This window comes from Pongo pygmaeus, chromosome 19 (genome assembly GCF_028885625.2).
Source record: "Pongo pygmaeus isolate AG05252 chromosome 19, NHGRI_mPonPyg2-v2.0_pri, whole genome shotgun sequence".
Lineage (NCBI taxonomy): Eukaryota > Metazoa > Chordata > Mammalia > Primates > Hominidae > Pongo > Pongo pygmaeus.
Window position 1 is genome coordinate 69025540 of NC_072392.2, and position 67800 is coordinate 69093339.

At 44.0% G+C, this 67800-nt stretch overlaps 3 protein-coding genes across 8 annotated transcripts in view; 1 reads left to right on the top strand and 2 right to left on the bottom strand.

Annotated features, from left to right (window-relative positions):
• TAC4 (tachykinin precursor 4) overlaps positions 1 to 7380 on the top strand; it is a 9752-nt gene extending 2372 nt beyond the window's left edge. Inside the window, exons 2-5 of one of the 5 annotated variants that reach the window (XM_054457971.1) lie at positions 1536 to 1629; positions 4097 to 4129; positions 5763 to 5822; positions 7012 to 7380. In XM_054457971.1, the coding sequence (XP_054313946.1) occupies positions 1536 to 1629; positions 4097 to 4129; positions 5763 to 5822; positions 7012 to 7043 (219 nt within the window). In that variant the 3' untranslated portion in view covers positions 7044 to 7380. The remainder of the gene's footprint in view (positions 1 to 1535; positions 1630 to 4096; positions 4130 to 5762; positions 5823 to 7011) is intronic. The other 4 variants (XM_054457972.1, XM_054457974.1, XM_054457973.1 and 1 more) reach the window with 4 other exon arrangements.
• Positions 7381 to 16642: 9262 nt separating this feature from the next.
• Positions 16643 to 59417, bottom strand: KAT7 (lysine acetyltransferase 7). Of its 2 annotated transcripts, XM_054456536.2 has the most exons (15): positions 56885 to 59417; positions 53674 to 53821; positions 48803 to 48979; positions 47158 to 47397; positions 40271 to 40353; positions 36528 to 36617; positions 34141 to 34239; positions 29832 to 29942; positions 27737 to 27928; positions 24304 to 24393; positions 23943 to 24083; positions 22427 to 22520; positions 19590 to 19736; positions 18937 to 19043; positions 16643 to 18335 (listed from the first exon to the last, which is right to left on the bottom strand). In XM_054456536.2, the coding sequence occupies exons 1-15, from the start codon at positions 56897 to 56899 to the stop codon at positions 18234 to 18236; spliced, it is 1836 nt and encodes a 611-aa protein (XP_054312511.1). In that variant the 5' UTR covers positions 56900 to 59417; the 3' UTR covers positions 16643 to 18233. The 2 variants fall into 2 exon arrangements, with proteins under 2 accessions (XP_054312511.1, XP_054312512.1); XM_054456537.2 differs by lacking the exon at positions 36528 to 36617 and having other exon boundaries at positions 56885 to 57102.
• LOC129016836 (signal recognition particle 14 kDa protein-like) lies at positions 49044 to 53664 on the bottom strand. Its single transcript, XM_054456543.2, has one exon. The coding sequence runs from the start codon at positions 50368 to 50370 to the stop codon at positions 50038 to 50040; it is 333 nt and encodes a 110-aa protein (XP_054312518.2). The 5' UTR covers positions 50371 to 53664; the 3' UTR covers positions 49044 to 50037.
• Positions 59418 to 67800: the final 8383 nt, after the last annotated feature.

Consider the following 67800-nt stretch of genomic DNA (forward strand, 5'->3'; position numbering starts at 1 on the left):
GCCTCTGATCCAAGCCCAGCTCCCAGCCTCCTGGCAGGCGGCTCGCATTACTCTAGGGCTCTGTCTATCTTTAGCTTTCCTGGAAAAGGGGACTCCAGCCCCTTCCCTATTCCCAGACTCTCAGGGAAAGGACTCCTCATTCGGCATTCTGTGTCCCATGTGTGCTGGGCTCCTATGTGTGCAAGGCTCAGTGCCAGGAACTGGGGATACAGACATGTGAAGACAGTCTAATGAATGTCACCCACTGTCACTCTCTCAACTAGGGAGCAACTCTCCCTTTCAGCAGAACTGAGCAAGCCCCAGTTCAGAAGTTCAGGTTAAGGTCGGAGAGGGAGAAGGCTTTGGCCAAGGTCACAGAGGCTAATGAAGAATGAGAATGTCAATCCATAGTCCTTGGTTGAGGACGCCATCAGCACAAGGATTAAAATGTCTTTGCCCAGAGTAATAGCCTCCACCCCTAGACCACATGCCATTTCCTTCCGGGAGGCCCAGGCTCTAAGGCAAGGGAAATCTGGGACAATGGGGGAAGTGCCTGGGGAAGAGAGGTGAGTGGGCATTAGAGTGGGGATAGGGAGGGGAAGCAGTCCTGCCTTGCCTCCTGGGGACCCACCGTGAGTTCACTGGCTGTCCTCTCCTGTCTATGTTGGAGACACTTCCCAAGATAGAGCAGAACCAGTACTGTGAAGTCAGACTTTGAATCTTGGCTCAGCCTCTTCCTGTGTGACCTTGGACAAGTCACTTAACCTCCTTACATCTCAGTTTCTCCATCTGTAAAATGCAGGGGCCGGGGGCAATCATAGTTTCTACTAGTTATGGTGGTTGTGAAGATTAAACGAGATTATGACTGCAGTGTTTCAGACCAGCCTTTGAGCCTGAGTTCAACTTCTGGTTCCACCTCTCACTTCCCAGCTGGGTGACCTTGGACAATTCTTTCTTTTTGAAATGGAGTCTCGCTCTGTCACCTAGGCTGGAGTGCAGGGGCAGGATCTTGGCTCACTGCAGCCTCTGCCTCCCAGGTTCAAGCAATTCTCCTGCCTCAGCCTCCTGAGTAGCTGGGATTACAGGTGTCTACCACCACGCCCAGCTAATTTTTGTATTTTTATTAGAGACAGGGTTTCACCATGTTGGCCAGGCTGGTCTCGAACTCCTGACCTCAAGCGACCCACCCATCTCGGCCTCTCAGAGTGCTGTGATTACAGGTGTGAGCCACTGCGCCCAGCTGAACAATTCTTTAACCTGTGTCTCAGTGTTTTCATGTGTAAAATGACAGTAACAGTACTTAGGGTACTGTTTTCCTGGTGTTTTGGTGAGGTTTAAATTAGTTACTAAAGTGCTCAGAACATAGTAGGTGAAATGTTAGCTATTATTACGAGGATGTGCAGCACTGTGTAAAATATGCAGAAGTGCCCAGTGCCAGTGCACAGCGAGTCTCTGCTGACCACCAGCTGTCACTCCTGAGATTGCCATTGCCCAGGCTGGCCTCGCCGTCTGCTGGACAACCTCCCAACTCTAACACTAACTCTCTGCTTCTTCAGGAAGGCGCTGGCCCCAGCATTCAGCTCCAGCTGCAGGAAGTGAAGACGGGCAAGCCAAGCCAGTTCTTTGGGCTGATGGGGAAGCGAGTGGGAGGTGAGTGACAATGACAATGGAGCCCAGCAAGCAGGGGTTCTGAGTGGGTTCTGCAACATAAAGCAGAGGCCCTAAGTCAAAGCCTAGGAACTGGGGTCAGGTACTCCAGTCCAGTAGGGGTCGCTCAGATGAGGTGGCACAGACTGTCCATAGAAACTATCATCCAGGCCGGGGGGCAGTGGCTCATGTCTGTAATCCCAGCACTTTGGCAGGCCGAGGTGGGTAAATCACTTAAGGTCAGGAGTTTGAGACCAGCCTGGCCAACATGGTGAAACCCCATCTCTATTAAAAATACAAAAATTAGACAAACATGGTGGCACATGCCTGTAATCCCAGCTACTCAGGAGGCTGAGGCAGTAGAATCGCTTGAACCCGGGAGGCAGAGGTTGCAGTGAGCCAAGATCACGCCACTACACTCCAGCCTGGGCGACAAAGCGAGACCCCATCTCAAAAAAAGAAATTAGCATCCAACCAGGACACTTTGGAGAGTGTTAGTAATTACGCCAGGCAACAGGTGTAAACCAGGCTGTTCCCAACAATGGGGAGCACGGTCACCTGCAGGGTGGGGGCACAGGCTCTGCACCCTGGGTGGTGCCTTCCATGCTCTGGATGACTCTGGGGAGTGGCAGTGAAGCTAGAGACCAGTCTGGATGTGGGCAAAGCCACAAGCCAAGCTTTCTAGTCAATTTTCTTTGGCTGAAACAAAATTACTAACTTAAACCCGTGTTCCCTGAAGACACTTTCAACTCAGGAGTCCTGTCCTCGGGGGACCAGGAGAAAATACTCTGCACACAGAGCAGTTTTCTCTCATTGTCAATATTATATTTTTTAAGTGGTAATGCTCCATGTTGGCTTGGTGTGAAAAAACTGGCACTTTTACACTGTCTATTTGGAGGACACGTTGGCAATCTCCAGGCAAGTTGGAAATGTGCTTACCTTTCTGACCCAGAGTCTCGCTTCTCAGGCAGCCATGCTGTTGCTACATGAGCCCTGAGGGTGTTCTGCCAACATGCTTGTAATAGCAAGAATTCGGAAATAACATAAACACCATCAATCAGGGAATGGTCAAAATCTATTAGGCATATCCTTAACCCTTGTGGCCATTAAGAGAATGAGGCAGACCCATAGAAAGATACGGAAAGATCTCCAAGATACATGGTTAAGTGGGAAAAAGCATGTTACAGATCAATATTCACGAGGAGCCTACTTGTTTTTAAAAAACGACATACACACAGATATGCAAATGCATGGGGAAAGTTCTAGAAGGATAAATATCAAACTGTAAACAGTGGTTACTTCAAGGACAGGAAGTGGAGATGAGGGGGAGAAAGGGAAGAGAGACTTTAAATTTTACTTGTACAAACCTTTTCAAAATAGTGGATGTATTCAAGGACTGCTTTTGTAATAAAAAAAAAATACACATATAAAAATAGAGAAAACCAACCTGTGACCAAGCACTTTTGGCCTTAGTTTCCTCTTCTACAAAATGAGTTTTGAACTGAGCCATTTCAAACTTCTTTTTTTTTTTGAGAGTCTCACACTGTCACCCAGGCTGGAGTGCAATGGTGCGATCTCAGCTCACTACAACCTCCGCCTCCTGGGTTCAAGCAATTCTCCTGCCTCAGCCTCCCAAGTAGGTGAGATTACAGGCACCTGCCACCATGCCTGGCTAATTTTTTGTATTTTTAGTAGAGATGGGGTTTCACTACGTTGGCCGGGCTGGTCTCGAATTCCTGAGCTTGTGATCCGCCCACCTCGGTCTCCCAAAGTGCTGGGATTACAGGTGTGAGCCAACGTGCCTGGCCCATTTCAAACTTCTTTTCCAAATCCAACAACCCATGAAGAATGGGGGATGGGAATGTCAGAGAAAATACTTCTTGAGCACCTACTATGAGGCTGAGGCGGGAAGATCATGAGGTCAGGAGATCGAGACCATCCTGGCTAATGCGGTGAAATCCCATCTCTACTAAAAATACAAAAAAATTAGCCGGGCATGGTGGCGGGCGCCCGTAGTCCCAGCTACTCAGGAGGCTGAGGCAGGAGAATGGCGTGAACCCGGGAGGCGGAGCTTGCAGTGAGCCGAGATTGCACCACTGCACTCCAGCCTGGGCGACAGAGTGAGACTCTCAAAAAAAAAAAAAAAAAAGATTAAATTTCCACAATAATATCCCCCTTATCACAAGCGGGGAAACCAAGGCTCAGATAGGTTAAGCACTTTTCCCAAGGATGCCCACCCGGCTGGCACCAGGTGCCAGTGACCCCAAAGTCTGTGCACTTCCAGCCACTCCACACCGCCCCCAACCAGCACACTCCTACTGCCACAGAGGATAACCGGGGATGACTAGAATTCTACTGAAGACCCACCAATGCACCAACCCTCAAAGAACTGGAGCCTTTCCCACCTCACCAAGCCCCCAGGGAAGCAGTGCAGTCCGCAGTCCTCATTCCTTCTTTCTCCTTCCCCCAGGAAGACTTCTGATCCAGCCAAGGAGAAAAAAAGGTAAGTATTGCCCAAACCTGCCCTCAACATGCCCCCTGGGGAGGGTTGAGTTGTCCTCAGCACAAACAAACCAGGTGGGTGAGGGGAGATGCTCTGGCCAGGGGCAGGCCAGGCTGGTATTGCTGTGCAGAGGTGGGGCCAGTGTGGTTTGGCCATGCTAGGCTTTCTGGTTGTTTCCTTAAGAGGGGTGGTCCTAAGGAGCGGCTGCAGGGATAGGAATAGACAGTGATGGATCTAGTTCAACCAGTGTTTCAAAATTACCTTAGGTCTAAAGCCTGGAATTAGGAAAAAAAAAAAAAAGTCAACCACTAGAGATAAGAGTGCTTAAAGTTTCAAACCATGGCACCCAGATGATCTTAAAAGTGCAAATCTGGGCCAGGCAGTGGCTCATGCCTGTAATCTCAGCACTTTGGGAGGCCAAGACAGCCAGATCACTTGAGGTCAGGAGTTCGAGACCAGCCTGGCCAACATGGCAACTAAAAATACAAAATACAACTAAAAATGCAAACATTAGCCCGGTGTAGTGGCAGGTGCCTGTGGTCCCAGCTACTTCGGAAGCTGAAGCTGGAGAATCACTTGAACCCAGGAGGCGGGGGTTGCAGTGAGCCAAGTCCAGGCCGGGTGACAGAGGGAGACTCTGTCTCAAAAAAAAAAATACAAATCTAAGAAGCCACTACTCTGCTTAAATCTTTCAGCGAAAAGGGAAAAACAAAATCAAAAGAAAATAAAGCAACTGGCCGGGTGGGTGTGATGGCTCACGCCTGTAATCCCAGCATTTTGGGAAGCTGAGGCGGGTAATCACCTGAGATCAGGAGTTCGAGACCAGCCTGGCCAACGTGGTGAAACCCTTTCTCTACTAAAAATATCAAAATTAGCCCGGCATGGTGGCAGGTGCCTGTAATCCCAGCTACTTGGGAGGCTGAGGCAGGAGAATGGCTTGAACCTGGGAGGCAGAGGTTGCAGTGAGCCGAGATCACGCCACTGCATTCCAGCCTGGGCGACAAGAGCGAGACTCCATCTCAAAAAAAAAAGAAAGAAAGAAAAGAAAAGAAAAAAAAAGAAACCAACCTGTACCCTCCATTCCCTCAGTGCTCTCAGGACCAAGTCTAGTCCCGTAATGTGACTCACCGCATCCTTCAGGCCTGCCTCACTGACTTGACTCCTAGCCCCATCCTAACCAGCTCTCCTTCCCTGACTGCCTACCCTACACAGAGGTTGTCTCCGTGGCCTAGTGCGACCCTGTTCCTGGCACACTGTACCACACTGTCTTGCTGGGTCACATGGCTGGCTGGTGTCCCCAGACTGGAAGCCCCCCAACACACAGGCATCAGGTCTGCTGTCACCTCTGTATCTGTATCTCCAGTTCCCAGCAGTTTCTGCCTGTTAGAAGCACCACTAGGTGTTTGTGAAGGGAGAGCAGAGGGAGAATGGAGGAAGGGGAGAAGGGAATCAATGAATGAATCAGTGAATAAATTAATCAGTCCATGGTGTTTCCTCGCCTCTCGGGATGACAGAGAAATGATTCCATTTGCAAGGCCCCAGCCCTGGCCCTGGCCCTGCCCTTCCCTAGTTCCCAAGACAGCCTACCTCTGCTGCCTCTCTCTTCTCTACCACTTCTCTCTCCCACTGCCAGTGTATCAGCTGCAACACACGTTCCAGGGCCTCCTGGGCAAGAGAAGCCTGTCCACAGAAGGTAGGCAAGGGGTGCTGGTGGTTGCAAGGGCATCATGGGAAAATGGCCAGACATTTTGCTGCCAGTCTCCAAGGTGGGGGCTGGGCAGCTAGACAGACAGGCTCCCCACAAGCCGTCATGGGGAGGCCCCCAGGGGAGGCAGTCGAGTGCAAGGAGGTGGTCCCTTTGATGATCCAAGACTGAAATTGCTGTGGCCCAGAAGCTGCACCCTCCCCACCCATGACACACCCAGGCGCACTCTGCCCTGCCCCCACCCCTGCCCCTCAGGGCCAGCTGAAACCACAGGGACTGATGCCTAGTTTTCCAGACCTTGGAACATCCCCTACTCCCTCACTGTTTGCAAAGCTCTAATCGTTGATCATTACACTAATCATTGATCATTAGAGGGTCATGCCTTTAGTCTTCAGAGATTTTCTGCCTTCAACAACTGTAAATAAGTGCAGATCACTCTGGGAGGAATAACACCACAAGCAGTTATCAGTTCACACCTTCTAGAAGAGGCCACGCCCCCAAATGGTTCCAGGGGACCAGGCATGAAAGTAGGTAAATCAATCAGGTTGGCGAAAGGTCACAGCTCAAGTGAGCGGGCAGTGGGCGCCCCGGCAGGTCACAGACACTGAGCTCCAGTCTGCCTTCCCTAGTGCCTAACCTCCTCCACCGGAGCTGCAGACTTCTGGACCCCTCGCCTCCCTAGCACCCCTGAAAGAACACCTGCTCGACTCATTCCATTCAATAGCCATGGAAGTCACCTCAATAACGAATAGAGATGAATGTTCCTCCACGCATGGTGTGGGCAGGAGTATTAGGAGTCAGTCATCATTTTTCAGAGATGGAAAGCTACTGGCCCATAGTCACACAGTGAGCCGATAACAGAGCCAGGACTAAACTGTGTCTCCTGCTTCCTAGTCCATGTCACCTGCCATGTTCCCAGGACTCTTGGATAGCCTTCCCCACCTCTAAAGAGGGTAACTGAGGGTGGGCTCCATCCATGCTCCGGAGGCATTAGCAATTGAATAATGGAAGATATGACAGATGAGCCTATAATTCCATTGCCCTAGGTATCTCCAGACAGGAGAGAGGGGTTAGGAAGATGAAGGCCTTCAATGCAACTAGGGAAGACTTCTAAGGGTGGAGGAGCCAGAAAAGACCCCTCCCACTAACCATGGTTCATATACCAAACTCTCCCCAGGCAGAGAGGATGAGGCCCAAGGTTCAGAGTAAAAGCCCCCACCGCAGACTTCCCAGAGGACATGGTGCCAGTTCTTCCTACCTGGATGTCACAGCTGACAAGCCGGCAGGCCAACTCTCTTCTCTGTGTCTCCTGTCCTCATCGCTGGCACTTCACACAAGGCCCACACTGAACCCACTGGGCTTCTTTCTGGACTCTCGGTGTCAGGCAGCAGTCCTGCATAAATGCACAGCTTCGCCGTTGCAAGCTGCATTGACTGCCCTCCCTCACACTCAGAGCTGGCATCTCACTGCACAGCAGTGAGACTCACACACTCTGTATCCTGTGCCTAGCACACAGCAGGCGCTCAATAAATGAGTGACCAGTGAATGGCTCCTTCTCTGGTGCACAGCAGAGGGCAGGAATGGCCTGGGCTCTGTAGCCTGTTCAGTGGCCTCACTGATATGTCAACAGGCCAAGAGCCTTTTTGCAGAATCACAGAGACATACTGAACAGCCCTGGTCCTGCCCCCAGGTGGGAAAACAGGCTTGGGACACAGGTAAGGATGACAGAAACAGGAAAGAGACCACGATGGGATGGGAAGGTATTGCAGGCATTTTGGAAGGGAAGGGATTTGAAAACAAGGGGTCTTTCTTCCCTTTAGGGTCCTCTGAAGCCCCAGCCTGAAAGAAGACACCCTCTCCCTACTCACAGACATGATATCAAGAGCTCAAATCCATGTGTCTCCTGACTCGGAGAACAGGGTCCCAGCTTATTCGATTGTCTTGTATAAGGTGACCCTTCAACTAACTGCCTTGTGGTTAAGACACAGTCCCATTCTTGAGCACCTTAGAAGAGCAAAACAGCTCCCAACCTCAGGGAGCCCCAGACTGAGAAGGCAACTGTCCCTGCACTAGCAGTTTATAGGCAGGTGGGACACAGAGGACCCCTTAGAAAGCAGCATGAGCCAGCATGAAATCCTGGAGGCAAACCTAGGTCCTAAATGTGGAGGTGCTGAACCAAAGAATGCACTGGGAATTGTGTGTGGGTCCAGCAGTAAAGGAGGCTCATTAATCCACTAGGCTACAAAGCATTTAGCTTCTGTGTCCCTCTCTCCAAAATAAAGAAAACAGGTTAGGAGTTTTTCTGGGTGTTTGATTCTTTACAGGCAGGTGGGGGGGAGCTGGGAGCTGGGCTATGTTTAAAAGGAAGGGGGCCGGGCACGGTGGCTCACGCCTGTAGTCCCAGCACTCTGGGAGGCTGAGGCAGGCAGATCACGAGGTCAGGAGTTCCAGATCTGCCTGGCCAACATAGTGAAACCCCATCTCTACTAAATATATAAAAATTAGCTGGGCATGGTGGCATGCACCTGTAGTCCCAGCTACTTGGGAGGCTGAGGCAGAAGAATCGCTTGAACCTGGGAGGTGGGTGTTGTAAGCCAAGATTGCACCACTGCACTCCAGCCTGGACAACAGAGTGAGACTCTTAAAAAAAAAAAAAAAAAAAAAAAGGACGAGGAAGCAGGCGTGCTGGTACAGAGGGCAGGACCCTCCTGTGGGTGCCAGAAAAGGCTTTAGAGACAACGAAGGTGGCTGCAAGGAAGAGTCCTTGCACTTGCACTTAACCTGTAGTGAGGTAGTCTCTCTCCCAAGACTCACTATTCACTGTGAGCCCCTAACAAACCCCAGGGCCCCGTTTTCTCCATCTTCACACCTTACCATCATGTCCAGCAATGAATATGGGAGTGGGGGCCAGTGCAAGCCTCCTCCTTGGAACTCTGACACTGCTGCAGAATTTTCCAGTTAATGTACTTCCCATCTCACCCACTCCTAACCTCCTAACCCACCAGGCATCCCAGGTGCCTGCCCCACCCCACCCAGCCACCGGTGAGGTGCCAAGAGGTGGTTCACTGCAATAACCCAACTCAAAGCACCAGCAAAGAGGGCTGAAGATCTCATTCTTGTGTTTGAAGTCGGGGACATTTAGGACAAAAGTGAACTCACCAAATAGTTTCATCTATGTGCCAGCATTTCACTAGGAACTCCGATGGGACTGGGGATATGAATGAAGTGTGACATTGGAATTTGCCCTTGAAGACCTCACAGTATTATAGGAGAGCCAAGATGTACTAACGGACGCAAATTCCGCCTTCTGCTCCCCAGTCCTATCTTTCTCAAGCTCACCACGTTCACTCTTGCTTCTGGCTTCTGCACATGCCATTCTTTCCATCCTGGTGAGTGAATTCTTTGCCAAGATCCATTTCTCTGTAAAGGTTTTCCAGCCCAGGAAACACTCGTCCATTCCCTCCTTGGCATTCCCGAAATGCCTTACAAGTTCTTTCATTCAGCACTTCCTCTATGTTACAATGTTGATGTTATAATTAATGATTTACCTCCCCTGCAGAACAGGGTTTCTGAAGAACACAGACCACATCTTATTATCTTTGCGCCCTCAGCGCCAACAATAGTGCTTGGCACATGAGAGGTCCCTGGAGAGCATTGTGACGGACTCACATTTCCTGTCCTCAAGGAGTCTGTCTCTAGAGAGCCAAACTTAATACAAGTAACTGAAATAAATTGTAGCAGCTGCTATTTACTGAACACGTCCCATAGTTCTCACTCAACCTGTCCATACACTGAACTGTTGATCCACTGCCGCAAAGCTACTCACCATCTTCTGCAACTCTACAAACGGCACCTCCACGTACCCAGCTACAAACCTGGGAGTTCCCCTCAATTCCTCAAACCTAACTCATTATCCCCTAGCTGATGACCCTTCCACAATCTATCTTGAGTCCACCTACTTCTTGCCATCTTGTCACTGTTGGTAACAGCCACTCTCCTCCCTTGTCTTGGAGGGCAGTAGCCTCCTGGCAGACCTCCTTGCTTTCCACCCTCCTGCCAGCCAGCCACCCCCAGCCTTTGTCCACCGGAGAGTGACCTTTTAAAATGGGAAAAAGGATCGCGTCCATTCCTTGTCGGCCACAGTCCAACGGTGTCCTAGCATACACTTGACATTCTTGCAGAAACCTCCAGGGCCCTGTGCTCTACAGTCCCTCTCCTCTGTGTTGTCACACTCGCCACCAGGCTCTCTCAGACACACACACCAAATGCTGGCCTGCTCTGGGATCTGGACACTGCCCCAGTCCCTCTACTCCATATTGCCCCCACCCTGCTAACTCATCTTTCAGCTCTCAGGATAAAGGTCCTTTTTTAGACAGGGCTTACCACTGGTTCCCCAGACTCAACTAATTCCCACCTTAGATGGTGGGCAGAACAGAACTTGTTTACTGACTACATGAATGAATATATGGCAGGCACTGCAAGAGAATTTTCCACAATTTTATCCCCATTCTGCCAATGTGGATAAGCCACTTGCTTGAAGTTACAAAGGAAATGACAGCCAGGATTTAGGCTACGGTGGCTTGACTTCACATGCATCAACCCCCACACTTGGTCTATGCCATGATAGTTCAGACAAGTCTCAAGCAGAATTAGGGGCCTATTTGGGTGGGAAAGAAACATTTCCAAAAGCCCTACCCCAGGACACCAGTCCAAGAGGCTCCTTCCAGATCAAATCATTTTAGGAAATGTTACATCCTGTGTCTTCTTGGAAAACTCCAACACCCATTAGCCTACTGAAGGTTTTGGGAAATCTTCAAGTCAAGAAACATACTGGTATTATCTTTATTTTTTGAGACAGGGTCTTGCTCTGTCACCCAGGCTGGAGCACACTGGTGGGATCTCAGCTGACCACAGCCTTGACTTCCTGGGCTCAGGTGATCCTCCTACCTCAGCCTCCCGAGTAGCTGGCACTATGGGTGCACACCACCACGCCCAGCTAATTTTTTTGTAGAGATTGGGTCTCCCTATGTTGCCCAGGCTGGTCTCGAACTCCTGGGCTCAAGTGATCCTCCCACCATGCCTGGCCTGATACTAACTTTGGAAACACTCTGTGTTTTCCAAATTTATTTGACCACAGAACTTTTTGCCTATACTTTGACATTTAATGGAACACACTTCATGGAACGTTGAAGTGGAGGCTTTCTCAGTAAATACAAGAAAGGGAATAACAGACTAATCCTGTTGCACATTGAGGTTATGTGTAAGGGAATGATGAAAGCTATGTAGGTTGAGTCAGCTTACGGAAAGACTTGAAAGCCAGGATAAACATGAACTTAATCCATTGAGCAATGAGAAGCCACATGAATTCTGGAGCAGGCAGGTGATGAGCAGTATCTCGACAGCAGAAGGCGGCTGGGTGCAGCGGCTCATGCCTGTAATCCCAACACTTCGCGAGGCCGAGGCAGGCTGATTGCTAGGCTGATTGCTTGAGCTCCGCTTGAACCAGCCTGGGCAACACGGCGAAACCTTGTCTCTACTGAAAATACAAAAAGTTAGCTGGGCGTGGTAGTGCACGCCTGTGGTCTCAACTACTCTGAAGGTTGAGGTGGGAGGATAGCTGGAGCCTGGGAAGGTGACGCAGCAGTGAGCCGTGATCGCACCACTGCACTCCAGCCTGGGTGACAGAAGGAGACCCTGTCTCATCAATCAATCAATCAATCCATACATACATACACACATACATACACACAGAAGGATATTCTTCAGTTTTCCTGATCCACTTAAGGAGGTGGCTAAGAACTCCAAGGCCAGCCAGTTATCTCAGAAGCAATTTGACTGACAGTGAAGACACGATAAATAACCAAACGAGGTGAACTGACTGAGGCTGCCATTTACACAGAACATAAACAGTGTCCCCTGGAATTGCACAAGGTGGTAGCCTTCCTCTAGGCACATCTGGCTTCCAATCAACCTACAGGGCAAACTGAATTCCAGCCCTTTAGTTTCCGAAGTCCCCTTGTTTCACTTCTCGATTGCCATGTATCAAACCATTCCAAAACGTGTGGTTAAAACAGTATTCTCATAATTCTCTGGGTTAACAGGACTCAGCTAGATGTCTTTAGTGTCATGTGGTATCAGCAAGGGCCACTCGTGAGGGTGCATTCAGCTGGGAGTCTGGCGGGGTTGAAACCTTCAAGAGACACAAGTCTGGGCTTTTAGTGCTGTGACTACAGCACCTTGGTTCTCCTATGCATCATCTCTCACCATTCAGTAATTTAGCCCAAGCTTCTCGTTTGGAAACATGTCAGCTCATTTTCAAGAGCAAAAGTGGAAGCTGCCAAAATATCACTTCCATATCCGATTAGTCAAAACAAGTCACAAGTTCAGCCCACGCTGAGGAAAAAAATAGACCTTATTGGAAGTAGCACGTGCACAGAGGATGAGAGCAACTGTTGGTGGCCATCTTTGGAGATGATCTACCACACCTCTAAATTTGTGAGATAAGAGTGTAGGTTTCTGATAAGTTTGGAATTGAATGTATGGTAAGCTGTTTCCAGAAACAAATGCCCAGTTAAGAACAAAGACTGGTTTCTTGGAATGAACATGACTTGTCGAGGGTAAAGATGTTTATATCTCACATGGAACATTGTGAGGAGCCATGGAGCCAGAGTTGTGCAATAGTACAGGTTATTTTCTCCATTCTTGGGCACAAGTAAACAAATCCCCAAACCCCCAAATGGTAACAACATGACCTGGACTTAAAGGTATTGCACAAGAGGTTAGGGGCAAACTGATGTTTTGGCACCAGGGACATTTCTCATCGCTGGGCAATCCTTTGTTTCCTTCTTGGTTACATTCATTGGGATTTTGTTGCAGATACCACACAGGAAGAAGGCTATTAAACTGCCCCTATCAGCAGGAAACAGTCTGGAGGAGGCAGTCACACATAATTTTGTGGAAGAAAGTGCTGAGACAAAACCAGCTGAGGTCTGATTCCATGATCCCAATGAACAGCAAAGGGTGGCTTCTAGAAGTCCTAGCACACATCACATACTATCATTCAGCAAAGTAGTTTTCATATTTTATTCTCATGACATTCAACACTTTGATATGCTGTACATATGTGCACCTGTGAGACACAAGAGGTAGAGGAAACTAATGCTGAGAGCCTCAGTGAGCCAGGCCTTCTCCCTGCTGCCATTCTTTTCACTTGATGGGACTGGTTATTTGAGCTTGAGCACACTAACCTAGCTGAGGGTTGTGTGGTAAAAGGATTCCTGCTGTCTCACTGGGGCTTTTTCTCAAACCAGGGTTTCTTAACTCCATGTCCAAGAATGGACTTCAACGGCACAATTTCCTCAACTATAGACAAATGTGTGCATATTTACAAGGGTGATTTTTAAAAATCCAGTGCTTTAATTAGAGTCTCAAGGACAGAAGAAAAAAGTGGTAAAAGGATCATGGCTGAGCTGTGCTGCTTGATCCTGGTGCAGCTCGTGAGACTTTGTTTTGACCCACCCCACCTAGAACTATAGGGACAAATCAGTACAAATCAAAGTTGAGGACAAGTCAAAAGCATCACCTTGTCATTTAAAGGTTATACCACACTGTTAAAAGTTACTTGGCTGGGCGCGGTGGCTCCTGCCTATAATCCCAGCACTTTGGGAGGCTGAGGTGAGTGGATCACCTGAGGTCAGGAGTTCAAGACCAGCCTAGCCAACAGGGCAAAACCTCATCTCTACTAAAAATACAAAAATCAGCCAGGCGAGGTGGTGGGCACCTGTAATCCCAGCTACTTGGGAGGCTGAGGCAGGAGAATCGCTTGAACCCGGGAGGCAGAGGTTGCAATGAGCCGAGATCACGCCACTGCACTACAGCATAGATGACAGAGTGAGACGTCATCTTAAAAAAAAAAAAAAAAAAAAAATGGCTGGGTGCGATTGCTCATGCCTGTAATCCCAGCACTTTGGGAGGCTGAGGCGGGTGGATCACGAGGGCAGGAGATCCGAGATCATCCTGGCTAACATGGTGAAACCTCGTTCTACTAAAAATACAAAAAATTAGCCGGGCGTGGTGGTGGGCACCTGTAGCCCCAGCTACTCGGGAGACTGAGGCAGAAGAATGGCGTGAACCCAGGAGGCGGAGCTTGCAGTGAGCCAAGATCGCACCACTGCACTCCAGCCTGGGCGACAGAACGAAACTCCATCTCAAAAAAAAATATTACTTAATATGACTCACTATCCCCAGATAAGAAATGGGAAAATAGCATGGAAGCATCAGGTGACCAGACCTCATAACAATGCCAGAAGTATGGGATTTGGACTCAGGGAAGCAAGGCTCTCTCATTCTATTGCTATAACACAGCAGCAAGACCGCTATGAGCCTCAATTTTTCATCTGGAAGAAGACTATAATATCCACCTTACTGTGCTGTGGAGAGGAATGAAGAAAACCATGAAAGTAAAGGGACAGTGCTTACTAAACAGTTTATTCCTAAATCAGAAACAATGCCAGAATGAGGCACATCTTTTGCTTCCTGGTTTAGCTCTGTAGCCCCCTAAAGTTGCTGCTTCTAAAGCCAACTAACATCAATCAATTCTGTTTTTTGTTTTTGAGACAGGGTCTCACTCTGTCACCTAGGCTGCAGTGCAGTGGCATCATCTTGGCTCACTGCAACTTCTACCTCCCAGGTTCAGACGATTCTCGTGCCTCAGCCTCCCAAGTAGCTGAGACTACAGGCATGTGCCCACGTCCAATTTTTCTATTTTTTGTAGAGCTGGGGTTTCATCATGCTGCCCAGGCTAGTCTCGAATTCCTAGACTGAAGCGATCTGCCCACCTTGGCCTCCCAAAGTGCTGAAATTACAGACTATTACAGAGCTATCATGGCTGGCTTAAAAATCAGTCCTTTTTACTGTAATGAGTTAATTTGGTTAATAATTAAAAAATAATAAGAAAAAATATAAAAAGAAAATCAATCCTTTTGCCTGAAAGTTTTCACCAGTTTCATTATTATCCTTGTAATGGAAGCCATCAGAAACAAAGAAATCCAACTAGAAGGGAGAGGATGATTCATCATTAAGGAATCAAAAACAGTGGAAGCAAACAGTAGAGCGGAGGGTCGGGCTATCAATGTAGACAGACCAGAATTGAAGTTTCTGGCTTTGCTGCTCACCTCCACCTTGGATTCCAGGTCTCCTTTGGCAAACCAGTGTATGCATCTACTGTACAGGGCTAGTATGAGGGTCAAATGAGGCAGTATGAAGGTACAGTGACAACCATATGGGAAGCAACCAGCCCATGCTATGGCTCTCTTCCTCCAGAAATAGAGTAGATACTTCCATTGAGCAGGTTTCAGGAACAATTTCAGACTTTTGCTCTTCGAATAAAGGAGCTTAAGCAGCTAAGCTTCTGTTATGCAGATAAGAGGAAGTTAAAAGCTAGGTGCAGAGGCTCACGGCTGTAATCCCAGCACTTTGGGAGGATGAGGTGGGTGATCACTTGAGGTCAAGAGTTTGAGACTGGCCTGGCCAACATGGCAAAACCCTGTCTCTACTAAACATACAAGAATTAGCCAGGTGGCCTGCACCTGTAATCCCAGCTACTTGGGAGGCTGAGGCAGGAGAATCACCGGAATCCAGGATGCGGACGTTGCAGTGAGCTGAGATCATGCCACTGCATTCTGGCCTGGATGATAGAGTGAGACTCTGTCTTTAAAAAAAAAAAAAAAAAAGGGTTGGGTGCAGTGGCTCACGCCTGTAATCCCAGCACTTTGGGAGACCAAGGTGAGTGGATCACCTGAGGTCAGGAGTTCGAGATCAGCCTGGCCAACATGACGAAACCCTGTCTCTACTAAAAATACAAAAATTAGCTGGGCATGGTGACAGGCACCTGTAATCCCAGCTACTCAGAAGGCTGAGACAGAAGAACCACTTGAACCCGGGAGGCGGAGTTTGTGAGCCAAGATCACGCCACTGCACTCCAACCTGGGCGACAGAGCCAAACTCCAACTCAAAAAAAAAAAAAGAGGGAGTGAAATGGGATAGTCTCACTCAAACTTGCCAAGGGAAGTGAAACTCTGTTCCCACACCTGTGGTGGTTTAAATGAGATAATAAATCCTTTTATTTTTCAGTGAGTAAAGTGGGATGGCAAAGCGAGTGGAGACCTGGGATCAGGACTGTGCAAAAAACTTCAGCTTGTATGGGTTCTCACCACTACTGGCCACAGTGAGTGAAACCATTCCAGCACATACAATTCCCAGCCTCCTCCTTTCCACCATATGGATGTTAGTGCTCAGCCACCCTTTTCCTGTGCTGGGTATATCTTACAGGAAAATGCAGCTATTTTCAAAAAGAATCATTTCAACCTGGGAGAGAGTCAATAATTAGAGGTGACACTGCTCAATACTGGTGAACGAGCTTGGAGATGAGAAGGGATATCTGTTCCCATCTCCCACAGGCATCAACTGTACCCCCATATATCCTAATTTCTTATTGGTTCCTTTGCCCCTAAAATCAGTGGAAAATGGCACTTAGTGAAAGAATGGGTAATACTAATCATTACTACGTATACTGATTAGCTGGAACCAAATTGAGGCAGATCAAATTTGTGCCACCATCTAGAGAAGTTCAGAGTGAGCACTCCCTTGATCTTTACAGCCTGTATCACAGAGAAAACATTCCATAGCCACAAACCACATCCCTCAACAGTTTACTGCTAGGGAAAGCAAATCCCAAGTGCATTTACTATTAGTAGCAGATCGTGTGCATCATTTTCATATATAAATGAGAGCCCCCAGATGAAACAGACTTGAGCAGAGAACATGCTTTATTGAGGAGTAGATATAGAAGAGCACATTCTACCACATGTGGGGAAGGGTTTAGCTTCTGTAAAAGGCCTTTATCCCTTAAGAAAACCCCTAGTGAAGTTGCTTTTGGATAAATTTTAACAGTGACACTGAAACTGGAGGGGAGCTGCCACTGAACATGCTTAAAATTAGCTCCCCCAACCCACAGTGAATATAAGTAGTGTACAGAGATGACAAGAGAAAGGCACAAATGACCGGAGTCAGGGATTGTGGTGAGGGCTCCACATGAAGACAGCATGTTGGAGGAGACCAAGTTGGGAAGGGTGACATGTCATACATCAAAAGTTGCCCCAAGATAGCAGGTTATAATGGGCTAGAGAGAAATTAGAGGGAACATCTCTTCCTTCACTTGAACAACACCAAAAATAGAAGACCAGAGAATAGAAGGATGGTGACAAATCCCAAAAAGGAAATGGAGGAGAAGTTCGTGGAAGGGCAGAAGCACTTTAATCCTAGAGGGAGGGTGAGGCACTGTTGAAAAGAGAAGCAAACCTTGGCAGGGGTGGCCATTCTGCCTTGCTGAGTCATGGGCTGAGATACGGAAGTCACTTTCAATCATTTTCAACTTCTCCCAGGGCATTCAGACAAAATCAGTGCAAGGTATATGGAAGTACAGATGTACTGTATCAGACTAGTGGAGGTGAAAAGGTTTCTGCAGTATAATTAACCAGTTAATATGCAGCATGAAAGGGAGAAGTGGACATTACTTTTGGCACCTGCAAACGTAAAAAGTGGGAGTAAAGAGAGAAGGAAATATTTACTAGTGAGTACTTTACAGTGAGGCAAAAAGTAGTATCCGCTCCCTTTCACCAGGACACTGCCCACTGCCCACAGGTGAACTCAAATCAAACCCAGAACCACCACCCCTTCATTCTTCTCTCCATCTCATACAGATCAATTATATGTTATTACCATGACTAGTCCCTGGGAAACTCTTCAAAAGTATTTGGCTCTGGTTAGCCCAATACAGATCAAAAAAAGGTCTCTTAATCAAAATGAAGGAAAGAAATTTAAAGCAAGATGGAACCCAAAGTGAATGGAACCCCTGCCAATCCACACACACTCACAAGTGCCAACTTTTCCCTGCCCCTCCATAGAACACACATATAAGGAGTAACTGGAAAGGTCCTGGTGGTGGCAGCCATATTTGGAGGTCTGGTGACCAGGTGGCAAGCACTAGTACCACGCTTAGAAGACACAACACAACCTCATGGGGCAAGAGGACATGAGGAGAGAACCAGTGACTGGACAGGTACAGTACCATAACAGAACTCCTTGGGTCAGTGCTGAGAGACCTGCACTCAAGTCTAATACAGATCCCATCCAGGCAACCTCACTGAGGCCGAAACAACAGTTCCTCAGAACCAGCGTCTGCAGTGTACACAAAGGTCGGAGCCAGGACAGTCCTGAGGGGGATGGCCTTCCCAAAGGATACTGTACTTGCCAATCACAAGAGCAACAGAAATGACAGACAGATCCCTAGGGTACGGATTCCTACTGCTGGGGTTCGCTGGCTCGGAATGACAGGTCACTTTAAGTGCCCTTGGGAGGGGTCCATTTTAAGCAGCTGGGATCCATGGTTTTATTGGAGTTGGACCTTTTGGCCTCCTTGGCTATCCACTCATCAATCAGGTCCTGAGGGAGAACAATGGAAAAAAGGATTATATACTTTCAACTCAAGTGCCTTTACATAGATTCCAAAATAACTAACTGCCAAGAAGGAATTGCAAAGGTTTAACAACATATTAGGGTATCAAAAAAATACTATATTTTGACTTATAAACTGCTTTCCTATCTAATCCATTCTTCCTACTTTACCCTCAGTGAGAAATGAAAATCATCACTCACTGACCTTTATTGTATGTATGAAATAATTTAAAAAATTACAAGTGAGTATGAGTTGAGACAGCATTTGTGAAGATTCCTCTACAGATGGGCAATTTCCTCCCATCTAAGAAAAACATCAAATGACAGAAATGCTGTACAACATAAAGCTGCTTAACTGGAGCTGCTTAACTTGTGTCATCCAAATTTGAGACAGGAGCTTACCAAAACCTTCTGATAAGGATAAGGCAACACAGACATCACTGCCAGCTACAGAAATGAGAGCCAGCAAAAGGGGCGTGTAGCCCAACTCCTTTAAGGGAAGGTTCTCTTGAGTCTTAAGGCCCCTACTTTGCTCTGCTAAGCCTTGAAGGACATCCAGCAATGAGCAAACCCCTGATGAAAACCTTACCTGTCTCTTTAAAACTAGGTGTTTTCCCTTCCAGTACTTGAGCATCTGAAGGGCTTGCAGAGTGCTGACAATGTCCACAGGATTCACAGCTGTCTCCTGACTGATTTCTGAAAAAGAAGAGGTACTGACAACCTGGCCAAAGTGCAGGTTCCCACCCCTTTGCCCCCAACCAAGGTCTACTTTCCCTTAAAAGAAATCCAAATGGACAGAATCTTCTGTACTCAACCCAATCTGTTTAGAAGGAGTTTACAAAGTATTCATTTGACCAGTCCAAATAACTACAGAAGGATATTACAGTAAGAAGCTACTCTTGGCCCCTTAGAAATCAGGATGAAATATAGATCAAACTAAACTGTTCCACCCTTGCATGAATACACAGGGATGTCTTTCTCAGAAAGATGAACCAAAAGATCTGAAGTTTTACTTCTTGACTTTTATAAGAATTAAAGTGTTGGCAACTCTGGATTTGAGAAGCCAATTAATAACCATTCCCAGGGGCCAAATGCTTTGGACTCCTAGGCAACTTTAGTGAGGGTCTCTGCAGTGGTCCATATTCAGTGGGCCTTCCATTCTCACATTCAGGGGAAACACAATACCCAGTGAAGTTAACTTCTTGGGTAACAATCAACCATTCCAAGGAGTCAAAAACCAACCTTTGATAGAAATCTCTTTGCCTTGGAAATTATGCAGGTAGCGGAGAAGTACTTCTTTCCAATAACTGCGATAGCTTATAAGCCCCAGATCTGAGAGTGGACGTTCTGGGGAGCCAACTTTTTCTTCGACTTTGGAAAGCAAATAACCTGCCAGGGAACAAATACAGACTTTTTCTAGCAACACTCGATCTTATCCTAATAGCAAAAAACAGTGTGCCAACATGGAAGAAGGTTTAAGAAGCACAGTCCACTCCATTAGGATTTAGTCATTCAATGGAATACTGTGTGGTTAAGTATAGTGTACTGCCTTTGTATAAACAAAAGGGGAAGAATGTGTATTTGCATTTACATGACACAGGAGTCCCCTCTTATTCACAGGGAATGTGTTCCAAAACTCCCAGTGGAGGCCCAAAACTGTGGATAGTACCAAATCCTATACATACTATGTATTTTCCTATCAATACATACCTATGCTATAGTTTAACTTATAAATTAGGAACAGGAAGAGAGTAATAGTAAAACAGAACAATTATAACAATATACTGTAATAAAAGTTATGAGAAGGTTGTCTGTCTCTCAAAATATCTTATTGTACTGTACTCACCTATTTTTAGACCGCAGTTGACTACAGGTAATTGAAACTGCAGAAAGTGAAATGGCAGATAAGGAGGGCACTACTGTAATAGGCACTAAAAGAACTCTGGAAGGCTTCACTATTAATCATTTTGATAATAATGAATCTCTGTAGGTGTGTGTTGGAAACAAGGGAGACAGGAAACAAAAATGTGAAGCCACTTCCTTACCTAGTTTTTTAATATTTTTTAAATCTTTGAATGTAAGAACAGATTAGCTCAGTACCACCTATAAGATAGTGCAGGGTGTAAAAAATCCAAATGATGAAGCCTCTAGTTGTAAAGTCTAAACACCTAACATTCAATTTATACAAAATATACAAAACAACACTATGGAGATGCAATCTGCAAAGTTCATAATCTGGGGAACCCTTTTAGACAACTAACCTGCTTTCTTCAACAAAAACACAGCAAGAAAAAAAAGATGGGAGTGGAAAGTTTTAGACTAAAAGTGAATTATGAGCCATATTTCTCAATCCCACTATCAAGTTTACCTGGATCTGAGTATTAAAAAAATAAAAATAAAACAAAGAACAAAATCACACCAAGGAAATTTGAATATCACAATTTATGACATGAAGGACTTTTTTTTTTAAGGTGTAATAGACCTTATCTTTTAGAGATATCAAAATAACGGCAAGTGAAAATGTAGGTAAAACAAGATTAGCCCCCCAAAAAATGGTAATTATTGAAGCTGAGTGATGGGTATAGAAGGGTTTATTATACTTTTGTTAATGCTTAAAAATTTCTATAAAATCAAGTTTATAAGAACAGTGTTACCTATTCCAAAGATATATAGTTCCCCTCTTATGTCACTTCCCAGTTCATCTCTTCTCAGGTGACTTAAAAATGAAAGAAGGTGGCCGGGCACGGTGGCTCACGCCTGTAATTCCAGCACTCTGGGAGGCTGAGGTGGGTGGATCACCTGAGGTCGGGAGTTCGAGACCAGCCTGACCAACATGGAGAAACTCCGTCTCCACGAAAAAAATACAAAATTAGCTGGGCGTGGTGGCACATGCCTGTAATCCCAGCTACTCGGGAGGCTGAGGCAGGAGAATCGCCTGAACCCGGGCGATGGAGGTTGCAGTGAGCCAAGATCGGGCCATTGTGCTCCAAACTGGGCAACAAGAGCAAAATTCCGCCTCAAAAAAAAAAAGAAAGAAAGAAGGCTTGGAAGGCTAATTCTAGGAATTCCAATTTTGATTACAATATACCCTGTCCTATGACAGTGGACATCAAATATAGAATAACACACAGTGGAGTCTTGTTATTCACAGCAGTTATGTTTTATAAAGTCACTGAGAACCTGAATTAGTGAATATTGAACCACTACTCCTAGGGGAAATACAGGGAGGGTTAGGTTCCTGCAAGCCTCTGGTCACATATTGGTCAACCATCAATACATAACCTTATTTTATGTTTCTGTTTAAAAATGCCTTATTTAATATACACTGTTGGTATCATTAACATTGAACTCACTGCCAGCAACTCTCTAATTCACCTGAAAAAAGCTATCTAGGTGTTCCTGAGATTAGGAACACCAGACACATCAGTACTACTCATAGGGGCCATTTAAAATCAACAGAAGGCCAAAACCGTGTGGCATTCCCAGACTGAAAATGAACTTGTTTACAGTATACGAGCTGAAAACTCTGAAGTCAGCTGGGAATGTGTGCATCCATGACTCTTACTTTTTGCTGCTCTGCGCATGTTCACGAATGACCACAAAAATGTTAAGATTGATTTTGGGGTTACAAATAAAATTTAGTGAGTAAGCAAATTCACAAACACAGAATCCACAATTAATGAGGGCAGAGTATATTATGCAAAGGGTCCACTGGGTACATGGATTACCTCTAGACAAGTCCCTACAAAAGTGAAATCCCTAGCATCAAGGAACAGATTTTAAGCCTCATGCATGTAATGTGCTGTTTAAAAGTCTCAAACTGAGATAATCCTAAAGAGCTTACTTTATCATCCTCTGTACCTCCTACTCATTAAGGAGGAGTCCTGTACTCCTTCAATGTTCAATGTGTATCAGGCAGAAAGACAATGTTCACGTTTTTCCTACTTGTTCATTCATTTACTAAATATCCATGTACCTCCACTACATTCCAGGAATTGCAGAGACCACAGGACAAAAAGACAAACAATATTCACATGGTCCCTGCCTTGTGGAACTAATGACTTAGCAGTTTCACTTACTGAAATCAATAAGCATCTTGCCATAGCCCTGTCTCATGTACTGAGGCATAGTAAGGATACAGGATACGTTGTAGTTGAGGAATGAATTCTTTTCCTAAAATCAAGAGCAAACAGATGAACACGTCATGAGGATTTGAAACCAAAGGTTTCAGCACTTCCACAGATGCAAAATAAGGCTGCTTGCAAAACATCTGGCTAACCAGTCCCAAGGAGTGGCTGCCAGGCTCACAGCTGTTATAACCACACCCTTTATCATGGCCAAAGCCATTAATCATCCCAGGATTTCCCTAGCTGAGACCTCCAGTCTCATTTTAAGGGGGCTGATTCTGGGTTCCTGACAGCCACAGAGCAGGGCAAGAAGGTTAAGACTGCTGACTCAGTATATAGAAGCCCACTTTAAATGCAATTTTTGAAAAGGAGCTGCCTACTGGAAGAGAAGGGAAGGCAACAACACTGTAAGTCCCCATTCTGCAAAGGGATTTAAAAAAAAAAATCACATTGAATCAAATCAAAATGTGTGATTCCACTTGCAGGAAATGTCCAAAATAAGGAAATTTATAGAGACAGAAGGACTGAGAGGGACTGAGTAGAAATAGGAGTGATTGCTAACAATTTCTTCTCAGGATAATGCAAACTGGGTTGATTGCACAACTCTGTGAATACACTATAAACCACTAAATTGTACCCTTTCAGTGCGTGAATTTATGGTATATGAATTATATTTCAATAAAGTTGTTATACTAAAAGTCATAAACTTTTATGACTTGGGCCAAGTGCAATGGCTCACACCTGTAATCCCAGCACTTTGGGAGGCTAAGGCGAGTGGATTACTTGAGGTCAGGAGTTCGAGACCAGCCTGGCCCACATGGTAAAACACCATCTCTACTAAAATCACACAAAAAATTAGCTGGGCATGGTGGCAGGTGCCTGTTATCCCAGCTACTCAGGAGGCTGAGGCAGGAGGGTCACTTGAACCTGGGAGGCAGAGGGTGCAGTGAGTCAAGATCATACCTCTGTACTCCAGCCTGGGCAACAGAGTGAGACTCTGTCCAAAAAAAAAAAAAAAAATCTGGCCTTGGATCTTTAAAAGGCGCAGTAGTGTTATCACTGAAGGGACTGTGTGTGCTAGAAGGAGCCCAGCTAAACAATCAGGCAAAAGGAGTATATTCCTGGTTTTCAGCTAATAACATAGAGGCAGGCAAAGCCAGCAGAATTGGTTTGACTACAAGATGTGGGCTTGTGGGTTACTAGGGAGGGCTCTGGCCAGTTATTAATAGGCAGCTCCAGTTCACAATTCTAGAAATGAATGAACCAGAAGCTTTTAATAAAAACTGCATTTTCATAAACAATCTTTGATACATGGGTTTGCCTTTTTTTTTTTTTTTTTTAATTTAAGGAAGGGGTGTCATCATTGCCCAGAGTACAGCTTCTTCGTGTCAGTGATTTGAGCCCCCAATTGCGAACATGGATCACCCTGCTCTGGCCATTGGCTTCTTAATCTCCAGATCCTGCTTACCTTGGAAAAATATCCAATCAGGTGACAGCCAGTGTTGTCCGCCTCTGTCATAACATAGAACAGGAAGGGCTCCACATCATAATATAATGTCTTGTGGTCCAGAAAAAGTTTGGCCAACAGGCACAGGTTTTGGCAGTAGATCTGGAAGCAAAGAAACAGAGTTCATGTGTGGGCCACTGATTCCTAAACAGATAAAGGTCTAAAATTCACAAACATACCATAATTATTAATGAAACACATCGTGTATTTTGGCTAAAGAAGAGTTCTATGTCCTTCACAAGGTGTGATGGAGAAAAAACACATGCCTTCTGAAACCTGTGAATATACATTACAACTCCTTTCTAAAGTCACCACTTTTTACCTTGTTTTTCTTGCCATCCACTTCAAACACAGAGATTGAACCTTTGCGATATATCTCATCACCAGGTGGGTGTTTCCACACACATTTGGCCTGCAAGACAATGAAATTCACATGAGGGAACCAAAGCCTCCCAACAAGACTGCTCCTCAAAAGGGAAAAGGAATGATAGGTCAAATGTGGTTAACTGAGCTACAGGACAGTTGGACAAGCTGAGAACATACAGCAAAACAGAGATTTTTTTCCATAAAACAAAGGCTTCCAAAGTCATTTGAATATATTTATGACACTTTTATAGCAATCTGGAACAAGTATTCTGGATTACATTCTGGCACTGCTTTAGCCCAGGAGATTAAAATCACCCACTACATAAAGGCCAAATAAATAACAATACGCTTGCTTATTACCAAATGCCTCAAGCCAACAGGAAATTCTTAAGCAGCTTATTTCCAGCAGCTTAGGGTGGCTAAGTACTTTACTCTCACCTTTATCCATAACTTCTCATTACCACCTAACCATGATGGCCTTCTTTGTTCAGATGAGAAAACCCACTCACACAATGATAAAAACCATGTACCACTACCTGTCTGCCCTTCTCCCCTGCAAGTGCATTCCCTTTGTTATATAAGGAAATTAAGAGAAAGTCCTGTGGCAAAAAAGGGGGGGAAAAAAAAAAAAAAAAAAAAGGCAAGCAGTCTAGCTGAGCAGCAGGAAGCTAGGGTCACTTGGCCACAAGGGAGCACAAAGTACCCCCTTTTCCTCACCCTCAAGTGCTAATTGTTTTAATGCAGGCAGCCAGCCAGCCATCTGCTGTTAGGTGAATTCTTTAAAAGGTTTACATTTTAAAATGTTTAAGGCCTGGTGCGGTGGCTCACGCCTGTAATCCCAGCACTTTGGGAGGATGAAGTGGGTAGATCACCTGAGGTCAGGAGTTTGAGAGCAGCCTGGCCAACATGGTGAAACCCCGTCTCTACTAAAAATACAAAAATTAGCCAGGTGTGGTGGCGGGGGCCTGCAATCCCAGCTACTCTGGAGGCTGAGGCAGAAGAATCCGGGAGGTGGAGGCTGCAGTGAGCCAACATTGCACCACTGCACTCCAGCCTAAGTGAAGAGAGAAACTCTGTCTCAAAAAAAAAAAGAAAAAAAGAAAAAAGTGTTTAAAAAGTATAGACATATAATTTTTTTTTTTTTTTTTTTTTTTTTTGAGATAGGGTGTCACTCTGTCACCCAGGCTGAAATAGCACAATCATAGCTCAATGCAGCCTCGAACTCCTGGGCTCAAAAGATCCTCCCATGTAGCTAAGATTATAGGCGCATGGCGCCATGCCTGGTTAGTTAATTTTTAAAACGGTTTTTGAAGCAACAGAGTCTCACTATTTTACCCAGGCTGGTCTCAAATTCCTGGCCTCAAGCAACCCTCCCACTTCAGCCTCTCAAAGTGCTGGGATTACAGGTATGAGCCACCGCACCTGGCCCATGAAACACTTTCTATTAAGCAATTTTACTGCAACTCTTTTTGTCAACTCAAGAAGCATGTACCAATTTGTCATATGTAAATCCAAATATTTATTAACTGGAATCCATCCAAGAAAATTCCATCTATAGTTTGTTCCTATCTCTACCCCTTTACTCACGCTGGCTCTTCCCAACAATAACCAAACTCATGTAACAATTATTATTTGTTTAGAAACAGAAGCCAAGCCAAAGGAAGGCCATTTCATTTCAGTGATCACACTTGAAGCAACGGGAATAAGAACAGGCATGGAATAAAATAGGTATTTCCTGAAATCTGATTTTTATATCATGTAATATGGAAGATTTTCAAATATTCAGAATGTTTATTTGATTCTCAGATTTATTTAGGCTCTTTGTTTTCTCCTTCTATTACTATTTCTTGCCCTTTTGGCTATTTCATTGGTTAGTGTCACTCAACAACCAGAAACAAAAAGGAAAAAAGGCATAAATGGTAAGCAGTTCACATCAATAAAAATACCTGCTTTCACATAGTAAAATCATTTTACTTTATCTCCACGGACTGCCATCTGTGTCAGTGCCCCTCCTTCTGACCCCATTATTTCCTGTGCACTGATATTTCTACCAATCGCCACCAATCATCTCCCCTCCATGACTCTAGCCCCATGCAGTCAAGTGTGCCAGGGCCTGGAGAACCTGAGTCAAAGCAACAGTACTGGGCCCTGAACCTACAGACCACATGCTCCTGAACTGGGAACATAAAAAAGCAGTATCACCAACCAAACTGGGGAGAGGAGTATAATGACAGAAATCACAGGAAGCCTGGGTCATAGATGCTCAACATATGGAAATCCTGGGAAATAAAAAAGGAAGGGGAAGGAAAAACAGACACCCCAGAGGCCTTAGAGCCACAATTATATTGTGATTATGAGAACAAGGGCTGGGCACGGTGGCTCATGCCTGTAATCCCAGAACTTTGGGAAGCTGAGGTGGGTGGATCATGAGGTCAGATCAAGACCATCCTGGCCAACATGGTGAAACCCTGTCTCTACTAAAAATACAAAAATCAGCCAGGTGTGGTGGCGTGCGACTGTAGTCCCAGGTACTCAGGAGGCTGAGGCAGGAGAATCGTTTGAATCTGGGAGGCGGAGGTTGCAGTGAGCCAAGATCGCGCCACTGCACTCCAGCCTGGGCAACAGAGCAAGACTCCATCTCAAAAAAAAAACACAAGAAAAAGGCTTCTCTGGCTGAAAGGCTAATCTAACCTCTACTCCTTCCCCTGTTCCACATCCTTGCTCCATGGCAGAAATTCCCCTTAAGACAAAGCTTATTCCGTAACAGAGGGGGGAAAAATGGCTTTTTTTTTTGAAGCTGCAAAAAATCTAGTAAACCTATTTGTCAACAATAACAGATTCAACTCCTTATACCTGTTTTATTAGGAAAAAGAGGGGAAGGCACCAAAAGACACATTCTGCTACTTTCATAATCTGTCACAAGCTGATCACTCTTAAGTATTAATAAGTACCCATTCAACATATATTTCTTGGGCATCAGTTGTCCACACTAGTCGCTAGGGATATGAAGGTGAGCCATGCTGTCTCTGCTGTGCCTAATGAAGTCTGTATTTTCATCTAGTTTGGGACACACAAAACCTGTGGGCAGAGGTAATTCATATTCCAAGGAGGAAATGAAGAGGAGTAGGCAGCAAGAACAAAAGACAGGAAGATGTACATGACAGGATGTGGGTACGGGCCCTCAGCTGCTTTGGGTGGCACCCAGCACAAGCCATACCTCAGGCTCTACACCCCGCCTTAAGCTGTGGCCTGCCATTTCCTATGCCTTCATCCCACTACTGAGGACCACTGAGAAGGTGCCTGAACAGATACCATCGCTATGGCAAAATCTAGAGACCCTACAGCTTATTGCCATCATGGTCAAGGCAGAGGAACCCAAGACAACTCACCATGTGCCGGCGGAGTATCGTTTGGCTCTTCATATATTTTAAACAGAATTCACACATATAGAGACGTCCCAGCCGTGCATATTCTTCAGGATATGGAGAATGGTACCAGGTATCAAGCTCATAGCGGCCAAAAGCAATTGTTTTAATCATGTTGCTTCCCTCTGTGATTTGGCCTTGCAGCCTTAACTTCTCCTATTGCCAAGAAATCAAAAGTCAAAGGAGGATCAGAATTTATTATCTTTGCTTTCAGGCAGGGCACAGTGGCTCCTGTAATCCCAACACTTTGGGAGCCTGAGGCAGGCAGATCACTTAAGGCCAGGAGTTCGAGACCAGCCTGGCCGAAATGGCAAAACCCCATCTCTACTAAAAATACAACAATTAGCAAGGTGTGGTGGCAAACAATTGTAATCCCAGCTACTTGGGAGGCTGAGGCAGAAGAATCGCTTGAACCCAAGAGGCAGAGGCTGCGGTGAACTGAGATCGCACTACTGCACTCCAGCCTGAGAGACAGAGCAAGACTCCTTTTTTAAAAAATAAATATTATCTTTGTTTTTAAAAGCGTGTGTGCATGCCACCACACTAGGCTATGAAAAAATCAGACAGATTTGGCTTCTACCCATGAGAATTTACACTAAAGAGAGCTACATGAAAAATCACACAGGCATACAGAAAACTTTAACTACCCATACTGCCCAGAGCACAGGTCTCAAAAGAGAGGTTTCTCTGCTACCTCCCACATTCTGGGCCTCACCAGAATGAGACCTTGGAAACTTCATTTTTATCAGCCTAGACCAAACTGAATTATAAAGAAAATCATCACAGATACAAACTCCCCACCCTTATAAAGTATTCTAAAACTAAACAAAAAACTTGATTTAGAATCGCCTTACTTATCTGCAGAAGCTTTTATAAAGCTATATGAATCTCCGTGAAATACATCCACAATGGTCACTTAGAAAAAAAAGTAGGCCCTTTAAAAAATATTTTTGAAATGTGCATGATAATTCTAGAATCTAAACTCTAGAAGGCAGAAAATATTTCTGGGCTGGGTGTAGTGGCATGCCTGTAGTCCCAGCTACTCAGGAGGCTGACGTGGGAGAATCGCTTGAGCACTGAAGGTCAAGGCTGCAGTGAGCCATGATGGCACCACTGCACTCCAGTTTGGGCAACAGAGCAAAACCTGTCTCAGGAAAAAAAAAAAAATTCGGATATCCATCTCCATTCAGTGGCTCCTCAAGTATTATACTTTGTAAGCATAACCAGGTGTAAAGTTGTGAAAGGCTAGCCCACGAAATGCTCCATGCCAGAATAGGATAGAGAAAACCAGCAGCAGTAACAGCCCATCCCAGCCAAGGGTAGCCAGCAAACCCTGCCTCCGCCAAGTTTTCAACAAGTCTAGTATTTGATACAATTTTTTTTCTTAATACAAGGGGGAAGGGGGTGAAGATGAGATTTACTTTAAAACTGAGCTTCCCTGAACACATTTAATCTGTTATATCAGAGGTAAACTCAATCACCAGAATTTTCTTCAAGCAAAGTTGTTAAAAATTCTGCCTAGGACAGCAACTCAGTATAAACTAGCTCTAAATAAATATCAGAATGGAAAACCAATGTATCAAACTTGGCTGTGTCAAAGATTAATTCTAAAACATCTGACAACAGCCTTTTCCATTACTCCTCTTCACTGTTATTTTCATTCTTACTGCAGAGGAAACCTAGCAAAAGGGGAGTTCCTGTTGGGATTAAGAAAACAACAGAGATGAGTCTCTCCTAGGCTACAGGTTCTCAGAATTGCAAATTGTCCAGCTGAGACAAAGGGGCGCCTATGGTTTTATCCAGCCTCATCAGCTCTAGCCAAACTGGCACTTCCGGGAGCTGGGGTGGAAAGGAGGGAATAAAAAAAGGAAGGGAAGAGGGGTGATTCGTTTTAAATCTGAAAGGGAAGGCTAGTCTCCAAAAAGGGACAGCTGGGAGACAGGGAGATTCCAGAAGCAAGGTACATTTAATTCCCATCAAACTGATTTGCAATCATTTTTCCTGGCAATTCTAAGCACCTTTCACAAGTGGCCTTCAGTTTGGAGGTTTTAATACTCACCAAATCCTCTGAAGCCCGGGCTTGTGCTCTTCGGAAAAGATCCAAGTCATACTCGCTTGTCAGGTTTTCTAAAAGAGGTTCCCGTGTGTTCCCATAGGTCTGTCTGTGTTCCTAGGAAAATAACCAGAGCATGATACTCTGATACTCTCTGCTTCTAAGAACTTTTTAATCTATTTCATTTCAATCCATGCAAACCACACAACCATAAGCTATTTATTTAGTGCCTACATACTAGGTGCTAGGGATTGAGCACAAGACATACTACTTATCAGGTTAATGCCACAAGACTCCCACTACCCACCCCGGTGAATCTGGAGAGGAAATGCTCCCACACCTCCAGAAGGGAGCTTCATTCTTCTATCTCTGAAAAGATACACTTTGTGGATCAGAACGCTATGCCTCCATTCCTTCATGTAAAAATGTACATGACAGTACAAATAAATAAAGTACAACAAACCCAGAGACACTACAAATTCCCAGAATCCTGAGATTTGGAAGGAGCTTTGGTGGATACTCCCCGATTTAAAAACAAAACAAACAAAAACCAGATTCTCTAAGCCTTAGTGTCTAAGATTTTAGACTCAAAAGAAAATCTGCAGGAAGGGAGGGGCAGGGGCAGCTGGATGAAGCAGTCCTTTGTAACTTCTTTCACTTGAATTGCTCCAGCCACCATTACACTGTCTGCAAAAGGCGTGCTACCCTCAAACTCCAGTCCACATGCACAGAAAAATGACTTACTAAATATTAAGCAAGAATACGACAGGGAAAAGTCATAGCAAATTAAAAGCATGAAAATAATCCAGTCTTAAATAATTCCCCAATCTTACCATGGCAGTCACTGCAAGAATCCTTTCCAGGAAAGAGATTCTACAAAAGAAACTTCCCTTTTAAGCCTTTGATTTTAGCCCTTCCCACTCTGTTGTAGGCTCCACCTCCCATCCAGAGAATAGGAGATAATGGTAGTTAAGTGGAGTGGATGGCTCATCCCAGGAAAACATTATAGATTTCACACACATATTACCATATGAAGACACCATTCATCAGTATCTTTATCCCTATTAAAATTTCTTCTGGTTAATCTGATTCCATCTGCTGTGAATCTTTTTAAATTTGGACTCTATCATCTAAGATTTGGGTTCTAAGCATTAGTTATTTCTTCTATTTTGAGGAACACTGGAAAAAAAAAAAGGCTTGAAAAAAGTCCTAGCCAGCATTTTAATCAACGAGGTTGGGTCCTAATAACCTATCCCAAATTACTGAAAAGCAGAGCAGATGTTTGTTAAGGTTAAAAATTTCAAGAACTTTTACTTCAGACACTCTTTCTACCTGTATGATTTTGGGCAAGTTACCTCTCTCAGTCTTAGTTTTCCTGTATATAAAATACGGGAAATATCACCGATCATACTGGACTGTTAAAAGATCAAAGGAACATCACAACCACAGTGCCTAGCACTAATCACTCAATATACGATATCATTGTCTTATTACCCTTCTAACCAGTTTGCAGATAGAAACAGTGAACAAGACTGGGGCAAGCAAACAATCTGGAACCCTATAGCCCACTACTGAAGCCCTCACTGTACAAACCAACACAGTCTGGTGTAAAGGTCTAACTACAAATTCACCCCACAACCCATCTTACATTGGCCTATGCCCACGTATTCATAAAATTAGCATTTAAGACAGTGAAGACTGTCAAAAAAGTAAATACAGGCCAGGTGTGGTGGCTCACACCTGTAATCCTAGCACCTTGGGAGGCCGAAGTGGGCAAATCACTTGAGGTCAGGAGTTTGAGACCCGCCTGGGCAACATGATAAAACCCTGTCTCTACTAAAATTACGAATATCAGCTGGGTGTGGTGGCCCACACCTATTATTCCAGTTACTCGGGAGGCTGAGGCAAGAGAATTGCTTGAACCCAGAACCCAGGAGGCAGAGGTTGCAGTGAGCTGCGACTGCACCACTGCTGCACTCCGGCCTGGGTGACAGAGTGAGACTCTGTCTCAAAAACTCCGCCTCAAAAAAAAGAAAAGTAAATACAGTCATCTCTTGATATCCCTGGGGGACCAGTTCCAGGAACGCCCCCCCAACCTCCCTGCATACAACAAAATCCATGGATGCACAAATCTCTTATGTAAATGATATCACATTTGCATATAACCTGGGCACATCCAGCAGTATACTTTAAATCATCTCTAGATTACTTATAATGTGATGTCAATGCCATGTAAATAGCTGTTAACACTACTATCTCAGAAATAATGACAAGAAAAAGTCTGTACACGTTCAGTACAAACACACATTTTTTTCCCCGAATATTTCCAATCCGTGGTTGGTTGAATCCACAGGAACAAAATCCAAGGATACAAAGGGTCAACTATACATAGTCTGACATATTTTTGCCTTAGTGAAGCCATGCTCTGACTAAGTATTCACATGCCCTATGTTTAAGAATCTGTCCTAATGGCTGAATAAGAAAACATTCCAATTCTATGAAAAAAACTAAAATGTCAGAAAAAATCTAAAAGAGCAGCCATAAAAAAGAATGAAATCATGTCCTTTGCAGCAACATGGATGCAACCGGAGGCCATTATCTTAAGCAAATTAACACAAAAACAGAAAACCAAACACAGCATGTTCTCACATATAAGTGGGAGCTAACCAGTGGGTACAGAGGGACACAAAGAAGGGAACAATAAACACTGAGGATTCCAAGAGTGGGGAGGCGGACAAGGGTCGAAAAACTACCTATCACTATGTTCACTACTTGGGTGACAGGATAAGATCATCAGAAGCCTAAATCTTAGCATCACACAATAGATCTATGTAACAAACCTGCACATGTACACCCTTATCTAAAATTTAAAATAAATAAATATTTAAAAAAAAAAAAAAAAAAGGCCGGGTGCAGTGGCTCATGCCTATAATCCCAGCACTTCGGGAGGCCGACGCGGGTGGATCACAAGGTCAGGAGTTCAAGACCAGCCTGGCCAACATGGTGAAACCCGGTCTCTACTAAAAATACAAAAATTAGCCGGGTGTGGTGGTGGACACCTGTAATCCCAGCTACTTGGGAGGCTGAGGCAGAGAATTGCTTGAACCCAGGAGGCGGAGGTTACAGTGAGCCGAGATCGCACCACTGCACTCCAGCCTTGGTGACAGAGCAAGACTCTGTCTCAAAAAAAAAAAAAAGAAAAAAAGAAAAAGACTGTGAAAGAACACACATCAAAATGTTAAGCAGTGGTTTGTATCTTGAAAGACAATTTTTTTATTGGAATGTTTCTTTTCTATATTTTTGGTATTTTCAGTAGTAAGCATGTATTAATACATTTATAATAAAATCTTTTCCTAAAAAAAGATGTTTAAGGCCGGGCATGGTGGCTCACGCCTGTAATCCCAACACTTTGGGAGGCCGAGGTGGGCAGATTACCTGAGGTCAGGAGTTCGAGACCAGCCTGGCCAACATGGTGAAACCCCATCTCTACTAAAAATACAAAAATTAGCTGGGCGTGGTGGCACATGTCTGTAATCCTAGCTACTCGGGAGGCTGAGGCAGGAGAATTACTCGAGCCCAGGAGGCAGAGGTTGTAGTGAGCCGAGATTGTGCCACTGCACTCTAGCCTGGCCGACTGTCTCAAAAAAAAAAAAAAGATGTTTAAGTGAAAAGGCAGAATTCAAAGTGCTACATACAGTAAGAAGGTAATTATGTAAATAAGAGATTGTGAAAAAGCTAGGATATATCCAAAAACACTAACTGTGGCTATTTTTAGGTAGTAGGATTTGTTTTCTTCCATATACTTTGCTTAATCACTCTAAATTCTCTTACAAATGTACATTACTTCTAAAGTTAGAAAAAAATGTTAAAATACTACAAGAAGATCTATTATAGAATATTCACCCAATTAATACCTTTTAATCATGGAGGAAATCTATTTTTCCATTAAAATAAGCAGACTACTATTAAGCTTGAATATTTTTCTTCATACAGATGCTTCCAGTGCCATGGCATGTGTTCTAGCGGGTAAATTTAACCCTTTAAGGTGAAAGTAAAATTTATGAACAACTAGAGGATCAAATTTTTTTAAATTTAAATTCCAATTAAATTTCATTTTCCCAAGACCTCCTGTTTCCACTCTCAACAATTCAGTTTTGGGGGATGAAATAAACTCTAAGTGCCATAGAAGAGTCACTTGGTATTCACATGTAGAGAATACTAAATGGCAAATCTGAAAGGCAGAAGCTCAGAAAGCAAAAGGAATCAAATGTGATAGCAGGAGTTCATGCTCATTAAATATTTAACTTTCCCTCACCATATATTTCTCTTTCTGTTCTTTGCTCAGTCCAGAATTTCTTTTCTTCCTGAGTTCAGCCACTTTTTCCTTATATCGAAGCTGCCTCTCCGTTGGTGCCTAAAACGAAAAAGGAGAAAACTGAGAGAAAACTCCTTATAAAACTAAGCTTCAAAATGAAAGTGCCAAGGCCCGGCACGGTGGCTCACGCCTGTAATCTCAGCACTTTGGGAGGCCAAGGCAGGCAGACCACCTGAGATCAGGAGTTCAAGACCAGCCTGGACAACATGGTGAATCCTCATCTCTACTAAAAATACAAAAATTAGCCAGGCATGGTGGTGCATGCCTGTAACCCCAGCTACTCGGGAGGCTGAGCGGGAGAATCACCTGAACCTGGGAGGCAGAGGTTGCAGTGAGCCAGTCATGCCACTGCACTCCAGCCTGGGAGACAGAGTGAGAATCTGGCACAAAAACAAAAAAAGAAGAAGGTACCAAAACATTTAAAAAATTTTAAAGAGAAAACAATGCCAGAAATTTTCTAGCCACACTGCAAATCATATGGCAATTTTATTTTATTCATTTGTATTATTTTTGAGGCAGGGTCTCGCTCTGTCGCCTAGGCTGAAATGCAGCGGCATGATCATGGCTCACTGCAACCTCCACCTCCTGTGCTCAAGCCATCCTCCTGCCTCAGCCTTCCATGTAACTGGGACTACAGGTGTACACCACCAAGCCCAGCTAATTTTTTCATGAATATGGCAATTTAAAAATTCCAAATCAGGTTCTCATCGCCCCACCACGTTTACTGCCAGTTAAATATAGGTTCAGGAATACAAACTTATTTTACTATTAACACAAACTAAGGATAGACATCTCCACCAAAGCAACAAGAATAAAATTAAGATCATTGCAACTAATCATTTATAGAATGCTTACTGTTTTCCAATTAATGCTTATTGATCTGATCAACAGTGGTACAAAAATTCATTTATATGTATTAATTTAAATAGAAAAATTGAATAAGAATAAAACCCAAGGTTGGGCATGGTGGCTCATGCCTATAATCCCAGCACTTTGGGAGGCCAAGGCAGGTGGATTACTGGAGGTCAGGAGTTTAAGACCAGCCTGGCCAACATGGTGAAACCCTGTCTCTACTAAAAATACAAAAATTAGCTGGACGTGGTGGCGTGCCCCTGTAATCCCAGCTACTTGGGAGACTGAGGCAAGAGAATCACTTGAACCCGGGAGACAGAGGTTGCAGTGAGCTGAGATCACACCACTGCACTCCAGCCGGGGCAAAAAGAGTGAAACTCTGTCTAAAACATAAATTAATTAAATTAAATTAAATTAAATTAAACCCAAGATAGACAACGAAGAAAAGTGTAGTTACCACTTATGGAGTGCTTTTTACCTGCCAAGCACTGGGTATAGGCACTTTACATACATAATTTAGCTGACTCCCCTGCCAGGTAGGCATTATTCACCTCTTCTTATTAACAAAGAAATAGGTTAGTTGACCTGCCCAGGACAACATAGCTGGAGTTAAATAATCAGTATTCAAATTCACATCTGTTTGGCTCCAAAGTCAAACTTCTTCCTCATCACCATATATCTCTGCTATCCACCTATAATCTAACTGCAAAAACAGACACCTAAATGATGAACAAAATATAATATGTCACAAAGGCTAACATTTTGAGAGCACTACAATGGGAATACGTAAGGAAGAAATTCCTTAACGGTGGGAGAGAATTTGGGAAAAATTCCTGCAACAGCTGAGAACTGCACGGGCCTTGAAAGAAAATACCATCTCTTCTTGGTACAGGTATAGCATTCCAGGCAGGAAAACAGGAAGAGTGAAGACCAAAGGCATTCAGGGAAGAACAAGGAATTAAGTGAACCAATGTGGCAGGAATGTTCAGAGAGGCAGGAGGAGGATTAGGACCAAGCCAGGATGCTCCCTACAAACCAAGAGAAGAGATAAGTAGAAGAAAAATAACACAGTCAGCAAGTGTCAAATGCTGAGGAAAAGCCACTGGTGGCCTTGGAAAGGTGCTAGCAGAGTGGAGAGGTTTGAAAGCAAGCCACAATAGTCTTAAAGGATGCAAAGTGAGGAAATGAAGCAGCAAGTATAATCTTTCAAATAATCAGAATTATCTACTAACTACTACTGCTACTACTACTACTACTACTACTACTACTGTAGATAGCATGATTCCTTTATTTATGAGGTAGAAGTGTTTGTTTTGTGAAAATTTACTGTTTGAAAAACAAACATGATTCTAAGTTTACGTCTGGAAGACATACCACAGGAAATGAGGCATAGACATGCCTGAAGACAATTATAGAGGAGATCCAAGAAACGGACCTCAAACTATGAATGGCCAGCGCTTTAACAAGGCCCATACCTGGTGCCTGGTTGCATGCCTGTTGTTGTCATCTTGCCTGTGAGACAGCATCCTTTCTTCTATCTGCTTATCCCGGCTCTGTGCTCTCACCTGCAACCATCAACAACGTCAATAAATCCACCTGCTTCTAAGACTACGTTTACTTAAAGCATAAGAATACAATGATAACGCCTTGGATTTATGTTGTACTTTACTTTCAAAGGGTCTTCACACTTATTGTCACAATCTCTGCAAGAAAAAGATAAGGCAAGCTTCACATTCTGCCTTCTCAGCCAATAACAGGATCAGAGAAGTTGAAATGATCACAGCTAAATGATGGGATCACTAAGGTTTTAATCATGTCTGATGACTCTGAGCCTGGACTCTTCCCAAAGTACAATAAATTTTTTAAAAAAAGCATGAGGAAGTGCAAGAATAGAGTATGGAAGTACAAAGAAAACATTAGATAACCTGGGTTTGGGCTGGGTGTGGTGCCTCACACCTGTAATCCCAGCACTTTGGGAGGCCGAGGCGGGCAGATCAGCTAAGGTCAGGAGTTTGAGACCAGCCTGGCCAACATGGTGAAACCCCGCCTCTATTAAAAATACAAAAAATTAGCCAGGCGTGGTGGCAGGCGCCTGTGATCCCAGCTACTCGGGAGGCTGAGGCAGGAGAATTGCTTGAACCCGGGAGGTAAAAGTTGCAGTGAGCCGAGATCGCGCCACTGCACTCCAGCCTGGACAACAGAGCGAGATTTTGTCTCAAAAAATAAAAAAAAAAAAGAGAAAGAAAACCTGGGCTTGGCCACATGCAGTGCCTTACATCTGTAATCCCAGCACTTTGGGAAGCCAAGGTGGGCAGATCACTTGAGGCCAGGAGTTCAAGACCAGCTGGGCAACATGGTGAAACCCCGTCTTTACTAAAACTACAAAAACTAGCCAGGCGTGGTGGCGCACACCTGTAATCCCAGCTACTTAAGAGGCTGAGGCATGAGAATTGCTTGAATCTAGGAGGCTGAGATTGCAGTGAGCTGAGATTGCACCAATGCACTCCAGCCTGGGTGACAGAGCGAGACTGTCTCAAAAAAAAAAGAAAACCTGGGTTCAAGTCTCCAGGGAAACTTAATTCTGTAGTTACATGACCTCAGACAAATCACATCAGCTCTCAACAGTTTCTGTTTCATAATCTGGGAATTGGGAACTGATATCCAACTACTTATTCCACTTCACCACTAAAACTCAGAATGGTCAAAACAGAACGACTGGTATTTCTCCACAAATCTGCTCTACCCCAAATCTTCCCAGTATTAATAAACGGCAATACTGTCTAAACAGCTGATCCGGTCAACAACTTGAATGTTATCCTAGATTCTTCTCTTTTCTCACACCTCACATCAAATCAATCAGCAAGCCTAACAGGTTGCTCCCCTCTAAAACGTATCCTGAATCCAATCTAGTCTTAGAATTGCTGCCGATACAAAGCTAGTCCAGTCCACCAACTACTGCCTGAACTTCTATGCAGTCTCCCAAGCACCCTATACCCTGCATCAACTCTTGCCCCCACATTCCATTCTCCACGTTAACAAGTCTTCAGTTTTAAAAAGTGTGCCTGAAATCCTATCGTGCCTTTGTTAAAGCCCCCAAATGCTTCTCATTCTATCAGAACAAAAATATACGCCTGTGCCAAGGTCCACAAGGTCCTTTATGATCTGGATCCAGCCATACACGGCCTAATTTCATTCAGCCTCTCAAACCCATCAGTTTAGCCGCGCCTCATGGCCTCTGCACTTGCTGTTGCTTCCACTTAGATATCTTTTCTTCTAGATCTTTACACAACTGCTTCTTTGCCATCATCCACGTCCCAGATCAAATGCCATCTCCTCAGGAAGGTGTTCCAGGACCATCCTGGGAAAAGCAGTGCTATCCCTACCCTCACCCCCGAAACAGACTCTCTCTATATCATTCGTCTTTTTTTCCTCACAATACTTATCACTGCACAAAATTATTTACTTATTAATTTGAAGGTTTACGTTGCCTCCCCCTGTGAGAACATGAGCTCCTTAAATGCAGTCTTTTATTCACTGAATCCTCAGACACCTGTATTTGGCACATGCAGCTACAGAAATATATGACTGAATACAAATGTAACATCACTGATCGCAAGGGTGTCCTGGGAAACTCAAGAGCAATCACGTATATGCAGGTTCTTCAAAAACACTAGAGCTGTTAATAAATGTGGGGAATTTGTCTAATCTTTCCACTTAGGGTTCTAAATGTAATAAAAATATATCATCTCAGAAATTCTCCTGATCCTCCATGCACATGTTCCAGTAGTAAAGACGGATTATTCTGTGCCTAATGCCCCTTGCAAAGAAGAGAGAACAAAGAGGATAAATTCAAGATAGAAATGTTTCCTTTTGTCAGAATTTTCTTCACCAAACTGAAATTTTTCTTTTTCTAAAATAAACTGCTTAACGTAACATGGTCATATTGCTACAAACTAACAATTTCAAAAGCAAAAGACATCTCGGGAAGATTTTTATGTAAAACCATCCATAGTATCAGATCATTATATTTAGAGACAAGTGGTAGAGAACAACTCTCAAAAAGCAGGGATCGCAGTTATTTTCTGAGAAAGAAGTACCTGAAGCCTTTCCTGCTTCTGACATAGATGTGGGCACAGCTTTTTCTGTTTTGATTTAGTCCCAGAATAATGGGAGGACAATGAGAAGATCTACAACTTACTTTTACACAGAGCAGAAGGAACTGCCACTTATAAAAAGATTTGAAATGAAGAAAAATAAGAGTAGGGTCATCGACTTTAAAATCCATATAAGCACCGAAAGTACACAACTTTACTGAAAGACTAACCACACAAAAGAAACTTTTACCCCTGCGGTCTACCTGTAAATAAGAGAACAAATTCTGAATCAAGGAAAATTAATGTTAGCTAGGGAATCTAATTTTCCTCACAATGAAATTGGCTCAGACAGGAATAAACCTGTGACCCTGGTGTCATTAGCAAAGTAACAACAAAAACAACAATAATACTTTGGTCTAACCAGCTTAGATAACCTGTCCAATACTACTCAAGCAATCCATTTAATTAATAACATTTTCCACTCTTGCTTCCCCATAATTAGATCTTTGGTTGCATCCTTGGGAACAGCAACCCACACAAGAACACACAAATAGGAGCTGAGCTTCTACTTAAATACATTATCTCAAAATCCCAAAGGTTTATTTAGGAGCTATGTTTCAAGAATTTAAAAGATGAATTAGCCAAGAGTAGGTGTGACTGAGAGTAACAAAAAGTATTTCACAGAAATGGACAGAAAAAGGGACAAGAATTATGAAAAGTTTTTAAAAGCAAAATGACTTCATAGATTTATGAGAAGAGAACCGAATGCATAAATATTAAGATCACATATTTATGCAAGTTATTCCTTAGTGGAGTAAGTCCCTAGCAGTCTTCAAAGCCAATTTTCAATAGAAAATATCAATGCACTAGTGGCTGATGTTCCAAATGTTTCATAATCTCCTTGTTAATTTCTCTCAAAGCACTCATTACATATTACAATTCTTTTGTCTGTTTAACTAGTTTTTTCTTAAAAAGCACATTGTTTTTTATGTTTCCTCCACTACAATGTAAGAACAAGGACCCTACCCATCTTGTTGGCCATTGTATCCCCAGTGTTTAGCAAAGTGCCTGGCAAACGGTAAGCACTCAATAAGCATGTGTTGAATAAATGAGAGCACAATTACCTTGCATTCGTCAGCTGAGAGGTTATGATAGAGTGGGCATCCTGAGATGGAGAAATGTCTCTCATGTTTTCCTGTAAGGTGTCCTGTTAAAGGAGGGAAAACTTAATCTCAAGAAAGAAGACAAGCTTAGAAGGTAGTATGTTTCTCTGAGACAAACCTGTTTTTTCGCTACATCATTTTTATCAAATATATGTCTGATCAGACTGAATCCACCAAAGGTAAGGCTGGTAGGGCTATAACTTGCACTCATTCTTTTCTTCCACAGGATGGATCTGGCAATCTTTGAACATGCTTATGTATGATCAATATAAACTATAATTCTTTCTGCTCTTAGACTTCTCAAATCTCAAAATGTCACGAAGTCAACATTTGTAATTAAAGCACAAGACTATGAACAGGAACACTTTCTTTCGGTGGAATGTAACTCTCCTATACTAAATTAATCAGGTTATATGTATAATAAGTGTACTTTTCTTTCTACTGTGCAATGTTATCCAACCTGAATTTAACCCTTTTCAATACTCAAATTTATGAAAAATGGAGAAGCGGCCTTTTCTATCATATAAGCAAACATACTTACATAACTTTAAACCAGATTAAATACTTATTTTTTGGAGGGAGAACTGAGTTTTGCTTAAAGATTTAGGATTCTTCTATAATCAGATTTTTTTACTTTAAAAAATTTTTTTTATGTCACCTAGGCTGGAATGCAGTGGTGCAACCATGGCTCAAAGCAGCCTTGAACTCCTGGGCTCAAGTGATCCTCCCACTTCAGTCTCCCAAGTAGCTTGGACTACAGGCTCACAACATCACGCTGGGCCCATTTTAAAATTTTTTGTAGAAACAGGTCTCAGTGTTGCCCAGGCTGGTCTTGAACTCCTGGACTCAAGCAATCTTCCTGCCTCCGCCTCCCAAAGTGCTAGGATTACAGGCATGAGCCACCAAGCCCGAAACAGGCAGTAACACAAGGCCTTCTGAAGACAGAAAAACGTTAGGAATAACAAAACACGAAAGCTTGTTTTATTTAAATGGGTATCTCTTCATTTATGTATTTTTCTTTTTTTTTTTTTGAGATGGAGTCTCGCTCTGTTGCCCGACTGGAGTGCAGTGATGCAATCTCAGCTCACTGCAAGCTCCGCCTCCTGGGTTCACGCCATTCTCCCGCCTCAGCCTCCTGAGTAGCTGGGACTACAGGCGCCTGCCACCACGCCCGGCTAATTTTTTGTATTTTTAGTAGAGATGGGGTTTCACCATGTTAGCCAGGATGGTCTCGATCTCCTGACCTCGTGATCTGCCCGCCTCGGCCTCCCAAAGTGCTGGGATTACAGGCGCGAGCCACCGCGCCCGGCCCATTCATCTATTTTTCATTTGGTTGTTTTGAAAACAAACAGGGAATTGAACATTATTTCCTTTTTATATATTTCTCTTCAACCCAAAGGTTTATAAAACACCTAAGATTGAAAGGGGTCGTAGGACAATGCTAATGAGATAAAAAGTTAGCTAACCTGAACAGCAAGTCTACAAAAATCTTCATCTTTCATAAAAAAAAAAAAAAGACATTTAATTTGGGGTAAAGAAGAAAGTGGAGTTTAAAGCTTACACAACATACTTTATAGAATAAACTTTAAAAGGAAAAAACAGTCCAAGTACTGATGAATGGGTGATTTTAGGACATTCAGGCCATCATTTCTCTGGGACTGTATTATTAAAAATGCAATTTTAGGCTGGGCGCAGTGGCTCACGCTTGTAATCCCAGCACTTTGGGAGGCCGAGGCAGGCATATCATGAGGTCAGGAGATCGAGACCATCCTGGCTAACACGGTGAAACCCTGTCTCTACTAAAAATACAAAAAATTAGCCAGGCGTGGTGGCTGGTGCCTGTAGTCCCAGCTACTCGGGAGGCTGAGGCAGGAGAATGGTGTGAACCCAGGAGGCGGAGCTTGCGGTGAGCCGAGATTGCACCACTGCACTCCAGCGTGGGTGACAGAGCGAGACTCCATCTCAAAAATAAATAAATAAAATAAATAAATTTAAAAAATGCAATTTTAGGGCTAGGCACGGTGGCTCACACCTGTAATCCCAGCACTTTGGAAGGCTGAGGCGGGTAGATCACCTGAGGTCAGCCTGGCCAACATGGTGAAACTCCGTCTCTACTTAAAAAAATATAAAAATGAGACCGGCATGGTGGTGCATGCCTGTAATCCCAGCTACTCCGGAGGCTGAGGCAGGAGAATGGCTTGAACCTGGGAGGCAGAGGCTGTAGTGAGCCAAGATCGCATCGTTGCACTCCAGCCTGGGCAACACAGCAAGATTCTGTCTCAGAAAAAAAAAAAAAAAATTGCAATTTTAGAGGTCCGCAAAATTATCTTGAACACGAAAAACCATCCTCACTGATCAAATACCATACATAGAATGTAGCATCAGCTGGGCTCAGTGGCTCACACCTGTAATCCCAGCACTTTGGGAGGCCAACACAGGAGGACTATGTGATTCCAAGAGCTTGAGGCCAGCCTGGGCGACATACATAGTGAGACTCCATTTCTACAAAAATAAAAATAATTAGCCAGGCACAGTAGTCCATGCCCGTAGTCCTGGCTACTCAGAAAGCTGAGGTGGCAGGATCACTTAAGCCCAGGAAGTCAAGGCTGCAGTGAGTCATGGTCACACCACCATACTCCAGCCTACATGACAGAGAGACCCTGTCTCAAAAAAAAGTAATGTCACTACTATTGCAAGACTTGCTTTTCACATACTATGTATCCATACGTCTTATTTTTTTTGAGATGGAGTTTCACTCTTGTTGCCCAGGCTGGAGTGCAATGGCCAATCTCAGCTCACTGCAACTTCCACCTCCCATGTTCAAGCGATTCTCCTGCCTCAGCCTCCCCAGTAGCTGGGATTACAAGCGCCAACCCCAAGCCTGGCTAACTTTGTATTTTTAATAGAGATGGGGTTTCACCATGTTGGCCAGGCTGGTCTCGAATTCCTGACCTCAGGTGATCTGCCCACCTCGGCCTCCCAAAGTGCTGGGATTACATGCATGAGCCACCCCACCCAGGCATATCCATACTTCTTAGTAATTTATTCAGGGCATGCTTTATTTTATATGTTAATTAAAACCAATCTATTATCTACAATAAAAAAGGAACAGCTGATCTATTGACCTAAAAATTCCACTGCTCTGAATTTATCCTACAGATTTGCTACAAAGACACCAAAATATGTACATACAAGGCTACCCATTACAATATTGTTCAAAAAAGCTGAAAATGAGAAACAATCTAAATGTCAATAAGACAATTTAAATAATTTATAAACTATCAATATAATGAAATCTCTGCATCTTTTAAAAAGACAAGCCTCTAAATACAAATATCCAAGATGTACAACCAACAAATGTATCCTATTTTCCGTTTTATGAATAATCACAAAAAGGAAATATGTGTACATATATGTGTGCTTATATATGTAGAAAAACTTGGAAGCATTCATAGAAAACTGCAAACAGAAGTTTTGTATCTGTGGCACAGTTCTGGGGGTATGAGTGAAGGGAAATTTTTACTTAATGTACTTCAAACTTTCCTATAGTTTTAATTTTTCACAAGTACATAAAACTCTTAAGGAATAGACTAGGGTCAAGAATATTTTGGGGCCCGGTGCAGTGGCTCACGCCTGTAATCCCAACACTTTGGGAGGCTGAGGTGGGAGGGTCACTTGAGCCCAGGAGTTCAAGACCAGCCTGGGCAACTTGGTGAAACCCTGTCTCTACAATAAATACAAATATTAGCTGGGCATGGTGGCATGTGCCTGTAGTCCCAGCTACTTGGGAGGCTGAGGTTGGAGGATCAATTAAGCCTGGGAGGCGGAGGCTGCAGTGAGCTGAGATCGCACCACTGCGCTCCAGCCTAGGTGACAGAGTGAGACTCTGCCTCAAAAAAAAAAGGATACTTTGGAAGCTCAGGTTCATATTTTTCAAAGTTCCAATACATTAAAACCAAAGTCAAAGTAAACTTTTTCACTTGAGCCCAAGAGTTTGAGACCAGCCTAGCCAACATGGCAAAACCCTGTCTCTACTAAAAAATACAAAAAATTAGCCAGGCGTGGTGGCACATGCCTGTAATCCCCAGCTACTCAGGCGGCTGACGCACGAGAATCGCTTGAGCCCGGGAGGCGGAAGTTGCAGTGAGTGATCATGCCACTGTACTCCAGCCTGGTAATTATAGAGCGAGACTCTGTCTCCAAAATAAATAAATAAACAAATACAAGTAAACTTTCCTCTAATACAACATATTTTTTATTTACCCTATGGTCTACCCCATTAAGAGGTTAACTTCAGGGCATAAATAACACAATCAGGCCCCATTCTGACCTATCTCCTCCTCTCCATTCTGGTCATTCTGCCCCAGGTATATTGGCCTCTAAGTGTTCCTCAAACTGGTTAACTACGCTCTTGCCCAGAGCACTTGCTGTTCTCCTTACCCATAATGCTTATTCTCAAATATTCCAACAGCAAATCTCCACTCAAATGTGACCATATCAGAGCAGCTTTTCCTAGCCAACTACATATATATGTCACATATACATATACATATGTATGTATATACACACATAATATCCTACCCTCAGTACTCCCAGTTTCATTTTCCTTCACAGCATTTATCTCCAGTTAATATATTATACGTCTATGTATTTGCCTTCCTCACCTAGACTGTAAGCTCCATGAGAGCAGAGACTTTGACTTGTTCATAGCTACATCCTCATAACTTAAAAACAGTATCTGGCACATGACCAGTATTCAGTAAATATTTGCTGCATGAATGACCAAATATAGTACATAAAATTAACAATTTAGCAATGCATGGTTAGTAACAAGCAGAAGCAGAGGAAAATTCCTTTTCTTGCTGCATGGCAAGCCGATCCCCTTAAACTCTTAAAGCACATTAGCCATCATATCATATACTAGTATTATATATTGTCTTTCTTAGTTTTTCTCATTATTTATTCCAAGGAAATCAATGCAGGCCTGAAACAATTATCTTCTTTGAGTGACAACTGGTATGGAGTTCAAGACAACTTTGCTGTATTTATTCATTTTGATGGTTTGAAATTATCTAAGAAACTGCTATAAGACCAGAAAATGGCCAGGCACGGTGGCTCATGCCTGTAATCCCAGCACTTTGGGAGGCCAAGGCGGGTGGATCATGAGGTCAGGAGATCGAGACCATCCTGGCTAACATGGTGAAACCCCGTCTCTACTAAAAATACAAAAAATTAGCCGGGCATGGTGGCGGGCACCTGTAGTCCCAGCTACTCGGGAGGCTGAGGCAGGAGAATGGTGTGAACCTGGGAGGCGGAGCTTGCAGTGAGCCAAGATCGCGCCACTGCACTCCAGCCTGGGGGACAGAGCAAGACTCAGTCTCAAAAAAAAAAAAAAAAAAGGCCAGGAAACAATCCAAATTAATTAAACACTATAGAAAAGTTTTTTTCTGGGCATGGTGGCTCACGCTTGTAGTCCCAGCTACTCAGCAGGCTGAGTGGGGAGGATCGCTTGAGCCCAGGAGTTGAAGACCAACCTGAACAACACAGCAAAAACCTCATCACTAAAAAAGAGAAAAAAAAAAAAGCCAAGCTTGAAAGGCACGTGCCTGTAGTCCCAGCTACTTGGAAGGCTGAGATGGGAGGATCACTTAAGCCTAGGAGTTAAGGTTGCAGTGAGCTATGATCATGCCACTGCACCCCTGCCTGGGCAACAAAGTGAGACCCCTGTCTCTCTATAAAAACAAACAAAAGGCTCATGCCTGTAATCCCAGCACTCTGGGAGGCCAAGGCGTGCAGATCACAAGGTCAGGAGTTCGAGACCAGCCTGACCAACATGGCGAAACCCCATCTCTACTAAAAATACAAAAGTTAGGTGTGGTTGTGGGCATCTGTAATCCCAACTACTCAGGAGGTTGAAGCAGGAGAATCGCTTGAACCTGGGAGGCGGAGGCTGCAGTGAGCCGAGATCACACCACTGCACTCTAGCCTGGGCGACAGAGCGAGACTCCATCTCAAAAACAAACAAACAAACAAAACACACTACAGAAAGTGTACTGTTGGCCTGTCAAGCAGCAACTTACTCTGTTCTACAGTTTTTCAAACTTGATAGCCACATGCAAAGGGTGAATTTGAGAAGTAGACCCAGTAGTGAAAGGCCCCTTACCTCCCAATCAGCATCTTTCAACTCTAGACAAAACCTTAAGCCCAATATTTGCACCTCAGCTCACCGAAGGTGCACAAATAAGGTTCAAACCACAAGAATCTCTGAAGTAATTCAATAAGGGGTAAAACTCATAAGAAAATAATACGATACTTATTTATCCCAGAAGAAATATTTTATCCTGTTTATATTTACTAAGTACACAAAGCAAGAGACCTAAAGCTACTAAAGTTACAGAAGGCCAGGGTCCCATGTGTACTCCTAATTTCACAGCCTCTTGACAGGAAATGTTTTTCTCATTTCCTTAACAGCTATGGCCATGCAACCACTATTCTGCACTACCTTATCCTTAACTAGTCCTCACTGAGTACAAGCTATGTGCCACGCAGTAAGATATTTGGAGATAGTCTTTTTTGCTTTTGCTAGGAAAATGAGGGAATTTTTCACTGGGAAAAGCTCTAGATAAACTGAATGGCTCATCATAGTTAATTTCCTTACAACCAGATCTATTATTATGGACCATCGGCCAAGAAGAGAAATGCTTTTATTCAATGAGCAACTCATTATCACTCAGCACATGATCACTGAAGAGCCTAAGAAGCTAAATCCCAACAGAACACAAAACATTTCTGGATGATCCTGGGAGAACCACAGAACAAAGGATGTCATGAAGCTGGGGCACACTGACCTAGAGAGTTACAGCCTGGTGTAGGACACTTCATATTGAAGTTGTAGCTTTCATGGAAGCGACGGCGCTTGGGGCGATGAGAGAGATCACTGCCTGAGTCCTTCAGGGACATGTCCTTGGCAATGCTCTCATCGTGAGACACATTGGGGCTGGAGATGTCTATGTCAGACTCAGAAGAAGGTGCGTTTCCAGTTGGAGTTCGAGGCGGTGACTCATCATGATCAGCTGTATTTTTAGTTTCTAAAGCAAAAGCAATTGGTAGAAGTTATGAGTGGAGTTCATTTATTTAGAAGTTTACTATTCAGAAGAGTTTATGGGCTTCCCAGATTCTTTTTCTATGATTTAACCAGTAACTTTCAGCTACTCAGCTGCTAGACGGCTAAATGGAAAATGAAGAGGCACTTCTACACCATTCATTTTGTGCAACTTTAAATTCTGATTAAAATTAAATTTGTACTTCATCTATTACACCTATCTGTATTTCTCCTGAGTTGCTAATCATGGATAATCAAATCTAGATGGAAATACATTTTTAAAATATTACTATCCCACTTCCCTTCCAGAAGATACACAGGACAGAAGATGAGTGACAGTGATTGTCTTTCTGGATGACACTGAACAGGCTTGGTGTAAGATGTGAATGGACTTAGATTCTTGAGTGAGCCTGTTTGTAGTCTAACAATTCAATCTTGAAATTCCAGACTCTATATCAGGAATTGCAAACCAAATGCCTACAGGGGCTCAGCAAGGCCAAATAGACAGCTCATTGTCCATCTAAAGGGGACAACTACTATTCAACTCCAGCCAATTATTACTATGGGTGATTGGCCACCCAGTGTTCCCAGATCTTTTCATTGTTTAAAATAAACTATTAATCCAGGTTTTTATATGAAATCATTCTGTTTTCATACACTAGCAACAAATTTAAAAAATTTTAAACACTGTGCAAGCAAACCAACCAACCATGCGGACAGCTAGAAGTAAGTAGTTCACCAGTCTGTAACCTCTGCATTAAGAAATTTGGAGATAAACGGACTGAGAAGTATGGCTATAAGAAAAGTCTGCTTCAAGCCCTTTTCATCTGTGGTTAAGAAGGGCCCAGTCTCTTTTTCCTATTACAGGTCTGATTTAATATACTCCAGCTATTCTGGACCTTGAGAATATTCTGATATCAAACTGTCCTCAGCAAGGCATAAGAAAGGAGGCAGGCACAGTGGCTCACACCTGTAATCCCAGCACTTTGGGAGGCTGAGGCAGGTGGATCACGAGGTCAGGAGATTGAGACCATCCTGGCTAACACAGTGAAACCCCGTCTCTACTAAAAATACAAAAAATTAGCCTGGCGTGGTGGCGGGTGCCTGTAGTCCCAGCTACTCACAAGGCTGAGGCAGGAGAATGGCGTGAACCCGGGAGGCAGAGCTTGCAGTGAGCCAAGATTGCGCCACTGCACTCTAGCCTGGGCAATAGAGCGAGACTCCGTCTCAAAAAAAAAAAAAAAAAAAAAAAAAAGACATAAGGAAGCAAGCAAACAGCATTCATCTAGCTGAAGTATTAGGCATCTACCTGCAGTGGCCCCAAGCCCTCCTTAAAAAGAATTTTACCCAGATGCTCTGTAATAGGTCTAAGTCATACCATACCCACTCACCTCTATCTGAAAAATCAACCACTTGCTCAGTTTCTGAGCCAGATGAACGAGTCTGCCGAAGAGGGTACTTTTTCGGTGTCACTGGGGTAGGCTGCTGCTGACTACGGGTCACTCTTCTGGTAGAGTAAGCAGGCTCCTCAGTGCCAAAAGACTGCAAATTTCGAACAGGACTGGAATCTGATCCCAATTTTAAAAGAAAATAAAGAAAAAAGATGGAAATCTGTTTTACTACCTATCCATATAATTTATTAGAATGTCGCTCCTCCTCTTCATATTTCACAAAATCCAACAAATCCTTAAAATATCTATTTATTAAATAAAATATAAGCAAAAGCGCCTAGCTCAGGTATACAGATGTAATGTAGTACAGCGTTAATAAGTTTAGGTTCTGGAATTAGGACTGAACTTGATTCAACTCCACTCCACCATACCAACTAGCTGCAGCATCCTGGGCAAGTTATTTTCTCCAAGCCTGTTTCCTGACCTATTGAAAAGGAAAATACCAGCAGCACACTCCTCATAACACTGTGGTGAGGAATAGGTGAGATAATGCATGTGAAGCACTTAACATGATCCGTGGTACACAGTGCTTTATAAATATTAACTGCATCCTCTCATTCTTCCCTTTTTCTAACCCACCATAAAACACATATTCTATTACCAAAGATATGACAACAAACAAAACGATTTCCGTTCTTAAGGGGCTGATTTTTTTTCTTATTACCCTCTCTGGCACAATCATAATATATTCGTAAAGGTAAAGCAGGAATGCAGCATTTTGTTTTTTGGATGGAAAAACCTATTCTGAGGCACTCAGCAGCCCTTTTATATCTCTAACCTGATGACAAAGGAAATGAAGGAAATTCAAAGCTGAAATTAAAGCATTTTTTAAAAATATATGTAGATATGTTTTAGTTTTTTTGTGTGTTTTTTTTTATAAAGAGGCATGTTTAATCATAGCTTGCTCTTCAGAGATGACTACAGACTTTTAATCTATAATCCAGGAGTATATAACCATGCAGTACAGACCAATTAGCCAAATGTAAAATAAACTAGATTCTTACCACAACTACCCTATAAACATTGCAACTATTCTTTGCAAAAGGATCCTACATCTTATGTGAAAACACCTAGGGTAGGGGAACCAGAAACCTAGCTATGTGGCCAAAAGTAAAAACCAAAGGAAAAAATAACAATTCAATAGTTAATAGGTGAAAGCAGGAAATTTGTGCCCTTTACTGTGCTGCTGCTTTGGTCTTCTTACTTTTGTTCTTTTCGTCCCTTTTCTTCAGCCCATCCATGTTAGCACTCAGTAGGTTTGAATAAGCCATCTGAAACTTATTCACTTGCTTGGAGCTCCCCACAGTGCTGACCTTCTTTTTCCCATCGATAGCTCTTAACAGACACTTGTCTGAGGGCTCAAAGCCCTCCACAGAACCTTTCTTTGGAACAGGTTTGGTTCGCCCACCATACTTCTTCAAGGTGGTATAGATGCTGCCCGACATCCGGCACTTCTGGAAAAGTCTGGTCAGCTCCGTCAGGAACTCCTCGCTCTCCAACAACAACATTGTGGTGACGCTGGCTCAATTCCCTCCGCGTAAGTCCCTAGCAGTCTTAGTTTTGTTTTAATTGACATATAAGTGTACATATTTATGGAGTATACTGTGATGTTCTGATAGACGTATACATTGTGTAATGATGAAATCAAAATAATTAGCATATCCATATCTCAAACACTTGTCATTTCTTTGTGGTGAGAACATTCAAAATCCTCTCTAAAGTATATTTTATTTTTATTAATTAATTTTTTTTTTCGGAGGGCGGGATGCACAGGCCAGGGCGTGGTGTCAGCCTCACTCTCTCACGGCTGCACCCCCCAACGTATATTTTAAAAACAAAAAATCTGAAGAAATCTTATAGATTCTCCAAAGAAGAAAACTGAAAATTTCCCAACTTTCGGGTGAGAAAAGTTAGCACAGAGCAAGGTTATCAATTTGTACATCTCCAAAGGGCCTCCTTTCACAATATGATCTACATTTTGCTCTAGGGAGGACCACCTTACATTGCTGACATTGTAAATGGTACCCCTGGAGTTGTGCAACTCTGTGGTCATGAGGTATGATAACCAGAAAGAGACTTGGCGCTTACGCATTTCCTAGCTGTTTTGAATATTTAGTTTTCAGGTGTCTAGCGCATGGTCAATTATACTTTCTACGAACTTTATGTCTTTTCCTTAGCATATGCTGTTCCATCTGCCAAGAATAACATATTCCCATCTTTCAACTTGTAAATTCCTATCAGAGCCTTTAAGACATCAGTGTGCAGCTGGGCACGGCGGCTCACGCCTGTAATCCCAGCACTTTGGGAGGCCAAGGCAGGCAGATCACTTGAGATCAGGAGTTTAAGATGAGCCTGGACAACACAGCAAAACCCTGTCTCTACTAAAAATACAAAAAATAGCCAGGTATGGTGGTGCTCGCCTGTAATCCCAGCTACTTGGGAGGCTGGGGCAGGAGAATTCCTTGAACCTAGGAGGCGGAAGCTGCAGTGAGCCAAGATCATGCCACTGCACTCCAGCCTAGGCGACAGAGCGAGATTCTGTCTCAACAACAACAAAAAAGACTTCATCATTGTAGGAGTGCTGCCCTAAGTTGGCTATCCCACCTCTGGGCTTATGTAGTACTCTATGCAAACCCCTCTCACAGCCCTTGCCATAATTTATTCCCATGATTAATTTTCATATCTGTATCTTGCACTGAACTGTAAGATCCTTGAGGACAGGAACTATGATTTTTCTATCATGGTTCCTAGTACATAACATACTGCTTGAGTTATAGTAGCTATTTATCCATAATCTCATTGTGGTAAAAATTTAAAGCTTAAGAAATCAAGAGACAATAGCAATACTTTAGCTGAAATCCTAAATTCAAAAATAAAGTTAGGAACAGTTGTTGAAGAGGATATTCCCACTTTCTTGCTTGAAAAACTGATGGTTTTTCTCTCATTGTGCAACATACTCATATAAAAGTGACCAAAGCAGCAGGGCGTGGTGGCTCACGCCTATAATCCAAGCACTTTGGGAGGTCGAGGCAGGCAGACCATGAGGTCAAGAGATTGAGACTATACTGGCCAACATGGTGAAACCCCATCTCTACTAAAAATACAAAAATTAGCTGGGCATGGTGGCGTGCACCTGTAGTCCCAGCTACTTGCAGGCTGAGGCAGGAGAATTGCTTGAACCCAGGAGGCGGAAGTTGCAGTGAGCCAAGATCATGCCACTGCACTCAGCCTGGCGACAGAGCGAGACTCCATCTCAAAAAAAAAAAAAAAAAAAAATTAACCAAAGCAACACTGTTGAAGTGCTCAAAACATGTTGAAGTTTTTTTCCCTTAATCTATTATCACCTATTGATCATCAGCTTTCTGTATTAGCTCCAACCTTCTTTCCTCCTCAGGGAATACCAAAGCAGAGCCAGGAGGGTCAAGGGTACCCTCCAAATCTAACCCCAGATGCCTAAATGCACTAGAGATACTTGAAACTACCTTCCAACCCCAAGATTCTCAATTCCTTATTACCAAAGCAAAATTCCATTTTTCCACACTGATATTTTGGTACAACTATTAATATCTATCAAGTGTTTATTGGATTACATTCCAGAATTAAACATGGTTTTAGAAGTGGGCCTCTGCCAATAATAAGTCCAAGAGACTACAGATGCTCCTTGACTTATAATGGGGTTAAGTCTCAATAAAACCATCATAAGTTGCAAGTATTATAAGTTAAAAATGCATTTACAGGCTGAACATGGTGGCTCACATCTATAACCCCAGTACTTTGGGAGGCCAAGGTGGAAGGACTGCTTGAGTCCAGGAGTTTGAGACCAGCCTAGACAACATAAGACCTCGTCTCTACAAAAAACAAAGAAAACTAGCTAGGCATGGTGGCGTGCACCTGTAGTCCCAGCTACTCAGAAGGCTGAGGTGGGAGGACCACTTGAGCCAAGGAGGTCAAGGCTGCTGTGAGCCAAGATCACACCACTGCACTCCAACCTGTGCAACAGAGCACAAGACCCTGTCTCCAGAAAATAAAAAAAGCACTATACACCTAACCTACCGAGCATCATAGCTTAGCCTAGCCTACTTTAAATAGGCTCAAACCACTTACATTAGCCTACAATTGTGCACAATCATCTAACACAAAGCCTATTTTTAATAAAGTGTTGAATATTGCATATAATTTATTAAAGACAGTACACTGAAGAGTACTGGTTTACGCTCATGATCAAATGGCTGACTGGGAGTTACGGCTCACTGACTGGAGTTATGGCTCATTGCCACCGCTCAGCAACATGAGAAAATATTTGGGCCACATATCGCTGGCCCAGGACACGACCGAAATTCAAAATTCTAAAAGTTTCCACTGAATGCATACTGCTTTAGCACCACTGTAAAGTTAAAAAAAAAAAAAATTAAATCAAACCACCATAAGTCAGATATCATCTGGACTTCAAGTCCCTAAGCCTCAAACATTCAAACAGAAAGTGAAGGGATAACATTCCCATTTTACTGATGGAGACACTGCGATCTAAAAAAACAAACAAACAAACAAACAAATAACTCAAGACATACGTGTGCCTCTATCCATTATACCATCCGCAGTTCCTTTGGGTCTACAAATTGGATAGTAGCCCCCAACAGAAGCATTGTTAAAGACCTGACAACTCTGCATTCACTCTACATTTTACCAATCATCTGGTGCACTGTCATCTACACCAAGCCAAGGGACCAGTTTCCACATTAACTAGGAAAATAATGTGATGGGCCAGTCAGCCAGATGTGAAGAGTGGTAAGGAAAAATGAAGATTTTTTTACCTTGAGAACTCTGGCTTAGCCTGGCTGAGGAACGGGTGACTCGAGCAGATCGTCGGGATGTGCCATCACTTTCTGAACTGTCTGTGTGCTCGAGATCTGTAGAAAAATCGGAATCTTCGGTTCCATCTGAACTACTGCCTGCATTCCTCTGTAATACCATAGATCCAGATATTAGCATAGAAGCATTTGGTCTAAGAGTTTGCATTAACATTGAAAATAAAACAAGCTGTGACACTGAAAACCCCAAGTTCAAACCTAAATAAGGATTCCACAAGCATTTCCCATCCTCCCAACCCCCAGGCAACTTCACTTTATTTAGAACACTTAATGGAACAACCTACAAATAAGGGACTTTTGTTAAATAAATGAAGAGCTTCTGTTTCATTCGCTCTTGTTGCCCAGGCTGGAGTGCAAGGGCACAATCGTGGCTCACTGCAACCTCCGCCTCCCGGGTTCAAGTGATTCTCCTGCCTCAGCCTCCCGAGTAGCTGGGACTACAGGCGCCTGCCACCACGTCCAGCTAATTTTTGTATTTTTAGTAGAGACGGGGTTTCACTATGTTGGCCAGCCTGGTCTTGAACACCTGACCTCAGGCGATCCACCCGCCTTGGCCTCCCAAAGTGCTGGGATTACAGACATGAGCCACCACACCCGGCCATGAAGAGAATTAATTCTTACTGTATTAGCACTAAGTATTAACCAAGACCATTTGGAGATCAACATCACAAAAAAGGTCCACTGTAGTGAGAAAATCGTTGGTGCTGGACCTCATTTAACTTACAGTAGCTTTCGTTCAATGTCTCCATGAAAAGCTATCACATTTTTTAAAAACCACATACTATCTCAAAATATCATGGACCACAACTCTAATCCCAAAAGAATTTAAGCAGAAAAAGATGAAAATTGTTAGTGCGTATGCCATCTATCCTTGAAGTTTCTCCACATGAAAGCCATCTATCTTCCAAAAAGACAGCTTGCACATGAAGACTCATGGGTATTCAAAAACAGTTGTTTTCAAAACCATCTTTTCAATGAACAAGTATTTGTCAATTATTATCCTCCTGAGGAGTTCTTTCTTAGCCATAAAGATAACTTTTATCAATCAAGCACTAACGCTATACCCTTTACAAAACCAGAAAGGAAAAAATATTTGCTAAAAACAATACAAAGATTCACACTGTAAGTCCCAATTCTTTATTCAAAACCCTGAGGGCCAGTTGTGTTTAGAATTTGTAATTGTTTTGGATTTTTAGAAGGGGAGTACTTTGCATGTATCCTGCAAATACCACCCAATAACAAAACATAATAATATTTCTGCAGCAAAAAATATAAACAGTCACACTAAATGAGACACACAAAAACCATAAGTAGCCTCAGGACAGATTAAGACAGGTTTGCCGCCAAACAGGTTACTAAAAAAATGTACATTTTCAAGTAACTCCTGGTATTTGGGAAATTAAGAAAGAGGACTGTGGCCCTATTTCAAGGCACCAATATTATTCCTGCATTTGGTGAGCCTTAACATACATACCACCGGCCGGGCGTGGTGGCTCATGCCTGTAATCCCAGTAATTTGGGAGGCCGAGGCGGGTGGATCACCTGAGGTCAGGAGTTCGAAACCAGCCTGACCAACATGGTGAAACCCCGTCTCTATTAAACATACAAAAATTAGCTGGGCGTCATGGAATCCGACTGTAATCCCAGCTACTAGGGAGACTGAGGCAGGAGAATCGCTTGAACCCAGGAGGCGGAGGTTGCAGTGAGCCAACATCACGCCATTGCACTCCGACCTGGGAAACGAGCAAAACCTCGTCTCAAAAACAAACAAACAAACAAACAAAAAACACATACATACCACCCACCAGCTGAGGTCATTTTGGGAGGCATTAAAAAGTGTACATTTTCAACCTGAAAAGCCTCTGTGAAGAGAAAGATTTCTATTGATATGAGTAAGAATACCACCCAGTTTTCCAAATACCTTAAGGGTAACCTGCCAGGAAATGAGCAAGAATCACAGAAAACGGCTGAAATGAAGGGGGAATCTTAAAAGTCACCATTATAGTCTAATTACCTAGATATTTAAAGCCTTGACGTGAGACTTGTTCCTTCCTGGCTTGATCCTGGAACTCAGCTCTTTTCTGTGGCTTTTACCAATATACCTCCCACTGTACTCCAGGGCAGACTTAACTGCTCCTTCACTTCCCTCCTGCAACATTTTGTATACACCTCCAAGCTGAGAACTTACTACATCCTTCTAAGGTTATTCATGTCTGTTTTCTCCTATCGGGCTGTGATACCCTTAAGCCAGGGATCACATCTAATTAATTTCTGAATCCTCAGCAACCACCGCGCAGAAAGTAGTCAACAGACATTTGTTGAACTGAGTTACATTTGTTCTACATTCTGGATCTGCCACTGATCCTGAGAGGCCTGAGTGGCTCGCGGCACTCCATGGACCTCCGTTAGTTCAGCTGTAAGAAGGAAGGACGGGGCCATTCCTGGCTGATCTTCTAAGTGCCTTCTAATTCTAGAAGTTTTTAGTTTTTACCAACTGCATTTTCTAGGCGCTGTCGAACTAGCAAATAAGGAAAGAGGCAACTGCTCGGAGGCAACTGGCCTGAGAGGGATCCCCTGGGAGTGGACGCTGACTTCCCACCACCCAGTCTTCTGCTTTGTTGTGCCCCTCACCTGGAAGGTAACGAGGCCTCCAAAACCCCGCCTCTGCACCTATCAGCGTCCCCGCTCGGAAAGGCGGGGATTCGGGCCACCCAATCGAGGTCCGCTTAAGCCGCGCCCCCACAGGACAGACTGCCAACCCCGACCAACCAGAAGAGGAGGGATCGTTCTCTCCAGCCAGTGGGAGAGCGCTGGGGCCGGGGCCAGACACCACCCCGCACGCGGGGAGGTGACCGTTGGGCCCAAACAGGCGGCGTCACCAGCCAATCAATATGCTTCCAGACGTTTCAGCGACCAATTAGGAAGAACGCCTCCGATCCAGGCAAGCAGAGGGCGGGAATAGTTGCAAGCATAGGCCGAGGCCAGGGTCGGGCCCACATTTTTCTGTTGGGTATGGACAGAAGAGAGGGTGGCTGAACAAGGTTCGGGAGAGCGGGAAGTTGGGACCCAAGCACTGTGAGGCGTGGCCAACTGCGTCACGGTGCTCAATCGACTGTCCTTAGAAACCCGCCATCCCTCCTCTCCCGTTTCTCACCTTCCTTCGCGGCATTGCCGGCGGCTGCGGCCCGACGCTTCCGATTCGGGCAGCGGCGGCAGCAGCAGCAGGAACGGTGGCTCCGGCGGGCTCCGTGGCGGCCTCTGTAGCAGTCCCAATCCTGCGGACGATCCCTAGTGCCTCCTGCCTCTCAGCGTCTGGAGCGTTCTGCGCAGGCGCCGCGGGCTGAAGCGCTTTTTCCTTCACTTCCGGCTGGGTCTCGCGTCACCTGACATTACGGGCCAGAGAGGGTGCTGGGAGGTTCGATCATTTTGGTGAAGCTAGTGAGCGCCATTTTGAAGTTGGGCAGAAAGTGACTCCAGTGGTGGAACCCGGAGCCAACCATTTTTTAGTTACGTGAGTGGCTCTGTTTGTGGGCGTGGGTAGCCATTCTTGTTTGGGGCAGAAGCCTGACAGTTGATGTAAACGGTTCTCATCTTTACCTTGGGCAAAATTTCTCTTCCCGGTCGTTTTAATTTCTAGAGTCGAGGAAGGAAACCCCCCAGAACCCATCAGGTTGCTGAGATTAGATTTAACCCCTTCGTAGCCTGATTGTTTAAAGGACGTTTCCGTTTATTATATAAACTCAAAGTTGCGGAGGGATGTTTTGTAAAAGAAAGTTTGTATTTTAAGAACCATCCTGGTCTCGAAGGGATGGGAATGGGGAATTGAAAAAGGAACTAAAGGATAGCGTCCGCCATCAAGTTTCCTGTCTGGTAGAGGAGACATTGTCCTTGCCCTTAGCTAACAGCAAGTGAGTTAGTTGATGTCGCGGGGAGGAGGCAAAACCATTCTCCAGAAGCTGCAGCTCAAAGAATTCCCAATTTAACTCTGTGGCGAGCGCCCACTTCCTTCCCGCACTGTGTTTGGGTTTGAGACCACTGGGGGCCCTGGGGTGAAAAATGTGATTTGAAAGTGGGGAATGCAGTACCAGAGTCAGAAAAGCTTTGAACCCCACTTAGCTCAAATGACCTCTGGAATCCAGATGCTTGAGCAGAGAGTTACGAGGCGGAGGAAGAGGAAGGAATGTTTTTAGTGAAGTTGAAGCCCCCAAAAGAATGGACATTTAAATAATAATGAGAGGGCCTAGGAAGGAGAAGTTGGTCACAGATACTAGGCTGAAAGAAGCGCCTTAAGAAAAGGCTGGAAAGTGGAGAGCAGGCGTTGAGGAATTAATCTCTCCGGAGGAAAGGCCTTGAGAGGACCAAATCTTGGCCAATTGCGACTGGGTGGAACCCAAGCACGCTCAGTCATTAAGTTAGGATCCCGAACCCCAATTTCAAACTGAGGCCCCGTTAAGATGGAGATTTCCCCCAGGAGCAGGGCTAAAGAACAAAGAAGCAGAAAGTAAACATCTGATTGATGTGCTAAGTAAAGAACTCTAAAGAGTTAAAGTTCCAGACCTTTAGCCAGCACTCTCCTTGGGGATGTCCTGGGCCAGTGCTGACACAGGCAGCTTTTAGTATTTAATACTTAGCTTTTAGTGCTTAGTATAAATACCTTTGATAACCTACTTAGGTTGAACTGCACATAAGAACTTATTTGAAAATGGTTCACATTACTTCTTTGTAGCCCCTCACCACTTAAGCATTTAATTTCATACCATTACTCTGTTATTTTGCACTCACTGATACGTTCCTGAGGTTACATTTGAATGTTCTGGCTCCCCAACTGGTGGTAAGGATCTCTTACATTAAGAGCGTATCTCAATTATTTCATACCATCCTTCTTTTTTTTCTCTCTCTTCTTCTTTTTTTTTCTTTCAAGACAGAGTCTTGCTGTGTTGCCCAGGCTGGAGTGCAATGGCTGGATGTCAGCTCACTGCAAGCTCCACCTCGTGGGCTCAAAGGATTCTCTTGCCTCAGCCTCCCGAGTAGCTGGGACTGCAGGCGTGTGCCACCACACCCGGCTAATTTTTGTGTTTTTTGTAGAGACAGAGTTTCACCATGTTGCCCAGGCTGGTCTCAAACTACTGAGCTCAACTACTGTCTCAGCCTTCCAGAGTGCTGGGATTAAGGTGTGAGCCACCACTCCCAGCCATACCAGCCTTTCTTTTTTTTTTCTTTTTTTTTTTTGAGACAGGGTTTTGCTCTTGTTGCCAGGCTGGAGTGCAATGGCACGATCTCGGCTCACTGCAACCTCCGCCTCCCGGGTTCAGGCGATTCTCCTGCCTCAACCTCCCGAGTAGCTGAGATTACAGGTGCCTGCCACCACACCTGGCTACTTTTTGTATTTTTAGTAGAGACAGTGTTTCTCCATGTTGGTCAGGTTGGTCTTGAACTCCCAACCTCAGGTGATCCACCCGCCTCAGCCTCCCAAAGTGCTGGGATTACAGGTGTGAGCCACTGTGCCCGGCCCATACCATGCTTTCTAATGGTGCTCAAACCTTGTTCTTCCCACAGTAAATGCTTGCTACTCAGTAAGAATATCATTACTGTTTTACAGTCTCTGAATGTATAGCGCTCAGAGATGGTGAAGTTACCCTCCCTGGAAATTAGTGTTTTAGAATAAGATCTTTTCCTGACTTGCATCCATCACACCAATACCAGCATTACACATGTTTGACATTAGTTAATTTCTTATGCTAGATTCCCTAAGACTGCAGCTGACACTAAAGAGTTTACAGTTTCATTTAGATATGGTTCTTGTCCTTGGAAAGTGTACACTCTGGCAGAAAGATGAAAAAACTAACACCAGTAGGATAGAAGCATGATCATAAGGAAAAAAATGTGTATAGTACTTGAAAGTAGACCAGCCAGGTATATTTAGAATGGGGAAGGGGAGGATCTTAAAAGCTTATTCCTTCTTCTTTTTTTTTTTAAACCAAATATAATATTTACTTTGAGGGTCATGTTCATCACAACACAATTAGCTTTCCAAGCAGGAACTGATGTTGATTTCAAAGCCTCTGACTGGTTGCCCCCGGCTGTCCTCAACCACCAGACTTCACGTTGACACTCTGGACAGTTCTCCTTGCCTTTCTATTTTCTCAGGCTTTCCTTCCTGCCTGGATGCATCTCCTAACCCTCATTAAAATTTTATTTTTTCAGAAAATCTTTTCCAATTCATTCTTTGTAAGGTAGTAGGGCGTAATGATACGTTATTTTGCACTTAACTGCTGGATTTGTTATTTTCCTTGTACAATTTGGTAGATAATTCTGTTCATTTCCCTTCCCAAACAGATAATAGAAACATAAATAAATCATGTTTATTGTATCATCAGCTCTACTAGTGTCCAGTACAGGGCTTTGATGTCAGATCTCAATTTAATCTCCGCTCTGCTGCTTCCTACCTGCATTACTCTTGGACAAGTTTTTGTTTTTGTTTTTTGTTTTTTGTTTTTTAAGAGACAGTGTCTCACTCTTGTCACCCAGTCTGGAGTGCAGTGGCACAATCATAGCTCACTGCAACCTTGATCTCCTGGGCCAAGCAATCCTCCTGCATCAGCCTCCCAAGTAGCTAGGACTACAGGTACACACCACCATGCCTGGCTAATTTTTAAATTATTTGTAGAGATGAGGTCTTGCTACATTGCCCAGACTAGTCTCGAACTCCTGGCCTCAAGCCATCCTCCCATCTCAGCCTCCCAAAGCACTCGGATTATAGGCATGAGCCATGCCTGGCCTTGGACAAGTTTTAAATTTGTTTGTGTCTCAGTTTTCTCACCTGTGATGTGGGGACATTAATAGCCACCTCACAAGGTTGTAAGGAATAAAGGAGATGAGTGTTTTGAAGCTCTTTGCACAGTTCCTGACATGGAGTAATTGCTCAATAAATGGCTATTGTTATTTGTATTTCCAGTCACTCTAGTCATGGCTATAACATTCTAATGTTAGTGACTATATCTTTACATGGTCTCAGTGATTGTTTGCTTTTATCTGTTCAACCTCTTTAACTCTGTTCAACCTCTGTTCAACCACTTTAACTGAAGACATGCAGAGTGATTACGCAGGCATTAATCACCCAGGTACCAGGCACTGAGTTATACCCCATGGACAAAACACCAACTTTCCCCTAAAGGAGCTTAGAATCCAGTAGGGAAGACAAGCCAGTGAGCACACACTTACAAAACACTGTAGAGTATTACATGGGAAAATAGGAAGATAAGCAAGGTTCAGAAGTGCTACAGAGGAGGAGGTAGAGTGTTTCCTCTGAAAAGTTTAGGAAAGGATTCATAAAAGACATGAAACAAGAGTGGAATTTCACAGGATGAATGTTTGCCAGTAAACAAGGACAATATAAAGGTTTTCCATGCAAAGAAAACAGAATGTGCAATAGTAGAGAGGTGTGGAGGAGCATTATCTATGGGTGCCTAGGAGGGTACATAAGAGGCATGGTTTTGGGAACCAGTTCATGCAGAGTGTTCAGCACCCTTCTATGGAGACTGAACTGGAAGTGGTAGGCAATTTCTGAAAGTCCTTAAGCAGAGGAGGCCGCCAGTCAGACATGCATTTTAGCAATCTCTTTCTGGCAGCTGTGAAGGGCACTGATCAGAGTAGGAGGGAGACCCAAGGCAGGAGACCAGTTAGAAGGCTGCTGAAATAGCCTTAGCCAGAGACGAGGAGGGACTGAAATAGGCACTGGGAGTGGGGGCAATCTTGTGTGTGTATGTGCTTGTGTTATTTCCTTACTTGTATCAGTGTCTTGTCTCCTCAGTTTTGTAAGCTGCCTAAAAGATCCCTTGATGTCCTTTAAAATGTTTCCTTGACAGTAAAATTATAGGTACCGTATTTCAAATACAAAATGTAGTTGTTCATTGTTTGCTTCTCCCAGAGGTTGGGAGCCTTGCCTGGATGGCCACAGCATCTCCAGCTTCTCCCTTGCTGCCTGGCACCCAAAAGGGCTCAGTAATTGGGGTGGCACCAAATTGAATGTTTCTCACCACACTGCCAGTTGTTGACTCAGCTAGGAGAGGCTTGCACAGAACCAGCCATGCTCTCTCCTCTAAGCCTCTTTCTGACCAGTGAGGTGGCTAGTAGAGGTTAGGGATAGCCATTTCCTCTGTGTGCAGTCTTTTAAGATGGGGGAAGCATGCCTTGGCCTTTTAAAGACAATGCTAGTGTAGCCAGGCCAGTCTCATAACTTCTGAGGCAAAGTATTGGCCTAGTCTCTATCCCTTTGGGAGAATCTCAGAGGTTGCTGATGTGACCGTAATTCCTATTAAAATGTTTTCATTTGCAGCTGCCTTAAAAATGGTCAGCACAGTCGCTAATAGGCCCTTCTTCCTTACTCTTGCTGGAGATGGCCTGGAGCTTCTCTTACATTCTGGCCACCTAATTTGGATCTTGTAGCACCCTTAGCCCCCACCCGCAGCCCCACCCTGGGAGAAGTTATTGGACAGATCCCAGCAGGCTCAGGCACAGCTCCCCGCCTCTGCAGCTGGGGATATAAATAACCACCAAAGCTAAACAGTCAAATAACCACATTTTGAAAATCGCTAAAAAAAAAAAAATCACTCTGATCTTGATTCAATAGCAGTTCTTCTCCCACCTCTGCCCTTCATCTCCCCCCTTCCTCCACTTATCTACCTCCCTTCCCTGATCCAAGCTCCCTAGGGAAGTCAATCTGAGCACAAAGCTGTCTTATGATGAAGACATCCTTTTCCATATTCTATGGGGCCAAAGCCCTTCAGGGCTGTAGTTATAGTTACAAGATGTTGTTATGGCAGCAGAGGCCTCAGGGCAACATATGTTCCACAATGGTAATTGGGTTTTCTTTAACAGACTGTCTCTCCTGGGTTCTCCATGCCCAAATTCACTTACCAAGAAGACCAGGGAATTGCCATTATGGATAAACCTTCATTTTTTGATTCCAGCAAAATCAAATTGCTTTATTTCCCGGGGTGGAAAGTACCCGGTCACCATGGGCTAAGACATTTAGACTGCAGGCATTTTCATTTATACATTCAACAAATGTTTATTTAACACCTGATAGGTGCTAGGCATTGGCCAGAAGCTGAATAAGCAGACATGGTCTTTCCTCTCTGTCAATTTAGGACAAGTATGTACAGGAAGGGGCTAGAGGAGCACTTCCACCTGCCCTCAACCCCTTCCACCATTTCAAAATGATTAACGCAGTGTAATAACACTAAATGAAAATCTGAGGAAAATAAAAGACATCCTTAATCTCACTGCTGCCACAAAAGCTTTTTTTTTTTTTTTTTTTTTTTGAGACAGAGTCTAGCTCTGTCACCCAGACTGGAGTGCGGTGGCGTGATCTCAAGTCACTGCAACCTGTGACTCCCGGGTTCAAGCGATTCTCCTGCCTCAGCCTCCCAAGTAGCTGGGACTACAGGTGCGTGCCACCATGCTCAGCTTATTTTTCTATCTTTAGTAGAGACAGCATTTCACCATGTTGCCCAGGCTGGTCTCAAACTCGTGGTCTCAAGTGATCCACCCGCTTTGGCCTCCCAAAATGCTGGGATTGGGATTACAGGCATAAACCACCATGCCTGGCACAAAGCTTTTTTTTTTTTTTTTGAGACAGAGTCTCGCTCTGTCACCCAGGCTGGAGAGCAGTGGTGCGATCTCGGCTCGCTGCAAGCTCCGCCTCCGAGGTTCATGCCATTTTCCTGCCTCAGCCTCTCGAGTAGCTGGGACTACAGGTGCCCACCACCACACTGGCTAATTTTTTTTTTGTATTTTTAGTAGAGACGGGGTTTCATTGTGTTAGCCAGGATGGTCTTGATCTCCTGGCCTCATGATCCGCCCACCTCGGCCTCCCAAAGTGCTGGGATTACAGGCGTGAGCCACCATGCCTGGCCCAACTATTTTTATTTTTTGTATATTGCTTTCCATTTTTTCTCCTAATGCATACATTTTATGTGCATATTTTAATATAGATAGACTCATTATTTACATGAAATTTTATTTTTATTTTTTTGAGACAGGATCTTGCTCTGTTACCCAGGCTGGAGTGCAGTGGCACAATCACCTCTCACTGCAACCTTGACCTCCTGGTTTCAAGCAGTCCTCCTGCTCAGCCTTCCAAGTAGCTGTGACTACAGGCACATGCCACCATACCCTGCTAATTTTTTATTTTCTGTAGAGATGGGGTCTCATTATGTTACCTAGGCTGGTCTCAAACTCTTGAGCTCAAGGGATCCTCCTGCCCCAGCCTCCCAAAATGCTAGGATTACAAGCATGAGCCACTGTGCCTGGCCGAAATTTTATATTTTGTACGTCTTCTCAGCATTTTCTATGTTTCCCTAGAGTCCTCATAATTGTAACTATACTCACTGTGTGACATTGCACTGTGGTGCTATGATGTAATGTGCTCTCATTCCCCTGTTGTGGAGTTATTAAAGCTCTTTTATGTCAGATAATGCTGCAGTGAGTGTCTGCATGCATCCATAGCTCTCTCCTGTTTTTATTTCTGCCACTTATATATTGCTTCTTTCCTTTCCTTAAAGACTTGCACAATTTACAGTGTCATCATCAGTGCAAGGGTGCCAATTTAAGTCATTGTTTCCATTGTTTCCAGAACTAAGCGTTACCACTTTTTAAAAATCTTGTCATTTTAATAAAAATGAAAATGGCACCCCAAATGTGCTTTTGATTTTATTTCTACTGAGGATATACTTCGGTCTTTCATGTGTTTATTTACTAGGTCTGTTTCCTCTTCTGGGAAACCCTATTCATTACTAATTTATCTTGATGATTTTCTTAAGTTTGAATGAGAGAAAGAGATGCTTTGTCTGAGCTACATTCAGTTATGAGTCAGTGTTACTGTTACTACGAAGGCAGAACATGGCCGGGCATGGTGGCTCACGCCTGTAATCCCAGCACTTTGGGAGGCCAAGTTTGGGTAGAGTTCGAGACCAGTATGGCCAACATGGTGAAGCCCCATCTCTACTAAAAGCACAAAAATTAGCCAGGCATGGTGGTGGGCACCTATAATCTCAGCTACTTGGGAGTCTGAGACAGGAGAATCGCTTGAACCCGGGAGGTGGAGGTTGCAGTGAGCCGAGATTGTGCCATTGCACTCCAGCCTGGGTGACAGAGCGAAACTCCATCTCAAAAAAAAAGGCAGAACATTTGCTTCAGAATCATGTCTTTAGTATTTTCTCCTCACCTTTCCCCCTGGCATCCCGATTACATCTAGTGGTGAATGCTGTCAAGTTCACATACTACTGAAAAAGAGTAAGATTGTAAACAGAATGTGTACATGGCATGGATGAAAGTGGTGAGGAGAGGCTGGGCGTGGTAGCTCATGCCTGCAGTCCCAGCACTTTCGGAGGCTGTGACAGGCAGATCACTTGAGGCCAGGAGTTCAAGACCAGCCTGCCCAACATGGGAAAACCCCATCTGTACTAAAAATACAAAAAATTACTGGTTGGGACCTGTAGTCCCAACTACTTGGGAGGCTGAGGTGAGAGGATTGCTTGAGCCCAGGAGGCAGCGGTTTCAGTTAGCCAAAATCACGCCACTGCCCTTACCCCAGCATGTGTGGAGGGGCCATTATAAAAGCCATAGTCAGTCTTGCCCACTATAAGAACCATGAAGATGATTCTGTAGACACTACTTTCCTGGTAACCTGGGAGAAACTAAAAAGTTTCCCAAACTAGTCAACCTCAGGAGGATAAAAAAATGACACTGCATTTTGCCATTTGTAAAATGTGGATCTTTTTATTTGTTGGGAGATGCTTTCCCAGGCATAGGGGCTATGAACGGGTTCCTCTGAGTCATTTATACATGTTTGCCCAATCTCCCTTGTGATTAACTGTACCCAAATATGAATCAACTGGCCAATGGGAGGGGTATAAGCCACAACTAGGAAACACATTTTCTCTATTTAAGGCAAACCAGCCCATACATAGTTCAGACCCACAACCTTGGACATCTTGGTCTTGCTCTTGCCAACTGAGGTTACTGAGCCCAATCCAATCTCAGAAGTTAAGGACGATTTTCTTGCTAGTCTGGAAATTACATGAGGATGAGTGGACATCCAGTCATTGTATTATGTGCCTAGCCTTGCCAGCAGATGTCACTACACCAAACCACATTTTCCAAAGATATGACTGGAAGGAAAGGACTGGCTTTAGAAAGGCTGAGTCCGACAATTGTGACCGTCTTCTGCCATGGCTTCCATTAATACCCCTGGAAAACTATTAAGGATATGTATATATCCATGGTTCCCAACAGTCCTGAGGCCTAAACTTAGCAGGTCAAGACCCAAGGCTCTGGACAGAGTCAGAGTTCTTATCCAGGGACCTTCTCCAGATTGGGTGGGGAGCACAGCTGCTGTAGGAAGGGCGGCAGGCCATTTAAATGGGGGGTACACATGATAGAGTTATCTAGGAACAAAAGCCATAGTCTTGGGGCTGTTCCAAATGTCATGCGGAGCTGATATCTCAGGCAAAGCACTCCACCCACCCTCCACCCTGCCCCTCTGTCCACATGGGTGGGGGCTATCCCTTGTCTGAGGGCTGTAGGCTAGGGCTGATCCGTGGGTTCTGGGGGCTCCCCAGTGACAGCCAGGCATAGCCACACCATATCAGGATGCTGGGAAAGTTCCTAGCAGCTTAGACCGCCATGACTGTTCTCCTTCCAGACAACTATAAGTAGCATTAGTAATCTGGGAGAAAGAACCATTGGCAGCTCTTCTGTAAAGACCTTCATTCCATGTGCCTATTCATGGAGGGGTAAAGACAGAAACCCTTCCCTGGCCTGCAGTGTCCTACACGGTCTGTCTTCTGGCCCATCTCACACAAACCTGCCTCCTTCTCAGTGCCGCAGCTTCACTGGCCTTCCTGCAATTCCTTAGGAGTGTGCAGGTTTCTTCCTTCTCAGGACCTTTGCACATGCTCTTTACTCTGCCTGGAATGTTCTTCCCCCATATTCTTCTTTGCCTATTTTCACTAATCCTTCAGATCTCAGCTCAAATATCATTTTCTCAGGAAACCTTTTCCTGAACCATCCAGGCTAGATCAAGGCCGCCACTGCCAGGCTCTTATTGCACACTGTGCTTTTCTTCATAGCACTTGTCTCAGTTTGTAATTATACATTTATGTGTGTGTTATTTGGATTCTTTACTTTCTGTCTCCCCAACACACACCCCAGACTGTAAGTTCCATGAGGGCAGTGTCCATTTTACTTACCATTGCATTCTCAGGACCTGGCAGAGTGCATGGCACTTAGTAGGCATTCAGTAACTATCGGATGTATGCATGAATGGCAAGTGGGTAAATGAGGGAAGTTAGAAAACATAGTGTTACTCTTGTCCATACATTTATATAGTATTTGCATGTGAAATATAGTGCCTAATTCTGGTCACTCTACCTGCAAACGAAGATATATCAGAGTCGGGGAAAGTAATCTAAATTGATCTAAATGGAGACTACTATACCAGGCAAAATGTTAAAAGATTGTGAAAAGATAGAGGCTGAGATCATGATCCATGTATATGAAAATATAAAGGTGATACATGCAGATTTGTTTTCAAAATCCCAAAAGTCAACACTAAGGGTCATTTTTTAAAAAACAGACTGTGCATTCTCCAGAGGAGGGACCGTGTGTTATTTATCTGAATATCTCCAGCGCCTAGCATGATGCCTGGCACTTAATAGGGACTCGAGAAATGTGTTCTGAACTATTTTTGTTGTTAGCTTAAAAGAGGTAGGTAGTATGCAATTATTCACTTGGGAAACCCCAGAGGCAAGAAAAGTAAAGTATGAATAGGGTCAAGAAGGGTTCCTTTACGTGTATAGACAATAGCTATACAATGGACTGTTTCAGGGACATTAGGGCTATTCAAGGCCCATCCGTTGACCTTTTGAGATCATCCTTAGGAAGGGCAATCACCATGTGCTCCCACAAAGTGCATCTTCTTCCCACCAGGAAGGACCAAATTCTAAGCTGTGTAAGTCATTGGTCTCACCCTACCCCAGTGCCTCCATGTTATCGCCTTCAGTGCCC

Excerpts from the sequence above, each read along its gene's own strand:
- LOC129016836 (XM_054456543.2), bottom strand. The coding sequence starts at position 50,370 with ATGTTGTTGTTGGAGAGCGAGGAGTTCCTGACGGAGCTGACCAGACTT.
- KAT7 (XM_054456536.2), bottom strand. Across the intron at positions 36,618-40,270 it reads TCTCAGCTGACGAATGCAAG|GTGAGAGCACAGAGCCGGGA; the intron begins GTAATTGTGCTC and ends TGATGGTTGCAG. Across the intron at positions 19,044-19,589 it reads CAAAGAGATTTCTATCAAAG|AAATCAGTCAGGAGACAGCT; the intron begins GTTGGTTTTTGA and ends CTTCTTTTTCAG.